The 72,089-nt window shown below is 38.4% G+C and overlaps 3 protein-coding genes and 1 pseudogene across 3 annotated transcripts; 1 reads left to right on the plus strand and 3 right to left on the minus strand.

Moving 5' to 3' along the window:
• Positions 1-31,547: 31,547 nt before the first annotated feature.
• LOC138887842 (uncharacterized) lies at positions 31,548-32,477 on the minus strand. The gene has a single exon (XM_070169633.1). It carries the CDS (start codon positions 32,475-32,477, stop codon positions 31,548-31,550), a length of 930 nt encoding a protein of 309 aa, XP_070025734.1.
• A 4,083-nt stretch (positions 32,478-36,560) lies between these two features.
• On the minus strand, positions 36,561-39,073 carry LOC104212974 (uncharacterized). The gene is made up of 6 exons (XM_009762347.2): positions 39,007-39,073; positions 38,286-38,533; positions 38,030-38,241; positions 37,607-37,955; positions 37,328-37,546; positions 36,561-37,193 (listed from the first exon to the last, which is right to left on the minus strand). Exons 1-6 carry the CDS (start codon positions 39,071-39,073, stop codon positions 36,561-36,563), a joined length of 1,728 nt encoding a protein of 575 aa, XP_009760649.2.
• Positions 39,074-39,732: 659 nt separating this feature from the next.
• LOC138887843 (uncharacterized protein At1g28695-like) lies at positions 39,733-42,173 on the plus strand (annotated as a pseudogene).
• Positions 42,174-61,187: 19,014 nt separating this feature from the next.
• LOC138887844 (uncharacterized) lies at positions 61,188-61,796 on the minus strand. Its single transcript, XM_070169634.1, has 2 exons — positions 61,684-61,796; positions 61,188-61,587 (listed from the first exon to the last, which is right to left on the minus strand). Exons 1-2 carry the CDS (start codon positions 61,794-61,796, stop codon positions 61,188-61,190), a joined length of 513 nt encoding a protein of 170 aa, XP_070025735.1.
• Between the last annotated feature and the right edge of the window lie 10,293 nt (positions 61,797-72,089).

Raw genomic sequence — 72,089 nt, forward strand, 5'->3', positions numbered from 1 at the left:
TAGTGTATATCCGAGGAGCAGTTATTCACAGAAATATTCAATTTCTCTTTAAAAGGTCAAGAAAAATAAGATTCCTCTTACTAGTTTCATTTACCTTAATCAACATGATTTATATGAATCCGAATTAAACACCAAGTTACAAGAATATCACATAGAGCATGCTTATGGGTCCTAGACTACCCAGACTTAGCATAATAGTAGCTACGCACGGACTCTCGTCACCTAGTGCGTACGTAGCCCCCGCATGTAGTAGCAATTTATTCAATTATTACACCTATGGGGACAATTCCCTCTTACAAGGTTAGAAAGGTTACTTACCTCGCTCCAAATATACTTCCAAATTCCAAGAACGACCCCAAACTCTCAATTTGGAGCCGAATGATCCGAAACTAGTTAAATGAGGTAGGAACTAGTCAATATAAGCTCACAAGATAGTATTCTAGCTATTTACGCAATTTTCAACCCTCAACACAAGTTTCCTAAAATCCGACCCGGGCCCACATGCCCGGATTCCGAAATTTTTCGAAGGAAGTTGTTCTCTATAACCTAAGGATTAATAGTACATGATTTCTAATTCATTTCATAACAAATTTCGTGGTTAAATTTATCTTTTGTCAAAATCCTAGGTTTTGCTCTAACCCCTTGATTTTACCTAAATTCTAGTGTTTAATCTACCTAATACACAAGTATTAAACTAAGAATAGGCGGGATAAACTTACCTCAAGATGCTAAGTGGAAGTCTTCTCTCAAAAGATCCCAAAATTGCCAATGGAAGAGTGAAAAGTGGCAAAAAAAAAAGACTTAGAACCCGTATTAGATGAAGCTCACTGCTTTAGCGATTTCCGTATCTGCGGCCAGGGGACCGCATCTATGGTCTTGCTTCTACGAGAAATCGAACGCACCTGCGGAGCCGGCCAAGCGATGCTGCGACTGCTTCTGCGGTCTCGAAGCCGCTTCTGTGGTTTTGGCCTGGCTTACCCTGGGCCGCATCTACAATAGATGGACCGCTTCTACAATCTCACACCTGCGGTCGACTAACCGCAGGTGCGGTTATGACAGAAGCAGATGCTTCAGCACTTCTCAAAAATTCCAACTTCTCTCGAGCCTCGTCCGATTGATGCTCGGGGCTCCCGATCCCCACCCGAATATATCGACAAGTATAGAATTATGAAATGGACCTACTCGAACCTTCAGAATTCCCGAAACAACGCTACATCTAAGAATCACCCCCTTAAAACCATATGAATCATATTTATGAACTTCTAGCTCTTAATTTTCCTCTAACGAGCCGAAACGCCCTTAAACTACTCGGATTGGCACCAAATTTTGCGGGCATGTCTTAAATGTTATTTCGGACCTATACCGGGCTCCAGAACTAACATACGGGCCTGATACCCATGTGATCAATCATTAGTTAGTTTCTTTAAATCCTTAGAATTTCAGTTTAACAATTTCTAATAAAAATGTATTACTCGGGCTAGGGACCTCGGAATTCGATTCCGGGCATATGCCTAAGTCCCACATTTTCCTACGGACCCTCCGAGACCATCAAATCACGAATCCGGATCCGTTTGCTTAAAATGTTGACCAAAGTCAAACTTAGCCTTTTAAGAAAATCCTTAAGAACCAAATGAGCATATTTCATTCCAAACTCTTCCAAATCCCGAACCAACCATCCCCGCAAGTCATAAATTAGTTAAAGAATGAACGGGAAGTTTTATTTAAGGGAACGAGATTCTAAAAGGCAAAAAAATCGATCGAGTCGTTACATGATTTTTCATGAATAAATCAAACTTCTTGTACCACTACATTGCCGCCAGCTTCAATCCATGAAGACTTTTATTCAATATGCGTACCATGTGTTTCCTTTTAGCTACTTCAAATCCTTCTGGCTGCTCCATATAGGTCTCTTCTTACAAATCACCATAAGAAATATAATATTTACGTCACTAATAGAACTATTTTTCGACTGTCAAAACAGTCAGAATGCGGTCAGAAAATGCTGATTTTCGACTACATTTAGACCGAAATAATATGGTGGCAAAATAAATGGTCTGAATAGCTTGGGACTGATTCCGTCTGTAATTTGCGACTATGGCAGTCGAAAAGTCAAAAACAAAAATGACTAATTAAAGACTAAAAGCTAGTAGTGAGACTTCTATTCTGCCGCCATATCTGCAAGTGCTTGGTAAGACAACAACCAAGTGAACTGGCCAGACAAAGTGTTCGGATCATTGTGCAATGTCTTAATCAAATGCACATGATCAGTTGTGAACTGTGCGACTAACGCGGTCGCATACAATATAAATTAAATTTTTATTTTTATATAAGCTTTCCCACTACTCCGGTCGCAACTATTGTAAATAATTATAATTTAATTATAATTTTCACCAGAGTGGTTGCAAATGTTACTATGTATTTCTATTTATTTTAGTCTTCCCACTACTGTCATGACAAATTTAATCCATTATTATTTATTTATTTATTTAAATTTCTCACTGCTACAGTCACAAATCAATTTTAATATTATTTATTTATTACTTTTCCTACAATAGCGGTCACAAATTTATTTTAATATTATTTATTTGTTTACTTTTCCCACTACAGCGGTCGCAAATATTCTGGGAAATATTTGAGCATTTGGCGACTATTGTGGTCGGAAAACAGTCGAAAAACTGGAAAGGTTTTGCCAAATATCAGTTGTTTTAAAGTCACATCACCTGCCAATTAAAAAAATATAGCAACCAACAAATCAATCCACCATTCCAACCAATTAATCCACCATTTCAACTAATTAAACCCACAAAATGCAAACAATTAAAGAAAACATAAACTCACTAAAACATTTAAACACATGTTACAACATTTTTTGATTCCCCAAGTACACGCAAGTATACGCCGTCAAGTAATAAGGTGACTCGAAGGTCAGATGTCGAACCCACAGAGACTTAGATTAATTGTTACTTAAGCTAACTAAAATCAATTAACTGTCCAAGATAATCAAAAATATTATTTTTCTACTAAACTATTTTTGCAAGTAATTAGCTAATTTATCAAGGATGCAAACGTGTGTTTTTGGATTGTATTCAGAGGAGATGAAGATTCCAGGGTTATGGTCTGTTTATCAATCCTATTGAATTCAATAATCACACTTGTTAATCCAGATTATCAGTGGTTAGTAATTGACAGGATCATTTATATGAATAGTATGTTCCCATAATACTACTCACATATACATAATATATCAATCCTATATTCCTATGGTATTGATTCTATCACGAAAAAATATAATACGGTATTCAACTAAACAAGACTGTTAGGTATATTCCTAACCTAACCGCGAAATCGTTCCCCGAGCCACAGGTTCAGAAACAAGTTCTCTTTAATTCTCCTCTAATCTAAACCCGATTTTTCCAAGTATAGCATAGATAGTGGGAGAATTGGTAGCTACAACAATTCACAAGTTAAAACTAGAATTAAAGAAATAACCACAAGATGATAATCCAAATTAACGAAGATGTAATTAATAAATATTAATAATCATGTCAACCACAACCCTAGTTAGCCACTCATGTTTGTAGTAATAAATTTTCAAGTATTTTGCACAAACAAATTACAAAGAAAAAATGAAGGAATAAAGAACTCATTAATTTTCTTCTCCAAAAGTTATTCCACGTGATATTCTTGCCTCCAAATAATGTCCACAAAGTCTTCTCTCCTTCCAAAGTAGTGTCTCTCCCTCAAAAGCACGTTTTTTGATGTATTTATAGCGACTAGGGATTGTATGGGGAGAATTGGTCTTCTTCTACTTCGAGTTGGAAAAGCTGATTTTTTCTGCTCCTGTCTGGCGAAGTGAACCTCGTTTCACTGTCGGGGACTTTTCTGGTTTATTCTACTCCGGTCTCGGTCTGGCGAAGTGAACCTCGCTTCGCTGTCCGGGACCTGGGCACCAAACTAATACTTACTCCAAATTCTTCCATTTGTACTTTACTTTGCATGTTAGGCTAGAAACCCATATTTTAGTCATAGTTTGCACTCTAATCACTGCAATTTTACTTGTGGTTAAACTTAATTAATGGTGATTTGCACTTATTACGTGTTCTATACCTTTCATGAAATGATTCCGATATATTAAGGTAATTTGGAGCTAATTCAAATAAGTTGGAGCTTCGAAGTCTGAGCAAAATCCCAAGAAATTAAGTCGAGACCACATTCAGGGGTCGAGGACCAAGTCTAGAAAAATGCACTACCGAGCGCGAGGTGCTAGTGCAAAATTCCTGCAGAGTGAAAAAATAGGCCTCTGAACTTTTCCACTAATGTGGCGCATGGTGCGCTGCCCAGTGCGTCCCGATAGTGTATTTTCTCGCCCAGTTTTTTCCACTTCCACTTGGAAATGATAGTTTCATCTGGGCCCGTTCCTACATAGTATAAATACATTAAAAATACGAATTTTAGAGTACTTTTGACCTTGGAAGCTTTGGGAGAGCATTGGAGGTTACAAGGCACAGAAAATCATCATTTTTCCATCAATCAATACGAGAGTTTGGATTGTAACGTTAGATTGATGCTTTCTTACTCTTTAATTATATTTGTGATGACTTCCTCCATGATTATGGAGTAGTTTCCCTTAAGATTTGAAGGATATAGTATTTTGTTAAATATTTGTGGATTTTAACTCTAGTTTTTGCTTGAATTCATTTATGGAGTTTTGAATTGTTGCAACTTTTTTCACCGGTTTATTTAATCAAAAGAGGAATATTTTGGTGAGTATATTTGCATTATTTTGTTTGATTTAACTAAGCTATTCTCTTAAATAATCGAAAGAGCTTGTTGAATTGTTGATTAAATCAAGTTACGAGAATATTCGAGAGATGTTTTCCTGAAGACTAGTCCATTAACGCATGCTTGAATATTTTCACCGTGCTTACATTAGTTCACCTCGTAGAGTTAAGATTTAATCGAGAGAGGAGTCTTGACTACACATTTGAACTAATCATCGAGTAAATTCGTGAGAAATATTAGAAAATTAGAGTGAATTAAACTAGTGTTAGATCCCAAATAGCTATCTTGCACCTATCCTGTCATGATCTGTATTCCTCACATTGATAAGAAACAAACTCTGCTAATCTCTAGTTCTTTGCAGTCAATTGTCAATTGCTTTACTTTAGTAATTAATCGTAGTTCATAATCAATCCAAATCAAGCTTTGATCATCCTGAATATCAGTTAAACTAGAAATTACTAAAGCATTGTTTAAATCCAATCCTTGTGGAGACAATAAATTAATTATACTATCTTTGGCTAGCAAGCATCAATTTTGTGTTGTGGTTTGCGCTCGTCAAATTTTGGCGACGTTGTCAGGGATTCGCAATCAATAGTGTTCAAAATAATTTTTGGTGCTAATTCAGGAAACAATTTTTTATTCCTCACGATTTTCTCTTAAATGTGTAGGGAACAAGTAAAGCTCATTGGTGTATGACTCGATCTTCTTCAAAAGAAGTAATACCCTACAAACCGGAGTTGGAAAAACACCTGCAAAAACTGAAAAAAGAGAAAGAACCCACCAGGAAATTCTTGGGGCAATTTTTAACCCAAGAGAACATGGCTAAGAACGGTGATGAGATAGTTGATTTGGTTGCACGAGAAGCAGCCCAATAAGAAGCAGTTGCACAGGGAACTGCTGAAGTAGTTCTTAGAGCTGATGAAACAGTTGACGGGAATAGAGGACGAAGATTCAATCTAAACCTACCTTTGGTTGAAGACAAATTTGAAAATAATATGCTCGATCTTGGACGATCACTAGGAGACTATGCCAGGTCAGTCTACAACCAATGAGTATCTTGGGTTCGACCCCCTCCAATCGCAAATAATAATTTTGAGATCAAGTAAAGGCTAATTTAGACTATTCAAAACAATTTATCTTCCGTGGCAAACCCAATGAAGATCCAAATACTCATTTGATGGATTTTGATGAGATTATGAATACCTTTCAGCACAACAGAGTATCGAAAATTGCTATCTACTTAAGAACATTTCCTTTTTCACTAAGGGAAGACGCTAAGCACTGGTTACAGAGTTTGTTAATTGGGTCAATTCAAACTTGGGAAGACATGACAATGAAGTTCCTTGAAAAATATTTTTCAGTTGCCAAAATAGGGAAAATTCGAAGAGAGATCCATAACTTCGAGCAGAAAGAGACAGAAACACTATTTGAAGCATGGGAAACATTTAAGGATATTGTGAGAAGATGTCAGCATCCTAGAGTAGATTTGTAGATGCAACTTCAAGATTTCTGGGATGGTATGATACACTCTGGCAGGAGGACGCTAAATAATGCAGTTGGAGGTCCTCTTATGAAGAAAACTCATGAGGATATTGTTGCAACTCTGAATGAATTATCTGAATATGCAAATCAATGGCCTGCGGAGGATAACCATAGAAAAAAATCAGTTGGGGTGAACCAAGTAGACTCTAACACATCAGTGCAAGCCCAGTTAGATACCATGGCTAGAGAAATAAGAAAGTTAACATTGGCAAGTTACAGAGTGAGCTGCAAGTAGTATGTGACTTTTGTGGAATGGGACACCCTACACATAATTGTAAAGCTTCAGCTGAAGTAGTAAATTTTGTGGGGAGCTTTTACAGTGGAACCTACCAAAGTGGCAACAATTTTAATTCCATGGGGCAGAGGTATCCAGGTTTTTCTTGGAGTTCACCAGATGGTAGTGCAAATGCATGGCAGCAAAATAACTCTAGACCCTAGGGACAGGGAGCTCCAAGTTTTCAAAATCAGCAGAGGCAACAATATCATCCTCCATAGTATAATCAGTCTAGCATGGAAGACCTGATGAAGGCCTTTATTATTAAGACATATGAGAGGCTTTGTCATGACCTTAAACCCAGGCCTGGTCGTGATGACGCCTCTCATGAAGACAAGGCCAGCCGACACATTCCCAATTCCCTTTTAAGCAGTTACGATAATACAATTAAGTCTTAAATATGATAAAATCCCAAAATAAGTAGTGATAGTACAATTTGCAGAATTAAAACCAACACAGCCCGACATCGGGGTATCACCAGCCATGAGCATCTATCAATATACTACAAGTCTGAAGAGTCTACATAGTCTAATATAGAGCTAAAACAGAGAAAATAAGATAAGGGAAGAAGCTCTGGGCTGCGAACGTCGGCAGCTACCTAGAGAATCTCCGAATCTGCCTGAGCTGGAAGGATTAACGCTCGCTAGCGGGACTTAAAGCGCTTAAATCTGCACGCAGGGTGCTGGGAGTAAAGTGAGTACTCCAACTCAGTGAGTAATAATAATAAATGCAGACTGAGTAATACGAAATCACGTAAAGCACATTACTAGGCTATAAAGAAACAGTAAAAGCCAGTAAAACATTGAAACAGTGGAAATATGTAAAGTCACTCAAGTTCAGTTAAAACTTCTTTAGAAATGCCTTTTTAACAGTTAAGCAAGTAAATGACAAGTATCTATAAGAGATAAACACATAAAGAACTGCCCCTCGGGCACAATACCAACAGAATTAGCCCATCAGGCAACACATGGAACAATACCAGTCCCTTAGGCTCTATAACATATCAAAATGGGTACCCGCGCTCACTGGGGGTGTGCAGACTCCTGGAGGGGCCCTTTACGACCCAAACGCAATATCAAGCCATCTCGTGGCATAATCACAGAGGCTCTCTGCCTCATATCAACAAGCCATCTCGTGGCATACAAATCCAGGCCCTCGGCCTCATAATCATAATTAGGGTTTCCTCACAATATAGGCCCTCAGCCTTGCTCAGTCAGAATCTCACAAGCCACTCGGGCAACAGTAAAACATGGTGCTCAACCCAAAATATCATTTAAAATCTCATTTAAGTGTTAAAGCAGAGTAAACATGGCTGAGTTATGAAAATAGTAGAATATAGCATGACCGAGTTCAAGTATAAAGTCAAAACAATGAGGAAATTTTAGTAAAAATCCCCTAAGGGTTCAAATAGTTGGCACAAGGCCCAAATGTGGCATTCAGCCCAAAACATGATGATAGCAAACAGTTTTCATTCAAATACGTAGTAGAGCAATCATTCGGGATGGAATAAGTCACAATCCTCAACAGTGCACGACCCCACGCTCATCATCTAGCGTGTGCGTCACCTCAATATAGAACAAAAATGTGCAATCCGGGGTTTTATACCCTTAGGACAACATTTACAATCATTACTCACCTCAATCTAATCCAAACTCTAGCTCGCGATGCCTTTGCCCCTCGAATTGGCCTCAACTCGCGTAAAATCTATCTAAAATCAGAACCACGACGTCAAAATATGCTAAGGGATTAAGCCCATGCGAAATTAATCAATTTACAACATAAATCCCAAAATTACAAAAACTCGACCCCCGGGCCCACATCTCAGAATTTGATAAAATTCACATCAATAGATTCTTTATCTCCCCACGAGTTCATACATATCAAAAGTACCAAAATCCGACCACAAATGGTCCCTCAAATCCTCAAGTCTAGGTCTCCAATACCAAGCCCTAGTTTCCCCAATTTTAACCCTTAAATTCCATTAATTACAACTTTAATCCGTGAAATAATACCATAGGAACGAGTTTTAGGTTCAAAAACCATTATCTCAATGAAATCCCCTTTAAATCCTTCTTCAAATCGCCCACAAGCTCCCAAAGCCAACTTATAAATGGTGGAATAGCTCAAAAATTGCGAAGGAAATAATTTATACCTTCTGGCCCAGGGATTCCGCACCAGCGGCCAATTCATCACTTTTGCGGTACCGGTTTTGCAGTCATTGGACCGCTTCTGCGGTTATTCACTTAAGTCCTAACTTCCACATCTGCGATACACACTCTGCACCTGCGCCATCACAGGTGCGGTTACCTAACCGCTTTTGCGGTCACAACCTTCCTAGACTCTTTCCACTTCTGTGACTTCTTTTCCGCATCAGCGATGTTGCACCTGCGATCCCTAATATGCAGGTACAAAAACAACAGAGACAACAAAATCTGCAGCTTCACCAAACTCCCAATCTCTCCGTCAACCATCTAAAATCATCCGAGGCCCACGGGACCTCAACCAAAAACACAAACCTATCCCATAACCTTATTTAATCTCGTCCCAACCTTCGGAACGCTCAAAACAACATCAAAACACCAAATTCGCAAAGGATTCAAGCATGAGAATCCCAAAATCTTCTAAATTATGCTTTTGATAAAAAATCCAACCAAACCACGTCCGAATGACCTGAAATTTTGCACACATATCCCAAATGACACAACGGAACTACTGCAACTCCCAGAATTCCATTCCAACCTCTATATCAAAATCTCACCTATCAACCGGAAAACACCAAAAATCCAATTTCACCAATTCAAGCCTAAATCTACTCCAGACCTTTGAAACACATTCCGATCACGCTTCTAAGTACCAAATCACCTCCCGAAGCTACCCGAACCATCGGAACTCACATCCGAGCCCTCTAATACATAAGCCAACATCCGGTTGACTTTTCCAACTTAAGCTTCCTCAAAAGAGACTAAGTGTCTCAAACCTTACCAATTCCTTTCCGAACCCCAGCCAACCAACCCGATCATATATAGAACTGATAGACAAAGCAATAAGAAGCAGAAATGGGGAAACATAGCGATAACTCATGAGACCACTGGCCAGGTCGTCACATCTTCCCCCTCTTAAACAAACGTTCGTCCTCGAACGAGTCAAGAAACATACCTGAAGCCTCAAACAGGTGAGGATATCTGCTCTGCATCTCCTGCTTGGTCTCCCAGGTAGCCTCCTCCACGTGCCGACCTCTCCATTGCACTTTCACTAAAGCTATATTCTTTGATCTCAACTTTCGAACCTGACGCCCCAAAATAGCTATTGGCTCCACATCATAAGTCAAATCATCATCTAACTGCACCGTGATGAAATCCATAACATGAGACAGATCCCCAATATACTTCCGGAGCATAGAAACATGAAATACTGGATACACACTCGACAAACTGGGTGACAAAGCAAGCTCATAAGCCACCTCCCCAATCCTCTGAAGCACCTCAAAAGGCCCAATGAATCGAGGACTCAATTTACCCTTCTTCCCAAATCTCATAACGCCCTTCATAGGCGAAACCTTCAATAGAACCTTCTCACCAACCATGTAGGACACATCTCGAACCTTCCTATCAGCATAACTCTTTTGTCTCGACTGCGCTGTACGAAGCCTCTCCTGAATTACCTTCAACTTTTCTAAAACATCCTGCACCAAGTTTGTCCCCAATAGTCTAGCCTCACCCGGCTCGAACCAACCAACTAGAGATCTACACCGCCTCCTATACAATACCTCATATCGAGCCATCTGGATGCTCAACTGGTAGCTGTTGTTATAAGCAAACTCTGCAAGCGATAAAAAATGATCCCATGACCCTCCGAATTCAATGACACAAGCACGTAACATGTCCTCTAATATCTGAATAGTGCGTTCGGACTGCCTGTCCGTCCGAGGGTGAAAACCTGTTCTCAACTCCACTTGAGTACCCAACTCTCATTGCACAGACCTCTAAAACTGCGATGTAAACTGATTGCCCCTATCTGAAATGATGGTAACTGGGACACCATGCAAATGAACAATCTCCCGGATATAGATCTCTGCCAACCGCTCTGAAGAGTAGGTAGTACACATAGGAATGAAGTGCACGGACTTGGTCAGCCGATCCACAATCACCCAAATAGCATCGAACTTCTTCAAAGTCCGTGGGAGTCCAACTAAAAAATCCATAGTGATCCACTCCCACTTCCACTCTGGAATATCCATCTGCTGAAGCAAGCCACCCGGTCTCTGATGCTCATATTTCACCTGCTGACAATTGAGACACCGAGCCACAAATCCCACAATGTCCTTCTTCATTCTCCTCTACCAATAATGCTGCCTCAAATCCTGATACATTTTCGTGGAACCCAGATGAATGGAATACCGTGAGCTATGGGCCTCCTCCAGAATCAACTCCCGAAGCCCATCTATATTAGGCACACAAATCCGGCCCTGCATCCTCAACACCCCATCATCACCAGTAGTCACATCTCTGGCATCATCGTGCTGAACCATGTCCCTAAAGACAAGCAAATGTGAATCATCATACTGGCACTCTCTGATGCGATCATATAAGGAATACCAAGAAACCACACAAGCCAATACTCGACTGGGCTCAGAAATATCTAACCTCATGAAACGATTGGCTAAGGCATGAACATCAATTTCAAGAGGTCTCTCCCCAACTGGAATATATACCAAACTCCCCATACTCACTGTATTTCAGTTCAAAGCATCGGCCACCACAATGGCCTTCCCCGGATGGTACAATATAGTGATATCATAATCCTTTAGCAACTCTAACCATCTCCGCTGCCTCAAATTGAGATCCTTTTGTTTAAACAAGTGCCGGAGGCCACGATGATCAGTAAACACCTCACAAGACACATCATATAAGTAATGCCTCCAAATTTTCAATGCGTGAACTATGGCAGCCAACTCGAAATCATGAACGGGGTAGTTCTTCTCATGGGGCTTCAACTGACAAGAAGCATAAGCAATAAATCTACCCTCATACATCAATACACACCCAATACCAACTCTCGAAGCATCACAATACACGGTATATGAACCTGAAGCTGATGGCAAAACTGACACTAGAGCTATGGTCAAGGTTGTCTTGAGCTTCTGGAAGCTCTCCTCACACTCATCCGACCATATAAATAAAGCACCCTTCTGAGTCAACTTGGTTAAGGGCTATGCGATAGATGAGAACCCCTGAACAAATCGGCGATAATAGCATGCCAAACCAAGAAAGCTGCGAATGTCTCTCTAAACCGCCTCTATCTTCTTCGGATCAACCTAAATACCCTCACCGAACACCACGTGCCCCAAGAAAGCCACTAAACTGAGCCAAAACTCACACTTGGAGAACTTTGCATAAAGTTTCTCCTCCCTCAATCTCTGCAACACAACTCTCAAATGCTCCGTGTGTTCCTCCTGACTATGCGAATACATAAGAATATCATCAATGAAGACTATGACAAACAAGTCGAGATAAGGCCGGAACACGCTGTTCATCAGATGCATGAATGTTGTTGGCCCATTGGTCATCTCAAAATCCATCACCAAGAACTCATAATGACCATATCGGGTCCTAAAAGCTGTCTTAAGAATATCCGAGTCCCTGATCTTCAACTGGTGATAACCTAAATGGAGATCAATCTTGGAGAACACCCTCGCTCCCTGAAGCTGGTCGAATAAGTCATCAATGTGAGGCAAAGGATATTTGTTCTTAACTGTTACTTTGTTCAATTGCCTATAATCAATGCACATCCTCATTGTACCATCCTTCTTCTTCACAAATAGAACTGGCGCACCCCAAGGCGACACACTAGGCCGAATGAACCCCTTATCAAGGAGTTCCTGAAGTTGCTCCTATAATTCCTTTAACTCTGCTGGTGCCATACAATACGGCAGAATAGAAATGGGCTGAGTGCCCAGCACTAGGTCAATACCAAAGTCAATATCCCTGTCCGGTGGCATGCCCGGCAGGTCTGCGAGAAACACATCGAGAAAATACCTCACAACTAGAACAGAATCAATACTGGGAGTCTCTGCACCGACATCCCTCACAAAGGCTATATACGAAAGACAACCTTCCCAACCATACGTTGGGCCTCCAAAAATGAGATTACCCTACTGGGAACATAATTAGTCAAACCTCGCCACTTAATCCATGGCACACCCGGTATAGCCAATGTCTTAGCATGACAGTCTAGAATAGCACAACACGGAGATAGCCAATTCATGCCCAAGATAACACCGAAGTCTACCATACATAATAACAATAGATCCACTCAGGTCTCTAGACCCCCAATAGTCACCACACACAATCGGTACACACGGTCTACAATAACAGTATCGCCCACTGGGGTAGATACATGAATAGGTAAAATAAGATACTCACGGGGCATACCTAAATTACGAGCAAAGTATGATGACACATAAGAAAAGGTAGAACCGGGATCAAATAATACAGAAGCATCTCTGTGACAGACTGAGACAATACCTGTAATGACTGCATCAGAAGAAATAACATCAGGTCTAGCTGGAAGTGCATAGAAACGGGCCTAGCCGCCACCTGATCGACCTCCCCCTCTAGGGCGACCCCTAGTTGACTGACCTCCACCCTAGCTGGCTAGGTGGGTGGTGATGAAATAAATGGCGCTGAAGTCGATGGCTAACTCCTTTGTTGAGAAGTACCCGTAAGGCGATAAGGACACTACCTCCAAACATGACCCATCTCTCTACACTTATAACAACTCTCGGGTGCTAGATACAGGGACTGAAGGGAACCCCTAGCACCGGAATGACTAGCTGGTGCACCTGGCATAGAAGAGCCCTGAACTGATGGAGCATAGGACGAACTCTGAGCTGGAAGGCACTAAGTGATGACTGGCCCTGATAATAACTGTGAGAACCATGACCCGATGACGCCCCACGATAACCTGGGCGAGCTAGCTGAGCAAGCCTGAATGGACGGCCTCTACCGTGCTAAAACTGACCTCTTGAAGGAGCACCACTATAACTACCAGGTCCTCGAGGCCTCTTGGCCTCCCTCTCCTCTCGCTCTTGGCGATGAACTGACTTAATCTCACGAGAAATGTCTACAACCTCCTCAAAAGTCGCACCAGACACCCTCTCCCTGGTCATGAGAATACGTAGCTGATAAGTGAGGCCATCAACAAACCTCCTAATCCTCACTCTATTTGTCAGAACCAACCAAATCGCATAGCGAGCTAACTCGAAAAATCTCATCTTATACTACATCACAGTCATCTCTCCCTGACACAACCACTCAAACTACCTGCGCAGCTCCTATCTGCAAGACTGTGACACATACTTCTCCAGAAAGAGAACGAAGAACTGCTGCCAAGTAAGGGGTGCTGCACCAACAGTCCTACGCCTCTCAAAAGCCTCCCACTAAGTGAAGGAAGCTCCAAAAAACTGATAAGTAGTGAAAGAGACCCCACTGGTCTCCAAAATACCCGCTGTATGAAGCATCCTATAACATTTAGCCAAGAAATCCTGGGCATCCTCGCCCTCTGCACCACTGAAGGTCGGGTGCTGAAGTCTGCCAAACCTCTCCAACCTACTTTGCTCGTCGTCTGGCATGGTAGGAACTACATAGTCCTAAGCAGCTACAACCGACTGGGATGGATGCACCCCTAGTTTCTGAAGTCCCTGCACAAGCTGCTCAAGTGTGAGAGCGGCGGGAGTTTGAGTGCATCCCCCGGCCTGAGAAGTAGCTGCAGCTATAGTAACTGAGACCGTCTGAGCTTGGCCAGTGCATACTGACAGAATCTGAGCCAAGGCCTCCTGAAGACCTGGAATCACAATGGGCACAGCTGGTACCTGAGCTGGTGCTGCTGGAGCGCCCACGACTAGGACCTGATCCTGAATTGGGGCAGTTGGTGGATCTGCAGGTGCTGCCCTAGCTGCTGTGCTGGCCACACCCATGTCCATACCGCGAGCATAACCACGTCCTCAGCCTCTAGTGGCAACAGCTGGTGGTACTGGTGGTCATCCATCCTGACCGGTAGCGCGTGTCCTCACCATCTGTAAGAGAATAGAATAATAGAAGTTTAGTACTCGGATCAACAAATTCGCACGACAAGAATTTCAAGAATATGAAGTTTTTCCTAAAGGTTCTGCAGCCTCTCGAGGATAAATACAAATGTCTCCATACCGATCCGCGAGACTCTACTAAACCTGATCATGACTCGTGAGACCTATGCAACCTAAGCTCTGATACCAACTTGTCACGACCCTAAACCTGGACCCGGTCGTGATGGCACTTCGCATGAAGACAAGGCCAGCCGACACATTCCCAGTTCCTTTTTAAAAAGTTAAGATAATACAATTAAGTGTTAAACTTGATAATTCCCAAAATAAGCAGTGACAGTAAAATTTGCAGAATTAAAACCAACACAACCTGACATTGGGGTATCACCATTCATGAACATCTATCAATATACTACAAGTCTGAAGAGTCTACATAGTCTAATACAGAGCTAATTTAGAGAAAATAAGATAAGGGAAGAAGCTTTGGGCTGCGAACGCCAGCAGGTACCTAGAGAATCTCCGAATCAGCCTGAGCAGGAAGGATCAACACTCGCTAGCGGGACCTGAAGTGTCTGAATCTGCACACGGGATATAGGGAGTAAAGTGAGTACTCCAACTCAGTGAGTAATAATAATAAATGCAGACTGAGTAATATGAAATCATGTAAAGCACATTACCAGGCTATAAAGAAACAGTAAAAGCTAGTAAAACATTGAAACAACGGAAATATGTAACGTCACTCTAGTTCAGTTAAAACTTCTTTAGAAATGCCTTTTTAACAGTTAAGCAAGTAAATGACAAGCAGCTCGAAGAGATAAACACATAAAGAACCGCCCCTCGATCACAATACCAATAGAATCAGCCCCTCAGGCTCTATCACATATCACAATAGGTACCCACACTCACTAGGGGTGTGCAGACGCCTAGAGGGGCCCCTTACGGCCCAAGCGCAATATCAAGCCATCTCGTGGAATTATCACATAGGCTCTCGGCCTCACATCAACAAGCCACCTCGTGGCGTACAAATTTCATGCCCTCGGCCTCATAATCATAATCAGGGTTTCCTCACAACATAAGCCCTCGGCCTTACTCAGTTAGAACCTCACAAGCTACTCGGGCAATGGTAAAACATGGTGATCAGCCCAAAATATCATTTAAAATCTCATTTAAGTGTTAAAGCGGAGTAAACATGGCTAAGTTATAAAAACAGCAGAATATAGCATGACTGAGCTCAAGTATAAAGTCAAAACAGTGAGGAAATATCACTAAAAATTCTCTAAGGGTTCAAATAGTTAGCACGAGGCCCAAATGTGGCATCAGCCCAAAACATGATGATAACAAACAGTTTTCAATTAAATACGCGGTAGAGCAATCATTCGGGGTGGACTAAGACACAATCCCCAATAGTGCACGACCCCACGTTCGTCATCTAGCGTGTGCGTCACCTCAATATAGCACAATGATGTGTAATCTGGGGTTTCATACCCTCAGGACAATTTTACAATCTTTCCTCACCTAAATCCGGTCAAAACTCTAGCCCGCGATGTCTTTGCCCCTCATATCGGCCTCAACCCGTGTCAAATCAATCGAAAATCAGAACCACAACGTCAAAAAATGCCAAGGGATGAAGCCCATGCGAAATTAATCAATTTACAACATAAATCCCAAAATACACAAACTAGACCCCCGGGCCCACGTCTCGGAATTCAATAAAATTCACATCAATAGATTCTTTATCTCCCTACGAATTCATACATATCAAAAGTACCAAAATCCGACCACAAATGGTCCCTCAAATCCTCAAGTCTAGGTCTCCAATACCAAGCCCTAGTTTCTCCAATTTTAACCCTTAAATTCCATTAATTACAGCTCTAATCCGTGAAATAATACCATAGGAACGGGTTTTAGGTTCAAAATCCTTACCTCAATGAAATCCCCTTGAAATCCTTCTTCAAATCGCCCAAAAGCTCCAAAAGCCGACTTATAAATGGTGGAATAGCTCAAAAATCGCGAAGGAAATAAGTTATACCTTCTGGCCTAGGGATTCCGCACCTGCGGCCAATTCACCGCTTCTGCGGTACCGCTTTTGCGGTCATTGGACCGCTTCTGCGATTTTTCACTTAAGTCCTAACTTCTGTATCTGCGATACACACTCCGCACCCGCGCCATCGCAGGTGCGGTTACCCAACCGCTTCTGCGGTCACAGCCTTCCTAGACTCTTTCCACTTCTATGACTTCTTTTCCGCATCTGCGGTGTCACAACTGCGGTGCCCAATACGCAGGTGCAAAAACAACAGAGACAGCAAAATCTGCAGCTTCACCAAACTCCCAATCTCTCCGTTAACCATCTGAAATCACCCCGAGACCCACGGGACCTCAACAAAAAACACAAACCTATCCCATAACCTTATTCAAACTCGTCCCAACCTTCGGGGCACTCAAAACAACATCAAAACACCAAATTCGCATCGGATTCGAGCCTAAGAATCCCAAAATCTTCTAAATTACGCTTTTGATCAAAAATCCAACCAAACCATGTCCGAATGACCTGAAATTTTTCACACACATCCCAAATGACACAACGAAACTACTACAACTCCCGGAATTCCATTATGACCCCTATATCAAAATCTCACCTATCAACCGGAAAACGCCAAAAAATCCAATTTCGCCAATTCAAGCCTAAATATACTCTGGACCTCCGAAACACATTCCGATCACGCTCCTAAGTCCCAAATCACCTCTCGAAACTATCTGAACCATCGGAACTCACATCCGAGCCCTCTAACACATAAGTCAACATCTGGTTGACTTTTCCAACTTAAGCTTCCTCAAAAGAGACTAAGTGTCTCAAACCTTACCATTTCCTTTCCGAACCCGAGCCAATCAACCCGATCACATATAGAACCGATAGACAAAGCAATAACAAGTATAAATGGGAGAAACGCAGCGGTAACTCATGAAACTACTAGTCGGGTCGTCACAGGCTTGAAACCCATGGCGTAGCTATCAGAGAACAGGTCACAACCCTTCAAAACTTGGAAAGACAGGTGGGGCAACTCGTGAATCTATTGTCTGAGAGGGTTCCTGGAACTCTCCCTACTAATACTAAAAGAAATCCAAAAGAGACAATAAATATCGTGTCTTCGAGGAGTGGGCACATATTGGAGGATCCCAGAGCAAACCAAAAGGATAAGATGATTGAAAGACAGGTGGAGATTGTGGAGGAGCAGAAAATTGACAACATTCAAGAAGGTGCTGGGATGGTGGATGATGGTCTGAAGAAGAAGGGGAAGACTATAGCTCAGAAGAAGAAGGAGATGGAATTTCAATTAATGAGGAGACTAAGGAGAGCAAAAATATGCCTGCTCTATCTTTCGTCCAGAAGTAAAGAAGATAAAAGCTACACAAACAATTCGGGTTCTTTCTAGAAGTGCTCAAGCAGGTGCATGTGAATATACCTTTGACAGAGGTGCTCTCATATATGTCAGCTTATGATAAATTTTTGAAGAAAATATTGTCCAAAAAACGAAAAGTGGAAGGACATCGGTTGTCAAGATCATAGAGCATTGTAGTGCCATTTTGCAAAATAAGCTCCCTCAAAAGTGTGGAGATCCAGGGAGTTTTACTATACCTTGCTCTTGAGAAAGTACTAAATTTGAAAATTCTTTGTGTGATTCAGGTGCTTCCATTAACGTTATGCCTTTGTCTATTTTCAAGAAATTAGAGGGAGAGATTGGAAAAATCAGGCCGATACATGTGTCCTTGCAGCTGGCGGATCAGACCACAACCATACTTAAAGGAATAATGGAAGATGTGCTAGTTCGGGTAGACAAATTTGTTCTCCCTGTGGACTTCATTTTAGTAAACATGGAGAATAATAGGGAAGTCCCTCTAATTTTAGGAAGACCATTTTTGGCTACGGGCAGAGCAATTCTTGATATCTAGGAAAGGCAACTCATACTTAGAGTGAGGGAAGAAAGGGTGGTCTTCAAGATAGAAGGAGCATTGAGGGCCATAAAGGAGAAAATTGGAGAGAGTAAAACTGATAAGTGTGGGGTGCACCCAAAGAAGGCTTAAAAGAAGCTCTCATCATGGATGTGTACACTAGGTCGGGCATGCAAAGGAGATCCCAACTTCGATTCAGACCCCAACTAAATGAATCAGGAAAGTTTCCTTTACCTCTTGCTTTTTGTTTGTGCATCATGGGGACATGCCACAGTTTAAAGTGTGGGGTGGTGGCTGTAAATATGTATATGTGTGTTTGTTTACGTTTCTTTTGATTTTTGATTTAAAATAAAATTGACTTTTCCCGACGATGGATTTCCTCGACTGTCTTCTTGAGGGATCAAAGTCGAAGACAATTATATTTTGGTTTTTTAGGTAGTGTAACAATTTTTCCTTAATTTTTCTTTGTATTGCGGTTCTTTTCCAAAGGTTTTGTTTGAACCGGGTGTAGTTAGTTTTTCTTTTGTTAGGAATAAAAAAGTCTTGTGCTCTGGTGTTAAATGAAGATAACTGCTCTTGACTTTGTTGTACCTTGATAGTAGTAAGTGCCTTAATTGTGACGCTTAGGCTCAGTTCTTGACTCATAGATTAGTGCATTAAATTGGTTGATTCTGACTTTGCTTAACTGCTTTGATTAGAGAGTCGGGATAGATCCAATCCTAAGTGAGTTATGTGATAATGTCAGTTGATGTCTAGAACTTACCTCATGTGTTTGCAAAGCGAAATAGCAGTTTTGTTTAGTCTAGGACATGATAGAGGTATTTCTTTGTTGAGCTAGATATATGCTTTTACCCACATGATTAGTGTGTATCCTAGTTCGCCCCTTTTAGCCTTTAATCCTACTTCTTTGGCAACCACACTGCAAGCCAGATCCTCATTTGAATTGACTATCTGTTTGAACCTTCTACCTCTCTTGAGCACTTGATTTTGTTATGAGCTTGTAAAAGCTAAGTGGAGGTATGGTAGACTTTTGAGTAGAACTAACATAATGGAGGAAGGTGCACTGTTTGAAAATTGGTGAGAGCCACTTGTAAGAAATTGAAGTAAAAAAAAACTAAAATCAGAATTTAGAGAAGAAAAAAATTGATTCCTTGCTACTTGTAGTTTTTGCTCTTGTTTGTGTTTAAAGAAATTAGGAACTCGATATTGTCATATTATAAAGGTTAGGTTGTGGTTCAACACAAGTGTAGGGTTTAAACTGTGAAATTGTATGTATTAATGTGCTAGGGAGGTGTAGTCGCTATATCCAAACGTATCCTACCCTTTGCATCCTATATTACAACCAAAATAAAGTCCTACTTGATATTTAACTAAATTAGCTCAATTAGTAGAGTCGACAGGCAAGCCTATGGTACGTTTTCTGTGGCATAAGAATTTTATTTCTGAAAGTGAGTGAATTCTTTTTATCTTGAGTTCCTAATTGTTCTTGGACTTTATTATATGTGGAATTACTTTCTATTGTTTGTGTGTGGGCACATGGTTTGCGAAGAAAAGGTAAAGTCTTTGACCTTCATGTTAGAGTAAGTGAGAAGGTTGTGAAAAATGCTTGGTGCTTTTGAGTCGTGTCTTGAGGCTAGGATGTTATGATAGGGTGCTTAGTCTTCTTTAAATATTCTTGGCATGATGGGTTAGGGAAGTTGTTTGATGAAAAGGCCGTCTCTATGTGAAGTGTAGTTTGATTGTTGGGGGACCAGTAATGGTTTAAGTATAGGGCGTTGATGATAGGATATAAACCCATATTTTAGTCATAGTTTGCACTCTAATCACCATATTTTACTTGTGTTTAAACTTAATTAATGGTGATTTACGCTTTACGTGTTTTATGCCTTGAAGAAAATAATTTCTATTTATTAAGGTAATTTGGAGATAATTAAAACAAATAGGAGCTTTGAATTCTGAGTAAAAGCCCAAGAAATTAAGTCGGGATCACGTTCGGGGGATCGAGGACCAAGTCTGAGTGTTAAAACATGAGAAAACAAAAGTTACTTTGAGAAACATGCACAAATGCATCACGCCATGTGTAGCGGGGCGTAGGGCGCTAATGAAAAATTCATGCAGAGTGAAAAAATATAGGCCTCTGAACTTTTCCACCTATGTGGCGATGGTGCGCCGTCCGGCATGCTGCGGTAGTGTATTTTCTCGTCCAACTTTTTCCATTTTGGCTTGGAAAGGATAGTTTCATCTGGGCTTGTTCCTACATGGTATAAATACATCGAAAATACGAATTTTAGAGGACTTTTGACCTTGGAAGTTTTGGGGGAGCATTGGAGACTACAAGATACAGAATTTCATCATCTTTCCATCAATTCAATATGGGAGTTTGGATTGTAACGTTAGATTGATGCTTTCTTACTCTTTAATTATATTTGTGATGACTTCTTCTATGATTATGGAGTAGTTTCCCTTATGATTTGAAGGATATGGTATTTTGATAAATATTTTTGGATTTTAACTCTAGTTCTTGATTGAATTCGTTTATAGAGTTTTGAATTGTTGCAACTTTATTGGTTTATTTAATCGAAAGAGGAATATTTTGGTGATTATCTTTGCATTATTTTGTTTGATTTAATTTAGTGATTCTCTTAAGTAATCGAAAGAGCTTGTTGAATTATTTATTAAATCAAGTTAGGAGAATATTCGAGAGATATTTTTCTGAAGACTAGTCCATTAATGCATGCTTGCATATTTTCACTATGCTTATATTAGTTCATCTCATAGAGTTAAGATTTAATCGAGAGAGGAGTCTTGACTACACGTTTGAACTAATCATGGAATGAATTCATGAGAATCATTAGAATATTAGAGTGAATTAAACTAGAGTTAGATCCCAAATAGCTATCTTGCACATATCCTATCATGACCTTTATTCCTCACATTGATAAGAAATCAACTCTGTTAATCTCTAGTTCTTTGCAGTCATTTGTTAATTAATTTACTTTAGTAGTTGATTGTAGTTCGTAATCAATCCAAACTAAGTTTTGATAATCTTGAATAGCAGTTAAACCAAAAATTAATAGAGCATTGTTTAAATCCAATCCCTGTGGAAACAATAAATTAACTATACTATCTTTGGCTAGCGAACAACAATTTCGTGTTGTACTTTACGCTCGTCAAAACTTTCCAAATCATTTCCAATTGATTCCTACACATATAAAGACCATTATTAAGCTCGAGTCAAAAATATTCACACCACAGTTAACAAGATCGAGACATAATGCAAGGAAAATTATATGCAAAAATATAAATTTTTAGCCGAACATCACCATTCAATCAAGTCTAAACATTACAATCATAGTCAAGTTTAAATATTTATCAAGTCTAAACATCCAACCACAACAAACAATAATGTCTCAAACATCACAACAAACTAAATCATATCATCCTCGTCATCCTCGACATTCTGAGGACCAAATTGAGGTCTGCTCATAAGTTTCTCCACTAGACTCTGCAACTTGTCAAATTTTTTCATACTCGCCAATTCATCTCCATTATTTCTCTCTTACAGCAATAATAATCTTCAAGATTGTTTTGTGTGCTCTTATATATTTATGCCAATTGCTCAAGATTGTAACTTTTTCCTTGTTAAGATAACTTCTAAAGTATAATTTAGGAGTTGTGAACTTAGTTTTGCTGAAAGAGATGTGTTCCTTTCATGATGATTTGAAGAGTTTGTTTCATGTATCAACGGCAATTATAGAAGTGATAAGCTTTAATTATTATTGAAATATTATTAAATATTGATTGAGAAAGTATTAATTAATATAAACCATGTAAGTGTATATTATAGCAGACTCGTACATCAACAAGCACTCTTTGTCTTCAGAAGTAAAGCTTGTGTTTGTTCTCTGTCTCACTGGTTTTTTGCTTATTTTCTTCAATAAGATGGCCCGATTAAATGACTACGACTCAATTAAATGATACGAGGCTAACAAGCATTATTTCTGTAAATCAGAACATTATTCCTATAAACCAGATGGATTTGTATGATTTGTTTTTTTTAAATCCTAATATTTTTATGTTTGAGGCAAAAAAAGAAGTAAACGAATTATTTAAGGTTACTACTGAAGAGGAAAAGAACGAAAAATATCGAGGAGGGGAAAACAGTTCGTGAATTGAATTGAGAATTTTAGCTTATTTCTGTTCTTGGATCAAATCAAATTGCTAAAAATTAAAGTTCTTACTCTCTAACTGATATAGTTTTGTGCTTTTCTAACAAATAATTCCCATGAAAGCCAAACCGAATTATATCAAATACATCAAACCTTCAGTAAAATAGTCATTAATGAAGCAAAATTACATAATATTTTTTATTTCTTTAACTGATAAATACCAATGCAAGTAAAATTATTATTAAAAAATTCTAAACATTACTAGATGACTAAACCCACAAAGTTTCTAGGTTATAAGAATGAGAGAAACTAATCGAGAAGAGGGGATTTCACATATATGCCCATTGATGCCCGCCGTCGTCAACCACCGTTTGTCGTTATCAGTCGATAGGTGAGTGGAAGATAAAGTAGAGAGATAAAGAGAGAGTGTGTGTGGGAGAGAGCCGCAGAAAGAAATTGGAGAAATAGGGATCTGTTCTCTAAATTTTAATTAGGGTTTCCGACTATCGTGGCGCAAAGTATTAAATATATTTTTTTGTTTGTTTAAATTCTGTATTTCTGACTGACACAGTCAATTTATTTGTCAACATATTTTTTTGACTTTTCACTTTGCGACTGAATCGGTCACAAATGTGAAGGCGGGAAATTCCCGCGTTGTTTTCCAACTATTTTAGTCAGAATAGCAGTCAATATTATTTTAGGAAAATAAGAAATAAAATTACAATTATTTTTCAACTACTGTAGTCGAATTTTGTCGCATTAGAGACCATTAAATATTCAGTCACAAATTTCAGTCAGTAATTAACATTTTTCCAGTAATGCATCCAATTGCTCCACTTCAAGATCTAGACAAGTTGCTACGCTGAAAATTACTCGAATAGAAGTTATTTTGACAGCATGTGAGAAAATTTCGTCGAAATCAATACCTTTTTTCTGTTTGAAGTATTTTACCATTGATGTTTTAACTTTAATACCACACAAGAGGGGGGTGATTAGTGTGATGCCCAATTTTTTGCGTGTGCTGATTATAGAAGAACCTGGTTCTTCTAAGTGTTCCTTAACCTACTGTAGTTGAAATAGTAAATGTGAAAAGTAAAAAAACAAACGTATTTTTACGTGGAAAATACCTGGCTCAAAAGGTGAAAAAACCACGACCTACTACTCAGTAGGATATTTCCCAATACTTCACTAAATTACTGAGCCAAAACAGCATTTATAAAATACTTTATAAACTTAAGGATTAACTCTAATCCCATTGTGGCAACCTACCTCTAACTGTTACAACAACTTCAAGTTAACTCTAACTTGAATACCCAAAGTACCTATTATAATTGCTTCTAGATAAAGTTGAAAGGTACAATATAAAAATACATACTACAATTGAACTAGAATAAAAGATAGGCACTTGGAACCGGTTCTTCTATCAGCTTCATGTAGCTTCAAGTTTGCACACTTGAATCACACAAGAATTGCTTACAAAATGCCTTGATATTTTGCTATCAACTCGCGTTTAACTTCAGCGTTTGCGCACACCTATAAAGTTAGAACATCCTGCAATATATAGAGTTAGTAGATTAAGAAATAACTAGAGTTCTAATGCTACTCTTCCTTGGTGGAAGAGTTCTAGTTGTTCTCAACTTCTAATTCCTTCCTTATCTTGGATAGTGTTCTCTTTGAGTAAGGAGTCCTTCTCCTTATCAATTATGCAACCTTTTCGATCGGAAATATCGCATATAACTATTTAAGCTTATCTCCCTCACCTGCATCCCTTGTACTTGAATTTGCCCGTGTCTGTGTATACTGTGGATGGACCTGGTTCATGCTTGAGTTCCTTTGTCAATCTTCAACAAACTTCTCTTGTGCCAATAAATTCCCCCTTTTTGATGATGACAAACTCAGTGCTTTTCATAAGCGTAGACCCTGTTCAACTTATCTCAACATCAACACAAGATTAGAACATTTTTCCTTCTCAAAACCACTAATCATCAAGGACCAGGTTCATAGGTTATAAACATCACTGTCCAAAGTAAAAGCACAACCTATCTTCCCCCTTTTGGCATCATTGAAAAGTTGTATAATTTATGTGAGATAACCAGATTTTAATAGAAATTACTCATGGCCACTGGGGCTACTTCAAATACAATCATGGAGTCAAATATCATCAATCAATCTAAGGATATTAGTCATCTAAGAAATATCAACAAACAGTTAGAGCAAAGGAGAGTGAATTTCATTGACTGATAAGATCATACCACAAAGCATAAAAAAAATCAGAACATTGGATCATGAGCAAAAGAAACAAAAAAAATCTCAAGCTGGGTCACTCGTTGATCTATACTAGGCTAGGAGACTTATGGCTGGGAAGGACCAGGTTCTTGGTATTTGGCTTGGAGCAGTTTCAGCATATCTTGAACCAACCTCTTCTTCAACCAACCAATCTTAGCATCCTTAGCCCCACTTTCTTGCACCAAAGCTTGCACTTTCTGTTCACTGGTACCTTCTTGGATGAACCAAGTTCTTTGGGAGTAGTCTGGACTTCATAGTCACAAGCTGTTAGAGTGTTTGCCCCAAAATGATCTTGCTTGTACAAACCTCCCATTTCTTGATGGGTACCTTGAAATGTGCAAGTATAGCAGTGGGAATAAAGCCATAGGGTATGACATGAGTCTTGGTGCCATTTAGAACTCTATCCAGAAGCTAGATTATAAATCCAAGCCAATTGATTTGCCTCCCACTGTCCAAACATTCCATAAGGATCAGGTCCATGAATGTGGCCATATGCCTCCTTTCCTGCCTTGGTAGCACACATTTGTTTACAAATTCGAAACAATACTTTGTGGGGTGGCTTCATCTCAGTTTTGTAAACAGCCTTGGGCTCAACTTCCTCTTCATTGTTATTGAATTTTCTGGTAATGGCAAGGGCGGTAGGGAGAGATTATAAGCTTGGCCATTTGAGCTTCGTATAGCCACTGTATCCTTCAGCAAGTACACCCAAGATCTCTCCCAGCTCCTTTGCATCAAAAGTGACTTTCACTACTTTCACCAAACTGGTGACCCTTCCATCTTTTATCTCACAATTGGCCATAAATTCTACAATTTCATTTCTGGCCAGCCTGCCATCCATCTGAAAGACCATGTCCTTCCAGCCTTGCAACTATACTTCTCCAAAAGCATCACCATTCCTTCATCCTCCAAGTCCTTGAGGAGTCTGCCTTTCAAGATAGTTCTCTTTCAAAATTTAACCATCTTGTCTTTCTCAGCATCATAATCATCATCTTCTTCCTCTCCACTTCATTCTTCTTCTTCCACAATTTTCACTTTTCTTGATTTCATAGCAGACCTGGTTCTTTTAGCCAAAGTGGATGGTTTAGTGAACTTGACTTCGAAATAGACTTCTTTGTGGAAGTCCTAGCTTTCTTAGCTTTAGGAGTCAGAACCTCCACTTCTTCTGTCTCATCTTCATCTCGAAGGACCAGGTCCATCTCATTAATTTCAACAGCCTCAACAAGCTCACCCATCTTCTTCTTTCCCTTAGCAACGACTTTTCTTCTACTTTCTTCTAAGGCTTTCTCCAGTTCTGCCTCACTCTGCTTCTTTTGACTCCTTGTAGCTCTTCCTCTTGTGGGAGGAATTTCTACAAGGATAGAAGAGGCAGCCTTTCTTTTCTTGTTTCCTCTAGCAGTGCTAGAAATTTAAACATTTGAACTTCCTTTTTTCTTTAGATTATAACTCTCAGTCACTCTTTTCAGTATGTCTACGAGGGTTTCCTGTTCAGATGGAACAGGTTCATCTACATTTTTTCCAAGTTGAACCATCCCTTCAGCAGCTTTGCCAGACCTACTTCCCCATGGTTTCCTCACTCTCTCCTCTATTGCAGCAGATTCCTCTCAAAAATAACCATTGCACCTGTTTCTTTGGTTAGACTAATAAGAGTGGGTAAAGAATCAACCACTATTTTTCCTTTTCCTCTCACAGTACTCTAAGCACCCTCACTCTCTTTTTCTTTTCCTTTTTCATTTTTACCACCAGCTCTTCCAGACTTAAAAGTTTCAACACCTGCTATAGATCCTACTAGCACAAACCTATTATCCAAATTTGTAGCAACCTCAGAGATATGTTTAGGAGTAACTTGGGTGGTGATGAGGTATTCTCAGAAGTGTTGGCCATTTATACGCTTGGGTGTAAGAAAAAAGAGTTCAGTGTGTTAGGAAGATGAGAGAAGTTGGAGAAATTTTTGACGGCTTGACGATTTAGAAGTGAAGAAATAAGTAAAGCCTAATCAATTTAAAGAGGAGTGTTTAATTGAGTAACAATAGTCTTGTAGAAGTCCAATCAAACTGAATTTCAATTTTGAAAAGATGTTGGAGATGCCCTAGAATCTAGGCACTTAATGCGGTTTGCACTCCTTTTCTGAACGAAACTAGCCCATTTTTGTAACGGATAAGTACAAATAGATATAGGATTAAATGAGACTTTTCTCTTAATCATGATCCAAATAGAATTATTTTACATTATGCAGAGTGGAGAATACATACCAAATAATCTCGATGAACTAGATTCTTCACTGAAAAATCTCTCGTGTAAGTCTGAATTTTCCAAGAAAATAGAGATAATATCATTAGAGATTAGTGACTCGTTTCAACACATGGCACAGGAGTATACTAATGAAAGTATGATACTGAGCAAAATCTAAACTAATTATGTACAAAAATTCACAATTTTTCTAACCAATTTTTGATATAGAAAAGGTTCTTTTTAGGTGATCTTAATCATCCCTAATTCTAGCATGTTCCTTTCAAAGCGATCTCTACTTAGAGCTTTCGTGAAGATGTCAGCTATTTGTTTGTCAGTAGTATAAAATTCCATAATGATCAACCCCTTCTCATAGTTCTCCCTCAAAAAATGATACCTAACATCTATGTGCTTAGTTCTCTTATGATGAATTGGGTTCTTGGTCATACTAATTGTACTAGTGTTATCACAAAGGATGGGTATACAACCTACATCAATTCCAAAATCCATTAATTACTGTTTGATCCACAACAATTGAGCGCAACATGAGGCAGCAACAACATACTCAGCTTCAACAGTAGATAATATCACAAAATTATACTTTTTGGTGGCCCAAGACACAAGACATGAGCCAAAAAAGTGTGCCACACCTGAGGTGCTCTTTCTATCCATAAGAAAACCTACATAATCAGCATCAACATATCCCACTAGGTTGAAATTACTACCTTTTGGATACCATAGACAAAGGTCAGTGGTGCCTTTTAAGTATCTCAAAATCCTCTTGATAGTAGTCAAGTGAGACTCCTTTGGATTTGCCTGAAATCTAGCACAAATGCCTATACTGAACACAATGTCAGGTCTTCTAGCAGTGAGATATAACAAAGAGTCAATCATTCCCCTATACAACTTATGATCAATAGATGAACCATGTTCATCTATATCCAATTTTGTGGATGTTGCAATAGGAGTGTAAATTTCTTTGGTCTTCCATTTTAAACCTTTTAAGCAACTCTTTTACATATTTCTGCTGATGGATCATAGTTCCATTTGAATTTTATTTAATTTGTAAGCCTAAAAAAAATTAAGCTCACTCATATACTTATTTCAAATTCACCCCCATTAGTTTAGCAGATTCTTTACTTAGCTTATCAGTAGTTGCTCCAAAGATTATATCATCAACATATATCTGAACTACCAAGAGATCTTTACATTTTTCCTTCAAGAATAAAGTATTGCAAATTTTACCTCTCTTGTAGCCATGCTCAAGTAGGAACTTTGATAATCTTTTATATCATGCTCTTGGAGCCTGCTTGAGCCCATAAAGTGCATTGCCATGCTTGTGCACATGATTAGGACATTCCATGTTTTCAAAGCCCGGAGATTTCTTAACAAATACTTCTTCCTTTAGATAGCTATTGAGGAAGGCACTCTTGACATCCATCTGATGGAGAGTGAATTTCATGTAAGCAGCTAAGGCTATGAGAAGTCTAATTGCTTCCAATCTTGCAACAGGAGCAAATGTCTCATCATAGTCTATGCCCTCCTCTTTACTATATCCTTAACCAACCAATCTTGCCTTGTTCCTTGTAACTGTTCCATCTTTATCAAGTTTGTTTCTGAAGATCCATGTTATACCTATTACTGATCTGTCCTTGGGTCCTGGAACCAGATACCAAATTGACTTCTCTCAAATTTATTGAGTTCATCTTGCATCGCATTCACCAGTCTATATCCTGCAAAGCCTCAACAACATTTTTAGGTTCAATAAGAGATAGAAAAGCATCAAAAGCACAAAGATTCTTCAAAGAAGATTTGGTTTTGATTCTAGAGATTGGATCAGTAATTATGTTCTTAATGGGATGAGAACTTTGGTAGTTGTAAAGTTTTACAACCAACTGGTTTCCCCTAGATGTTCCTTTAAAGATTTGTTGCTGAGAAACAGGTTCATGGACAGGTTCCCTCGAGGTTTGAGGATCAGTTCCTCTTTGTTCAATTCCCCTTGTCAGGTTGCCCTGGGTAGAAGAACATGTTCCTTCCTCTGTTGCAGCTTCAGTTTGGGATGTAGTTTCATTTGAGTCTCTTACCAACCTAATTCCTTCATCATTATATTTCTGTCTCTCAGAAAGAATGTTAGTTCATCAAAAACCACATGAACATTTTCTTCTACACATACAGTTCTTTTGTTATAGACCTTGTAAGCTTTACTATGTGAAGAATATCCCAAGAATACTCCCTCATCACTTTTGGGATCAAACTTACCTAGGGAGTCTTTTCCATTATTGTGCACAAAGCACTTGCATCCAGATGCCCTAAGATGGTTGTAGCATGCAGTGTTCACAGCTTCTGCCCGAAAGCTATAAGGCAGTTTACTAGAAAGAAGCATAGTCCTAGCCATATCTTCAAGTGTCCTATTCTTTTTTTTCAACTACTATATTTTGTTGTGGAGTCCTAGGAGAAGAGAAATTATAATCTATGCCATGCTCATCATAAAATTCAGCAAATGTAGCATTCTCTAATTCAGTGCCATGATCATACCTAATTGATGCAAGTTGATTACCTAGTTGTTTATGAGTTTTTCTAACAAAAGAAGTAAACGTGTCAAATGCTTCATCTTTCGATGTTAAAAACAGCGTCCAAGTAAGCCTAGAATAATCATCAACAAGCACCATCATATATCTCTTACCACCTCTGATTAATGTTCTAATTGGACCACAGAGATCCATATGGACCAGTTCCATAGTCCTGGTGGTGCTTACCATTTTCTTGCATTTAAAAGAGGATCTTACCTGCTTCCCCCTTGCACAAGCCTCACAAACTTTATCTTCCTCGAATTTGATGTTAGGCAGCCTTATCACCAGGTCCTTGAAGACTAATTTGTTGAGTTAACTCAGACTAGCATGTCCAAGTCTCTTTTCCAAATGAGGGGATCATTATCAAACACACTTAAGCAAGTGAGTTCATTTTCTGAAAGTGTGGACAGATCTACAACATATATATTGTTCCTCTTTTTCCCTGCAAAACAATCTTGTCAGTGGTAAGATTAATCATAAAGTATTTGGTAAAGGTAAATGTTACCATGTTACCTCTTTTACACAATTGTGATACACTTATTAGATTGTACTTCAGTCCATCTATCAAGTAGACATTCTCAATAGAGTGAGAATCAGTCTCACAAACCTTTCCAACCCTAATGACCTCACCTTTCTTCCCATTTCCAAACTAGACATTACCTCCTTTGAGGTCCTCAAGTGAAAGGAACTAGTTCTTGTTACATGTCATGTGCTTTGAGCAGCCACTATCCATGTACCATATCTGGCTGCTCCCCTTCACATGGACCTGCAAAAGGAAATCAGGGATTAGTCTTAAGAACCCAAACTAGTTTGGGTCACTTTCTATAGGCAAAAGATGAATCAAATTCTTTTTAGCCCACCTTGGTAGTTTATTCTTCCCTTGAACAAATTCTTTGTTCTTTTAACTAGCCTTTTCTTTTGTAGTACATTCACTTTTAAAGTGATCTGTTTTACCACAATGTGTGCAAATCTTATTCTCAGGAAGTTTGAGATACTTGCTTTTGGGATCTCATTTTGGTAGTAGATTCCCAAAGCCAAATCCTCTTCTGTTGCTACAATGATGTTCCTGTAGTTATGAAAGTGCATCGGAGGACCTGTTCCATTTACAAGTTCTGTCCAGCTCATGCTTGACCTTGCTTAGATCCTCCTTTAGAATTCTTACCTGCTCATCCATCTTATACAACTCATCGTTCAATTTACCTGCATTTTCTTCTAGAGTGAGTTGTGTGTGATTAGTTGTCTTCTTACCTGTTCCTAATTTCAGTTTTAGATTTTCAGATCTAAGTTCTAGGACATTTGAATCAAGTGCATGAACCTGGTTCTTCAAAGTAGTATTTTCACTTGCAGTTTTACTATTCCTAAGTTTCATGTTTTTGTACTTTGCTTTTAAAATCACACATTCTTTAGACAGTTGTTCCTTTTCATTGTTTATATCCTCACATTCATCAATTAGATCTAGAAGTAACTCAGATAGCCTTTCCTTAGACAAAAATTTAATCTTGTCTTTGAGATGAATTACACTTAGCTCAGTTTTCCTTATCAGATTCTCCAATTGCCATAAGTGCTTGTTCATCCCAATCTTTATCATCTGAGCTTTCATCTGAACTTTCTCCTCAAGCGGCGACCATAGCCCTAGTTGATCCTTTATTTTTTGGGTTGAACTTGTTCCTTCATTCAGCTCTTTCATTCTTCCATTCAATTTCCCTTTGAAGGCAGTTCTTGATGTGGTGATAAGTCTTCCCACACTTGTAGCATCCTTCATTGGTTTGCTTTTCAGGAACCTTTGGCTTACTGTAGCTTCCACTTCTTGAAGGACCCTTTCCTCTCCTTAGGTACTCCTTGAAGTCCTTTGTGATCATAGCCATTTCATCATCTTCTAGATCAGAACCTTTAGTGATTCTGAGTGCCAGACTTCTTTCCTTCTTAGGTACATCTATTTTTATTGTTTGCCTCCTAAATTCGTAAGAAGTAAGATTTCCGATTAACTCATCCAATTTGAGGGTGGCAATATTCTTTGATTCCTGAATGACAATGATTTTGCTCTCCCAAGTAACAAGCAGAACCCTTGTCAAAATCTTCTCAACTCTGTCTTCTTCAGGAAGAATCCTTCCAAGAGACTTTAGTTCGTTTGTCAATGTAGTGAACATTATGTACATCTCTTGAATGGTTTTCCCTTCCTTCATGGTGAAGTTCTCATATTGGGAACACATTAGAGTTCTTCTGGACCTCTTCACTTGAGGTGTTCCTTCATAGACCACTTGCAGAGTGTCCCAAATTTCCTTAGTAATGGTACAACTTTGGATTCTACTGTACTCATCTGGACCAAGTCCCCAAACAAGCCATTTCTTGGCTTTGGCGTTCTTCTCCCATTTCCTTAGATCCTCAGCAGTGCATTCGGCTCTTGTTTTTGGCACCTCTACTCCTTCAGCATTTTTCTTCATAGTAGCCAGAGGACCATCAGTGACAATGTCCCGTATCTCATAGTCCACTCCTATGATGTGATCTCTCATCCTATTTTTCCACCAGGAGTAGTACTGGCCGTTGAAGAGTGATGTTCTAGCAGTGGATTGCCCTTCCCAGTTTCCAGGTGGTGCACTCATCTTGATCTTTTCCTAAGGTGTTAGCCTCTTCAAGGATAACCCGCTCTAACACCAATTGATATTTTAACTTCAATACCACACAAGAGAGGGGGGGATGATTTGTGTGGTGTCCAATTTTTTGCGCTTATTGATTATAGAAGAACCTGGTTCTTCTATGTGTTCCTTAACCTACTGTTATTGAAATAGTAAATGTGGAAACTAAAGAACACAAGTATTTTTACGTGAAAAACACCTGACTCAAAAGGTGAAAAAATCACGACCTACTACTCAGTAGGATTTTCCCTAATATTTCACTAAATCACTGATCCAAAACAGCATTTACAAAATACTTTATAAACCTAAGGATTAACTCTAATCCCATTATGACAACCAACCTCTAACTGTTGCGATAACTTCAAGTTAACTCTAACTTGAATACTCAAAGTACCTATTATAATTGCTTCTAGCTAAAGCTAAAAGGTACAATATGAAAACACCTACTACAATTGAACTAGAATAAAAGACAAACACTTGGAACTAGTTCTTCTATCAGGTTCATGTAGCTTCAGGTACGCATACTTGAATCACAAAAAAATTGCTTGCAAAATGCCTTACTATTTTTCTCTCAACTCACGTTTAACTTTAGCGTTTGTGCACACCTGTAAAGTGAGAACATCCTGCAATATATAGAGTTAGTAGATTAAGAAATAACTAGAGTTCTAATGCTACTCTTCCTTGGTGGAAAAGTTCTAGTTGTTTTCAACTTCTAACTCATCCCTTATCTTGGATAGTGTTCTCTTTGAGTAAGGATTCCTTCTCCTAATCAATTATGCAACCTTTTTTATCGGGAGATATCAGATATAACTATTTAACCTTATCTCCCTCACGTGCATCCCTTGTGCTTGAATCTGCCCATGTCTATGTATATTGTGGACTGACTTGGTTCATGCTTGAGTTCCTTTGTCAATCTTCAAAACAAACTTCACTTGGTCCAACAACCATCAATTGAGCTTTATATCTGACCAACTTGTCATTTCCATATTTCTTGAGTTTAAAAACTCACTTTCACCTGAGTGGTTTTTTACCATTTGGAAGTTGATCGCCCTATACGTGCCATTTTTCTGTAGAGATTCTAGCTCTTCTTGCATGTCATTTTTTTAGCAAATATACCACTAGGCAGGCTAGCTAGTGGCTAATATATAAATAAAATCCCAAAATGGGTCCAAAACTTACAAGATATCCAAACCAAAATAGAAGTTGCATGAAGCTACTAGCTACTAAAAAGATAGAAAAACTAAAGTCTAATGAACTAGCTATTACAACATTGTCTGCTGAATGCTCCCTTCTCCTATTAGTGTATATGAATCCAATTGCCACAGGCAAATACCAAGCAGCACCTATCAAGCTCTCACCAGGCACCAGGGTATGTAGTCCATAGGCTAGAATGAATTCGAAACATCTCCACCACAGAATTGAAGCCATCATAGTCTTCCAATCATTAGTGTTGCTACAATATGATCTCCATAGGCAGTTTACTAACTCTATCCAAGTATAAATCATGTGGTCGATCATCAATATTATCATGTGAAAGAGCCTGGCTACACCTGTTTTGAAGCTGGCTTTAGGCAGGCTTTACAAGGCAAAAGCCAGGCTGGGGCTGGCTTTAGGAAGCTTTGCAAGGCAAAAGCCAGGCCAGGGCTGGCTTTAAGCTGGCAACGCCAGGGTATCATCAGGCTTTAGCCTGACGCCGCCAGGCTTGTGGAGCTGGGTGATTTTATGATCTTGTAAGATCAGATCCTTCTCTTCCCGAATTTTTAATGTAGAAATCATTCTAAACCTTACTAAACCATCCTTATATTGAGAATGAAGATATGATAATACCACTGAGAAATGATTCAACAATCTCCAAAAATTCCACATAACATATTCAACCTTTTCTTTAACATTTGAACATATCAGAAGTAGAATAAATTGCACCATCCAATACCTACTTATCACATTGGCCTTGTACACTATCAAAGCACCCCAAGAATGAGCATGTTACCATGATAATACCATTGGAAAGTACCTTATAGCATATAAAATGAGACATAAAAGAAACACGCAAGTATGTGCAGATTCCAATCCTGTGAAGCCATCAGTCTGGGGCTCTTCTCTTTGCTATTCTAACCCTAAGGTTAGGAGTTTGAGACTTGTGTCTAAATTAATTAACCTCCTCCCTACACTAGGCAGTTCAGAGAATGAGTGAAACTCGGATGTACTTGCAAAAAAAACACAATGTTAGCTATAAAATCTGCCACTAAGTTTCCTTCTCTAAACACATGTTGAAAGATCACATTGAAGTTTCCCTTCATCTCTATAATTTTCTTCACATCATATGCAATTACCCAAGGATGATCCCATTCCCCTTCCATCACTTTCTTCATCACTAATGAATCAATCTCCAATATGAGAGGGTGAAGATCACGCTCCACACAGTATTCCAATCTTTGAAGAATAACCTTAGTTTCAGCCACCACATTAGTTGTCACCCCCACGTCTACTGCCTTTCCATACATCACATCACCTTCATCATTCCTCACACAAAAGCCTAATGAGCTAGGACCAAGATTTCCTTTTGAGGCTCCATCAGTATTGCATTTGTACCAACCATGAAAAGGAAGCTGCCATGTTACTCTTGTAGTAATCAATATAGGTTTATATCTTTCAAAATATTGAATTATGTCTAGCCATAACAATGGAATATTAGGCATCTAAGCATACCTCACCCTTTCTAGTTGATGCAATGTCCTATTGATCTCATGAATCACGCTATTTGTGCACACTGAACCCCTATGTTTACTTGTATTTCTTCTCTTCCAAAGTTCCCAAATGATGATAACTGGTAATGCTTGAAACAAAGGCTTTAGATTTGGACAACATTGAGCATACCACCAATGCCTTATAACCTGCTTCAATTGAATCAATGGCACAGTAATTCCAGCAGCCCCCATGAACAAGTTCCATACTTGTGAGGCAGTAGGACATGTGACAAATATATTCTCAATAGATTCCTCTTAGGGCTGCTGACAACAACAACACCTAAACATTACCATTTGCCCTTGCCTCCTCCACATGTCATCAGTGGCTATTTTCTCTCTCCACAATCTCCACAAGAAGAAGGATATCTTGAATGATAAGCCTTTAATCCACATTAACTTGAATTCTTGATTAGGATCAGCCCTATGCCTTAATATTTGCCAAGCACTGCTATCACTGGACTTGCCTGAAGGAGTTGGCATCCATTATGGCCTATCCTAGTATCCCTCACTACCTTCATAATGCATATTTAGCCTTATATGTTCTGCAATTTCCTCATTGAAGGTTTGATTTAGTAGCTGATCATCCCATGTTTCACCTTGCCATAATTCTGCCACATCATGAAGATCTTCATTGATTGGAAAGTCTTCAGGTAATACATGATAAAGTGCACCCAATTCAGTCCAATTTTCATGCCATATATTAGTTTTTTCACTCTTCAATTCCCATAGGATCTCATGTTCTACTTCTTCCCTAGCATTTAGCACTTGTCTCCAAACATGAGACCCCCTTGTAAACTGCACCACCATTGGTATCTCCTTCTTGCAATACTTATTCCACATGAAATTAGACTACAAAATTTTTTTGATCCTAAACCTCCACCATAGTTTAGCAAACAATGCCCTCGATACATCATGTAAGGACCTAAAACCTAGGACTCCTTCCTCTTTAGGAAGGCAAAGATTTTGCCTTGAGGCCCAATGTCTGCTTCTCCATTCTTCCTTTGTGCTCCAAAAGAACCTAGCAAAAAGCTTATGAATATGCTCTAGGACATCTTTTGGGGGATGAAGGACTGATAACTTGTGGACTGGCATACTTTGCAACACACTAGTAATGAGTGTTGCCTTTTCTCCAAATGACAATAGCTTTCCTTTTCGTGAATGCAATTTAGCTTTTACTTTCTTGATAAGATCCTCATAATATTTCTTCCTCCTTCTAGTGTAGAAAATAGGACACCCTAGATATGTGAAGGGGAATTTACCTCTTTCAAATCATGTAATAGCTCCAACCGCCTGACATAATCCATTAGGAATCTTTGAATACATAGTATGAACTCTTATCTTTGTTGATCATCTGGCCTGATATCTTCTCATAGTTCCCCAACACTGTCATAATCTTGCTCAAGGATGGAGGATGAGCAGAAGCAAAGATTATAGTATCATCAGCATATGCCAAGTGGTTTAAAGGATCAGACCGCTTAGGCATTCCAAATCCCACAAATGACCTGTCTTCAAATAGCTTATTAAAATACCTGGAAAGTACCTCAGCTGACAGAATGAACAATTCTGGTGATAGAGGATCCCCTTGCTTCACACCCCTTATAGACTTAAAGGACCTTGAGGACTGCCCATTCACCAATACCGAGTACCAGTTATTTGACACCAAGTTCCACACCATATTAATGAAGTGCTTAGAAAATACCATCTTCCTTAGTACATGCAATAAGTACTTCCATGAAACCCTATCATAAGCCTTAGCCGTATCAAGCTTGATCACCATATTAGCTGGCTTTCCCCTTAACCTTATATCAGTGACAATTTCTTGAGTCAATAAGATATTTTCAAATATACTCCTACCCTTCACAAATACGGATTGATTAGGAGATATTAGAGAAGGAAAAAACATTTCCAATCTATCATGTAACACCCTAGACAAGACCTTGTTAATGAATTGTTCAAGTTAATAGGTCTTAAGTCAGAAAAGGTCTCAACTCTAGGTTTCTTAGGCAGCAACACTAGATTGGTATGAGTGATGAATTTAGGCAGTGCAACTCCTCTATAGAAGTGTAGCACCATGTTGTGTATAGCAGCACCAATAACATCCCAGCATGTTTGATAAAACAGGCCACTGAATCCATCTGAACCACTAGTATTCTCTCCACTAAGCTCAAAAACTGCTATCCTTACCTCAATTGTTTGCAATCTGCTAAGTTCCAAATTTTGTTCCATAGTGACCATCGAAGGTACATTATTAAGCAAGAAAAAGTTAGATGTATCACCTTTATTTGTAAACTGTTTTTGATATAAGTCCACTGCAGTTGTAGCCTATTGCTCATGGTCTTCAATCCATACCCCATTTCCACTTTTGATCCTCTTCAGTTGTAATTTCTTTCTTTTTCCATTGACATGATTGTGAAAGAAACTTATATTCATATCTCCTTCAGCAAACCAAGTCATCCCAACTTTTTGCTTCCAATACTGCTCCTCAATACTCAAGTATTTCTTCAATTCAGATTGAGCCTTTTGAAGCACAATCCTGTTCTCAATTGTAGGCTCTTCTTCAAACAACATCTCTTTCAACCTAACAATGTCCTCCAAAATAGCCAACTGCTTGAAGATACCACCAAATATTTTTCTACTCCATTTGACAGTGTTGCCTTCACCCTCTTGAGCTTCTGTTTGAACATCAAAAATGGATCCCCTATGAAATCAGCTTCCCAATTCTGCCTCACCACATCCATATATGTAGCATGTTTAGTCCAAAAGTTCAAGAACCTAAAAGGCTTGACAAAATTGGTGATCTGCTCCCCACATGTCATTAACAATAGTCCATGATCTGATCCAGTTCTGATTAGATGTTCAACTTCAATAGTTGGCAATATGTTTTGAAATGGCAAATTCGCAAAGATCTTATCCAATCTTTTGAATATACACGCAACATTGGATCTCCCATTCCACCATGTAAATGGACTTCGTTTGTATCCTTGCTCAAACAAACCACAAGAGTTTACACAAAATGCAAAATCCTCACATCAGGAGGGTGTACTGGTAGTCCTCCTATTTTCTCTTCATGCAATATCACATTGAAATCCCCTCCTACCAACCATGGCAATTTCATATCACTTGCTAAGTAATACAAGTGATCCCACAATTCCAACCTCTCCATTGCTGAATATTTTGCATAAATAAATGTCATCATCATGTGCTGCCCCAGGTCATGGTAAAACACTCTCACAGTCATCTGTTGCTCAGTATCCCCCACTAATTCCCATTCCACCACTGCATCAAAGAACAATTATATTTGCATAAGCAGTCTCCATCTTGCATGTCATTCATCCACTGGTTCCAGTTCTTTTCTGTATGGGATAACACCTCTTAAGATTTTCCGGCCGCTTCCCTTCATCACTGATGAGGACATACAGTGTGGAAGGGTACTTGCATAACTCTACCCTTAGCCTTTCTAATTTCCTTAGAGGTTAAAGTTGTTCTTCTTCTTGAGTAGGGTACTCCACTGCTCGACATTATCATCAACTTGTTCCCCCTGCTTAACAACCTCATTAGGTTGTTTTCCCTACCCGGTAACCTCTTCGATCGTACTTTCTATATTGTGCTTAGAAGTAGAAGGAACTGCTAAAAGGTTCTGGAGTATACCATTCTTTTTCTTGCCTTCTTAGACTGATCATTAACAGTTTTGGAAGATTACGGCTCTTCTTCTGAAGACCTTATTCTTAAAAGGATTCTACAATTTGTACCCGAACTCTTCAACTCCATGTTTGAATGCTCTTGAATCCAAATTGACTCGGGATCATCTTCCAACATCGTTACAAGCACGTTAAAATACTTGTGAAGCATTTCCACGCCATTTTGCTATCTTCCAACAGAATACACTTCTTGATCTTCAATTGTAGTAGTCCAGGTAATTCTCTTGAAGCTCTTTAGTATGTGACCTCGCGTCATAAGACGTCGAGATGACTCCTTAATACCTATGTTACGTTTTGGTGAGCCATCCTATGTGTTATTAGTAATTCCCAAATCCAAATAGTCAAAGTAAATAATTGACTCATAGCACTATATTTGACAAGTTACACATTTCTTAGGTTTTTACCTGGGAAAATTTCACATAAGAACAACTGGGATCCCTACTTTTTAATTTTATAGCCCGTATTTCAATTTATAACCAACTAGCCCAAAAATAATAGGTTAAGATTCAACATCCAACTCCAATAGGTTCTCAAAATTACTTTAATTTTTTAAAAAGATTGCTCAAGCTTTTAAGGTAATTTTCGAATCAGTAACTGTAGCTCAAATATTAGTTCAACAAACCAAATCCATTTCGGCGGTGAAAATTAGATTTTTAACAAGCTTAAATATGTGGGTTTAGATTCCGAATTTGATTTTGTGAGAAATTTGGAGTGGGTATTATCTAGAATTGTTAAAAATAGTATAAATAGGTTGTATATAAATTTTGAAGTCATTTAATGGAGATTTGGACTGATTTTGAACAAGAATTGCTACTGAAAATCGTGAAAGAAGTTCGTCTACAGATGCTTGTATAAAGGTGTATAAGATATGTTTATACACTCATATACACTATTATACAAGATTATACAAAAAAAAAACTAACTTCGTCTTCTTCCTTGCATTTTTCTGAAATTTAACTTAAATCTTACTCAAATATACTCCAAATCACTTCAAAATTAAATTTTGAACTCCTTTTGACATTTTCAATCAATTGGAATAACACTCAATCCAAACAACTAACAAACTCAAAAAAACTTATTTTTGAAAGCAAAGCTTTGTATGGCTTTCGATGGTGGAATGTTGCATCTTCAATTTTCTTACATTGCAACCAGGTGACACAGGGGAGAAGCAATAATGGCAGACGGCCCCTTGAAGCATATGTAGAAGATGTGAGAAGAAAAGAGAGTGAAAGCAATGGTTTTGAGAACATAGATTTAACTCCATAGCTTTTAGAAGTAATGGTCGTAAGAAACAGATTTTGAATTTGCTAGTGCTTTCAAAATATGTATAATATGGATTAGGTCGGGTAAAATATAAAAATATGGGTCATTTTTTGTTATGGTGTGATATCAAGGTGTATTTTGTTGTAATTTTTTCTTTTTACCTGCATCGTGTTTGGAGCACTTACAGGAAAATCAAGTGATTTATGTTATAGTATTGGAAGCAATCATCTCTATTAATTGGCGGTGCCCTTTCGCAATAACACTATATAAATAATGAGAAAAAGCTTTCGCTCCCCACATAAAATATTTCGTTTTCGTATTAGAGGAAAGTCAAGTTTGTTTGACTCTAAATCTTTCGCCAGAACTTTAACATGAAACTAATTAAAGAGTTCCACGTGGTACATTCAAATGATATTTAATTTTAAAAAAAGTGTTAAAGTGTAAAGAACTATCACGCGGTACTATTCACATGGCATTTATAAGATATGTTGAATTAGTTACTAAAAGATACTATGGATAAATGTCTATTGATAAAGTAGGTCACACAATTTGAACATATTTCTTTCTCCAATTTGAACAGAATACTGTGCCAAAATTTGTGAATGAATAGAATAGTAAGCCACTCGGATTCCTCACTATATATATATAGTTGAACAAACTAAACAGTAGTAAAAACCAATGTCAAGTAAAATGTAAGTTGGAGCGTTAAACAGCCACACAACAATGGATTTTAAGAACCCGGTCAAAAACTAGTCACTATATTCTGTATGCACTACTAACCTTTGGTTTGCTGCTTATTCTCCTCATCAGCTCTTCATGTAAAAGCGGTAATTTAGCTCTCTTTCCTTTGCGGAACTCCATATGCCAACCTTCAAATATAATAAACAATCTTTCTTACATAAAAACCTAATGGAGATGACCTTGAACTAGCTTTGGCCGGAGCAGCGACGGAGGACAAGACGGTAATAGTTACTGTTATAAATAAAGCATACGTAGAGGGAGATAAGCCGATGCTGGATATTTTCTTGGATGGTTTTTAATTTGCTTGGAGAAAGCACTGGGGAGTTATAAATCAAACAGCTGTTGATAGTTGCGATGGACATATAGAAACTGTACATGTCTGAAGATTTTATCAAGATGATGTGGAGAAGAACTTTGTTCTTAGGTGATGTTCTTAAGCGAGGTTACAACTTCATCTTCACGGTACGTTCATATTACAATGGAAATTCGAGGGCTTTTAGGTTGAAAACCAGACCATGAATTTACAGGATTTAAGTTATACGTGTAACTTCTTATTTTTTTGCTAATTAGTTATTACACAATCCCATATGCATTCTGTGAAAAATTACAGGTATTGTTCATTCAAAGTACATTTGTCAAACTCCATTAGCTGACTATTTCTTTCGTGCTGACCACGACACTGATCGATGTATTATGGCTAAGAAATCCATTCCCAAAGTTGAGCCTGAACAAAGCCATAGACATGCAGATTAGTACAGACAGATTCAACGGCGACCAATGGTCCGACGCAAACCCTATTAACACAGGCTTCTACATGATCAGATCAAACAACAATTCCATTGCATTGTTTGATGCGTGGGTACGCGAAGAAAGACAATTCCACCGGATTGAAAGAACAGGATGTTCGATCTGCACAACTTAATGAGCGGAGGAGAGTTTCGAAAGTTAGGCCTTAAAGGTGGTTCTTAGACACTGTTTATTTTAGTGGATTTTGTCAAAATAGTAAAGATGTTAGGGCCGTCGCGACTGTTCATTCCAACTGTTGCCGGGGTATTGGTGCCAAAATGGCTGATTTGATAGCAGTGGTTTATGATTGGAAGAGGTTTATGAGTGCCGCTACAAATGAGACATTGACGTTTCAATGGACGCCTCATGATCATTGTCACAATTCCTGGAATGATCAACTTTTTTATGATTTTCTTCTGAGAATTTAACAATTATGATTACAAATTATGGTCAAATTCAATTTTTTGATTTGTAGCTAGGCAGTGTATCATTATTTGTGATTAGTGCATAATAAGAAGGAAATATTTTTCACATACTATTTGTCTAAGTACTTGCAATAGCTTAATGTCACGTTTGATTCTTCACATACTATTTGTCTAAGTACTTGCAATAGCTTAATGTCACGTTTGATTCTTCACATACTATTTGTCTAAGTACCTTCATTTCTACTGGAACTAGATATGGTTAGCCCGGGCCCAACAATTTTAGTTAATAATATTCTTTTGTAATTTTTTTGGTTCTAGTGTAAATAGTGTTTGTCATAGAATGTTAGTTTAGATACAAGGACACAAATCAAGCTCATTATGTAAGTAAAACTTTGTGCATTTGAAGAATCCTTGATCTGCAAAAACAAAAACAATTCTCATTTCTCAGCCTTTGCCTCTTGATCACAGGGGATTCTAATTTCTCAGACTCTATCTTGATCACAAAGGTTGTGTAGAAATCATACAGCTTTCAAGGAAAATACTGATAGCAAAGTCAAGACTTAACAATATGTTTTTTGATACAATAAGTCATGCATCAATCAAGCTAATAGACATCCCTTTTTTCTTTGTCACTTTGGTTTCAACTTTTATAAATACAGCTATAAGGTTGCAAGAAATGTTCAAGGCCAAATAGCTCCCATTCCTTCTAACTAAAGATTTCAAGCTTTTAACGGAATTAAAGGAAAAAGGATCAACATTGTTAAGTTTATCGAGGAACAAAACTTCACAATATATCCAAAGATTACTAAATATCTACATTTAGAGAATTGAGCGTTTGCAAGTAGGTACGCTCTTTATCTTCCATGAAATAATATTGAACATAAGGTGATGCATCTACTCTGCAGATCGATGCATCAACTCTGAAGATTGATTAGCTTACCCGCTTATGCTCTTGCATGAGCTTTCTTTTTTTAACTCCTTTGACGAACATATCACAGGACCTGTCAATTTCATGATGAAACCAAGCAAGATAGTTTTACTGATAATTAAAATGACTTTACTGCAAATAGATAAGTGTAACATGTTGTAGAATAAATTACTACCAAGTAGGTATTTGTTGAAAATTATTAAAAGAAAATACAATGTTAAGTCAAAAACAGAGAAAAAGCTGCACAAAGTAACCCGGGTGAGTAAACTACCCAGTTTGTTAAAGATAAGAGAAATACTACAAGAACCAAAGAGTAAAAAATACACGATTATATCAATAAGACTATATGCAAAAAGAAAAATTTCAAGCATTGCTCATGTCCTACAATTCTGAGTTCTCAAAATTTTTAAGTTGTCATTTCTATCGGCTTTTTAGGTAGCATCTTCGTGACTATTCTGACAATGGAATTTTCTGTAACAAGCTAGCAGAATGAATATTGACGAACTATAATATATGGTGTTAATTTAGCAAGTCATAAGTACTACTAAATCACAAAAGAGAATTTTTAAAAGAGGACATCCTGTTGTACATTGTTAGATCTTTATAATCGATGGTGCATCTGATTATTGTTGGGGGACTGAAAGACCATATATGTGATGTAAAAATATCTAAAACATGTCTTTTCAACAGGATGCCACCCAAAAGCTAAGTCCCATTTTACTTTTACAGAAGTAAGATTGGCTACAAGATCCTTGCATTCGAACGACGCTCACTTTGCAAGATAAGATAAGAGCTATCAAACCTATGCTAGCTTTGCCCGAAAAAGGATAGTTTTAGGTACTCATTTGAACCAACTCATATCAGATGAAATTTCTATTTTATGCCTATGGCCATGAAAGGCAGAAATTCAAATATTTAATTCACACTCTCACAGATAATAAGAATAACAAATAAACTCACCTTTATTTGTATGATTAACACATGCAAAACAAACCATAATAGAACTGCATGTTTTTCCTTGCGGCTGATGGAAAAGAGCGACTTTGGTTCCACATTCGTTACATACATGTTCAACAACTTCATAAGCTTTGTAATGCTACAATGTAGCAGAAAAACCTTGATGCCGCTCATTTTATTTTTATCTTTCAATGATGTGCTCCCCATTCTTCTTCATATTCCTCTCCTGCAATCAACATCTATGATATGCACAAGTTGCACCAAGCAGTGTAGGTTATAATTGTGATCCAAACACTTCTATCCATGCCAATTTTCTATAGAATCTCTTATGCAGGTCTGCATTATACTTTCAAGTCAGGTGACTCTTCGTACCTTGTATCAACTAACAAGTTCCAAAAACCTTACTACTTTCCTATTTGTTGAGGTTGTCAATATAATTATTGTGCCAAATAACATCGACATAGGTTCTGTGATAGCAGTTGCAGTCATGGGATTTCAATATTTTCCAAGCCTCTTAATAGGACTCAACCCCAAAACCAAGGCAGACATCTTTTCTTATATTGCTCTAAGATTACAACCAACCCCACAATCCATAAGGGAGTCTAATGGCATATCCTAAGATATTTTATACCATTTTCATTCCTCTTTCTAGGCTTTCTAACCTTACTCAGCCAACAATTTCATATACACATGCTAGCAAATGAAAGGTATTATAACTTTGAATATCTATAAGTCATAGCTAATTTTTCTTGTTAACAGAAAATTAGACAAACAATAGCAACAATGCAATAGAAAACACATGTTAGCAACTGGAGTACATCTCTAACATACTCATTTCTTATACAAAAGACAAATACAACATATATATTATTTAACAATGATGTCAAGTAGAAGTAGATAATGTACTTGTTGGACTCCTAAAAGATAGATGACATGTTGTAAAACACCTGCAAAAAATTAAAGAAATAACAATTATTCAGTCATTTCAAGCATTCATCAAACATGGTGCACATGATGTACAGTACTGTAATAGTGAGAATCATTCATATGAATGATATGTTACCAAAGTAGTCACAAGAAAGAACATAAAAAGGGAAATCTCACTATTCCAGATCCATCTTCTTAAGAACAAAATAGAAATTAAAAATTAAACAAGAAAAATATTTACATGATTTCAATCTGAAATGGCTGATCATACTCAAGTATTCCCTCTCACACTCAGATTTGACAAACAAGATCAAGTACCATGTGGTAGTTGTTTCTATAGCTATTTATAAAACTTATTTTTTTAATGGAACCCAAGCACAGTAATTTCTTGAAATATAGGTTCTTCTCCCAATTGCTCTACCTTTTGATTGCAATACCAAGAAATGGAAACATTGCAACTGAATAATTAGTTAAAAAAGGATCACTTGAATAATTGACAAAGTGAAAAGAACGGAACATGAAATTTGGTGTGTAATCAGTTGGATTTTCATAATTGAAGAGGAAGGAAAACGTATTAAGTTTAGTTACCCAAAAAAATATATTTGTATCCAGAAAATATTCAAAATCATGAACCTAGACTTAATTTCGTAGCATGCATGGATAAATTAGAGACAATTACTGCCATTATCCAATAGAGTAGAAAAACTAATATATACCTACCAAAGTCTTATTATCAAGAACTTGGCGCATTAAACAAAAAAAAAAGGATAAGCAGCAAGGAAACTATAGATATTGTCTAAATAGCAAGAAAATTATTTAACATGTATCAGTTTCAGTAAATAGTTAGCAACTTTAGCAAATACTAGAATATTCCTCTGTCTTCTCATGAAGGAGCGCAAGATCGTCCAGTATTCAGTAAGAAGACTCTTCAACCTACAAAGCGATACAAAAAACAAATATGAAGAAAACACAGAGAGACACAAATGAAGGGAAAATTGAAGAAAGAGGACAAAAATTAGACCCAACAAAAGAAACAACTCGAGACACTAATGAATGGTAAAACCAATAGTATTTGTTATACCATGTTTAAAGATGTACACGTATATAACACGTGTTTATTCACAAATGAATTAGGTCCAACATTTTAGTACACCTTACACTACTTTTTGTACAAACTTTTACTGCAGCGTTCGTCCTATCAACTCCCTTTTATATATAGTAGTAATAGTAATACTGCTTGTAAGATCCTCTGCTTCATGATTTCATCTTTCTTTTCCCATTTTGGTATTTCTCTTTTTTTTTTTTAAAGTAAAGTTGTCCAGACAACCGTCTAGGTTGTGTTGTATTCAAAAAAGCGCAAGAGAGGGACTAGACCTGACCTCACAAAATACAACAACGATGAGCAATCACCCAAAAAAAAAAAGAAAAAAAAGGACAGGAGGTTCATATATATATATACCCTCCTTCTAAGACCTATGAACAAAATTAACTCACAAAGAAATTAAATTTTTCATACTTTGTCCTTATACTAGGAAGTTGTCATTTATCAAGGAGAAAGGGTCCTTTTGCATTGCTAGGCAATTCTTGAAGTGAACGATTGTCACTACCCAAAATCCACTAAGGGTCGTGATGGCATCGGACACCATTGTCAGGTAAGCCAATTACAAATAACTAGTAACTTCTCGTTTTAAATATTTCTGAAATCACTAATTTTATACGTTTAAACAATACATAATAAATTCCACTGAATAAATAATGAAACATTTGACAATTTTAAATTTCTGAATAAACCCATAGACATCCCAGAACCCGGTGTCACAAGTACATAGCAATTACTGGGGAATGAAATAAAATACAGTAACTGTCCGGAATACAAGTGTACAGAAATGAAAATACAGTACAATACTCTGAAGGAGACTCTACTAGCTACGGACGTCTCGATAAATGCAACTCATCTAAGTCTCCGTATCAACCATGTCGCTATGCCACTAAGCCACTAGACACACATAAACCTATGCAACAAAAATGCACAGCAAATGTAGTATGAGTACGAAAACATCGTGTACCCAATGAGTATCCCGTCTAATCTCGAAGAAGTAGAGACGAAAGGTCGACTTCGACACTTACTAGTGGTCCAATAGTAATATATTATTAATGCAAATAATCATGAATTTATTAAGAACGACAGTATTTTCAAATAAGTCACGAACAAGTAAAAGTTCCTTTTTATATTAAAAATCTCCGTATTCATAATCTATTAATTAACTATTATCTCAAGTTGGGGAGAGCAAATATCAATATCAATAAATTTCAAGGCAAGCAATATAAGCATGCGCAAATCATGTCGAGGTCGTACGACCCGATCCAACAATATTTAAACTATGCACTACCAGAGGGTCGAATGGCGCGACTCATAGATGCATCTATTTAATCTACCAAGGCGTTCGGCCCGTTCCGAAATTAAACACACACAGACAGTCAATAAAGAAGTCAACAGGGAACAATTATCCAAAGAAACGCCAATTCTCTTTTAAAGATTTTGAAAATGAAGTTTAAATCTTTTTAGAAATTCATTTATTAATCCGATATGATTTAAGCAATTCAAACTGTCAACAAGGTTACAAATATTTCAAGTATAGCATGTTTTTGGGTCCTAGACTACCCGGACTTACACATAATAGAAGCTACGCACGGACTCTCGTCACCTCGTGCGTACGTAGCCCCCACAAATAGGAGCACATAACCAATTATTTCACCTATGGGGACAATTCCCTCTTACAAGATTAGAAAGGAGACTCACCTCGCTCCAAAATTTCCATAACCGGCTTCCAAGCCCTTCCAACGACTCCAATTGATGCACAACGCCCTAAAACTATTCAAACAACGGGCAAACCAATAAAAACTCACTCTAATACTTGTAACAATTCAAATTATATAAGTTCCCATCTCCGCTCGAAAAGTTGACCAAAATGCCCTCGGGCCCACGTGCCCGGATTCCAAAAATTTGTGAAGAAAATTGTTACCCATAACCTAAGGATCAAGAATATAGGATTTTTACTCCATTCCCTAACAAATTTCATGGTTAAATCTTGTTTTTACCAAATTCTAGGCTTTTCATCTAAAACCCTTGATTTTCCCTAATTTTCACATGTTAATCTACCCAAAATCTATGTATTTAACTTATGATGTGTAGAAATTACTTACCTCTTTGATGATGATGGAATCCCTCCTCAAATGCTCTCAAAAATCGCTTAAGGCCAAGTGGGAAATAAGGGAAATGGGCTAAGCCTCAGAATAAAAAGCCACAGCACCAGACGCAGAAGTCGCATTTGCGACTCCCGGCTCGCAATTGCGATGGTCGCATTTGCGACATAGGCACCGCAAATGCAAGGCCCAACTTCCCCTGCCATGGTCGCATTTGCGACAAAATTCTTCGCAAATGCGAAGAATGACAGCATCGCAAAAGCGATGGCCCCCTCGCAAATGCGACCCCCTCAGCAGCCCCCAGGTTCGCAAATGCGAGCTCCCTATCACAAAGTGATGTCACATTTGCGACCAAAACATCGCAAATGCGCTCATACCAGTACTAGCGACATCAAACCTTCTCCAAATTCCATTTTTTGATTCGTTAACCATCCGTAATCCACCCGAGGCCTCCGGGACCCCAAACAATCATACCTATTAGTCCCAAAACACATTACAGACTTGCTCAAGGCCTCAAATCATATCAAACAACTATGAATCGCACTCCAATTCAAGCTTAATGAACTCTAAAATTTCAAACTTCTACTTTTGGTATTTAAACCTATCAAGTCACGTCTGATTGACCTCAAATTTTTCACACAAGTCATATTCGCCATTATGGACCTACTCCAACATTCGGAATCAGAATCCGACCCCAACATCAAAAAGTAAAATCTCGGTCAAACATCCCAAAAATCTTTAAATTTCTATCTTTAGCCAAATGACTCCAAAATGACATGCGGACCTCCGAATTCACTTCTAATCGCACTCCCAACTCCAGAATCACCATACGGAGCTACTCCTAGACTCAGAATCCCAAATAGACATCGATAACACTGAAATGCACTTCAACCCAAACTTATGAAATTTCTTCCAAAATGCTAACTTCCACAATCGGTGCCAAAATGCTCCTGGGTCATTCAAAACCCAATCTGGGCATAATCCCAAGTCCGAAATCATCATACAAACCTGTTGGAACCTTCGAATCTCGATTCCGAGGTCGTTTACTCAAAAATCCAACCTTAGTCAATTCTTTCAACTTAGAGCTCCGGAAATGAGAATTCTCTTTCCAAATCAACTCTGAACTTCCCGAAATTCAATTTCGACCGTGCGCACAAGTCATAATACCTAAAGTGAAACTGCTTATGGCCCCAAATTGCTGAACGATGCGCTAGAGCTCAAAACGACCGGTCGGGTCGTTACATCCTCTCCCACTTAAATATACGTTCGTCCTTGAATGTGCTAAGAACTGTGTTGGGGTTGTCCGAAATCACTATTTAACACCTCGAGCACCTACCCGTGCTACCACAACTCAGCTGGGCACCCTAACTCGATCAATCTGAAGATATCCTTTTTTCACTTAAGCAAATAAGCCTTAGAGCCCAATTCCTACATCCGGAATTCTCTGCCAGGCCTGTTCTAACATACGCTCACCGTATCAATAACTACCCGCAGCACCAAAACATGGCTGCATACCTTAGCTGAACTCACACCTTGCACCACTTTACTCATAGGACCACAATGACATTCTCTTATCAAATTAGTCGAAATTCTACGAATCTGATGCTCCTATTGCACCTCATGACCTACATAGGTCTTGCTCTAACTCTTACAATACCGCCAAGATGGAAGAGGTGTGTAGAAATTCATACCCAACTACCGAATCAACAAATCATTGGGTCTATACTCCTGACAAGAACCATCACCTCATTCTGAACCAAATAATGGTCTTAGCTCCTTAATATACTTCATATAATCAGATTGCACTGATCCTAAATCCAATGATCTCGTCTCACCCAGTACGAACCGCTCAGGCAATAAGCCACTCCGGACATGATCAAAAGTCTCATATGATGCCACAATGTGCCAATAGGCTATGAACTCGAATGTGACAAAAGGAAAACAAACTCTGGAAGGAACAACTCAACTCACTCACTAATATGGACTTTCCTTAGAAAATAGGAAACAAGGCATACAAAAATAGTATATAGAAAACTGTACTCAACATCACACTGTTGCAGCGTGCAACCCGATCCAAATAACATGCCCATGGCGGCGTGCCACCCGATCCACACATAGAATTCACATAAGGAAATATACATCGAGCTAAATTGCTCATTACAACAAAATACCGAATATCGGTCACAAGCACGCTAAGTGCATAATACCATCCCTGGGGAGACATATAGTGCCTTAGGCTACAAAACTCAAGCACAACTGAGGTGCGATATACGATCTGAATCTCGAGAGACATCCTGCTCATATAACATCATCTCTACGCGGAATCTCAACACATAAGAAATTCACCAAGCCGTCTCGCAACTCACATGTCGTAATATATCATTACATGAAATAGCTCGCGACAAAATAACACCCCGACTACTCTTCCATAAGGAGAGCATTGCTGAAATGAACACATCTGGCCTGATATAGAGCCCATATTCACATTTAAATCCATCCACAAACCTCAAGCTGATTCTGATCACACCGAACTAGGTCATTAACCTTTCATGGGTCCATAATAAGCCCCCTTTTCTCATAACACACAAAACAACCATCATAACTGGAGTAATCCTCCACAATCAACAACACAATAAACCGAGTTCCCTCTAGGCATCAATTGTAAATTTAACGACATTACTACAATCTTCATACTTGGTTTAACTCTTCAATCAATCAAGTGACTACATGCCACACTTATACAACCTTCCTGTGGGGCACACTCCCACAACCTTCCGTAACAGATGATAGGTCTATATATCAAAACCACCGGTCATACTAATGTTATAAAGCATATCAAGAATCCTTAACTACGATGCAAATCCTTTTTCACAAAAACATCGATCTCAGGTGACGCTGAAGACAATACCAACTTACTTTAAACATCAAAACTCTTTTCCTGCTCATCCGAGCTCGTGACATTCTTGCCAATACCGAACTGTAACCTTGATCCTCACTTCGAATTCCATTCCACTCACTGCACCCATCATGCCAATATACGATAGAACACGATTTTCATCATCACTCCGGAACCGCTAACAGATCAACACTTCATCATATAAAAACTTTTCACTTAACACACTCCATGAGAACCATAAAAACACACAGATGAATTCTCATAAGCATAGAATATGCAAATCTCTAAGTAGTAGACTAAGCCACCATAGCCCTTCCGGGATCCACCGACACATAACAGGCCATAACAGTAGAATACTTCTAAATAACATCAATACGGAGGCCGACAAGCCTCACACGTACTATCACAAATCGCTTGCATAGCTTGATCACGCTGAAGGAACTGATCACTAGCCAATATGCCAATTCAACTATGGCTAGCCAATCTACCTTCTTCCAATTTATCCTTGATTTTCTTAGAAATAATGATGACTCCATTCAACACATAACACACTCCATCCGCACTCATCCCGAGTGACCTTGAATCACGAGACCATGCTGTCCCAAATCCCATGAACCATTTCATACCTCCCAAATGCTACACTGCAAGTCAAAACATCATAGAACATTGTGTGCCTCTTCTCATAGAACATTTTGCCCCTTTGAATCCACTAGGACCATTGTTGAGAGCCACCCGCTCTGACTTGGCCCCGAATATAATCAACTCCATGAATCTTCTAGCACATGAATACCCTCTCGGCGAAGCACCTAGCAGAATCACTTCCCTTGAAACCCGCATATATACAAGGCATAAATCCTGAATCCTTCCCCAAGTCTGAACATGAGCCAATAAGGCCAACCATAACACACCTTTAACAATCCCTTTGCTCAAATTACTACTTATTTCTTTTCTCATAGCTGAAACAACCTATCAATATGCTACTAACTAGAAACCTCGCAAGTAGTTAACCATGCAACCCCATCACAGGCGGTGGGACTCTCCCGCTTAGCTTGAAGCCACCATTACATAATTCTGGAATTCACCAGCATTCTTTATCTCTTATCGACATAACCTTGCACAATCAATCGCCAAAATTCTCGGAATCTTTCTGTAAAACCCCCTTTTTATACTCTGAGTCCTCAACCACATTGGCATGACCGATCTCTTTGCTGTATAACCGATAGAATTCTTCGCAGAAGCTTTGCCAACCATGCGATCGCCGATCTGCTCACTGGAGATAACCCACCTATAGAATTTACGTGCTGACATCTTCCAACGCTGTTGCACGGGGTACAATAACTATGACATCAATAACCCATCCCGAGTCCGAGTTCACTCTCTAGCTGCACAAGTCCATCCACCCCCTCGTGGACATCAATTAAATGTGCGGCAACATCCTTCCAATTCAAAGTTACGTTGTATCCTTCTTTATTTCGAGCAGCTCCTTTCCGTTATATCAAATCTCATGTCGCATAATATCCCATACTTCAAATTAAATCCATAGACCCCAATCACTAATCACTAAAATTCCCAAATCATTCCAAACTCTCCTTAAGGTGCGTAGTCATCCTACTACAAAGCCCATATGCAACTCCGCCACTCTTCCACTTTGGCGGAACTCATCCCTTCAACAGGCTACTCGACCTTTGCTTCTCATACCTGGCCTTCTAGAAATTTTAACCACCGCCTACCACTCCCCACATGTCCTTCCTCATCTTTTACTGCTCGGTTGTTGTCTCAAATAAAATCCATCTTCGTAGCACTTGAACCCACAAATCGCTACTAACTTTAAACCTTTCCGAAGATCATCTTTCTCGAGCCGCTAACATTAGGAACACCGATTCAATCCTGAACCACTACACCTCGCAATATCTAATAGTCGTTTCTCCAATATTATTTCACAATATCTTACCCCAAAGGAGAATTGCAGAATACCATAACACCGTTGAACTTAATACATACAATCGAGGACGACGACACTACATCGCAGGTAAATATTTCACCACGCTCTAAATTACCAAGTCGCGTTACTCCATCACCCCAAATCTGTACATTCATAGGCCAATTGCTTTTCCTCCGCCGGAAGTGAAATATCATATCTCTGAATCGTGCACTGAGTAAATTTCCTTTCGACTCATTCACCGCCCCAACACATAGGCAAGTCTCCTACCATCAAGTCAATACTGTGCGATAACCAATCGCGAGCATCATAGCAACCTGTGCATAGCCTCCAAGCTCTTAGAAGCACAACTATCAAGCCGAAACGATAGAAAAATCCTTCCGTAAGGCAATGACAATAGCTCACCCAACTATACCGGGAGAAACATCTCGCACCACATCTATAGTACCATTATAATTCTTCAATTCTCGATTTATAACAAGCAATTCACATCGCGTAAGATTGAGTAGGAAGGAAACAAGGGCATAAGCCTCAAGGAATCAAGTTGCGCGATGAGAAAATCTAGAAGGGAAGTGCTCCTAACTAAGGCTGTACTGTGGGCCGGTCTGGGCCCGGGACCGGCCTAGGACCGCGGTCCAAACTGGCCTAACGAGCCTAATGGGCCGGTTCAAGTGGGCATGCGCTTAAGTGGTGCAAAAGCCCGTGACGGGCCGATTCAACACAAATAGCCTGTGAGCCCGGGACCGTTAAGCCAGGGACCTGCACGCGGTCTTGGGCCGGTTTAACCGGGCCCAACGGACCAAACGGGCCCCAACGACTATTTTTTAATTTTTTTTTTTAAAATGCCCAACGGCTAGATTTTAAAATTTGACCGTTGGGCTTCAAAATTGGGACAAGTGTAGTAACCCCTACTTTTAATAAACAACCTTCTAAACGGCCTGAAATATCTCTTGTTTGGCATTTTTTTACTCAACTAAGAGAACAAAATAAGGCTAAGTGTAAAACTTGTGGGTCTCAACTAGTTCATAAATTTACTGGAGACCGTAGCGGTACGGGTAGTTTGACTAGACACATATTGAAACACCCTAGAGATAAAGCTAGATTTTTACAAATGAAAGCTGTGCAAGAGGGACAAGTGTAGATAGTACGGTTAACCCTAGTACAGGTTCAAATCTAGTTCAATCGGGAATTAACACTATTACCGGTAGCATTTTATATTATGATCCAAATAAAGATCGTGAAGAATTGGCAAAAATGGTTACTGTTATGTGCTTACCCTATAGTTTTCCTTCTAACCCTCATTTTGTGCATTATATTAGAAGAGTTTTTAATCCTACTTATAAAGGATGGCCTCGCGCAACCGTAAAGAGCGATATTTATAAATATAAACATGAATATGAACAATATTTGCGCTATTTATTTACTCATATAGATTGTCGCATTGCTATTACTACTGATATTGGTAGAAGTGGTAATGACTGTGATTATCTAACTGTTACAAGTCATTGGATAGATGAGGAGTGGATAATGCAAAAGCGCATTATTGCTTATAGAATAATTAATTCACGCCACACAGGTAAGTTTATTGCTAACACAGTTGCAGATATTTGTAGATATTTTTGCATTAGAGATAAAATTATGTCGGTTTCAATGGATAATGCTTCTAGTAACACTAACGCTATAGGCTTGCTTACAACTACACTAAATCCTGCATTTAGTAATATTTTTCATGTTAGATGTATTTGTCATATTTACCATTTAATCGTCGGTGTTGGTATGAAAGTTTTAAATGTAGAAATTGAAAAGGTTAAAATGGATCTTAATTGGCTTTTTTATTCAAACCGTAGAAGTAGACTTAGAGGCTATTTTAAAAAATGTGATGAATTTGGCCTTAGAGAAAGAAATGTTCCTAAACCTTGTCCGACTAAATGGAATTACATGTATGAAAGTTTAGTTTTTGCATATGAATATAGGAACCCAATAAGCACAACGTATAATGCTCGTGTAGGTGATGGTGATGATGATGATGATGATGAGCACCTTACAAATCAAGATTGGAGTAATGTTAAAATGCTTGTAGACTTTTTAGAACAATTTCATATTGCTACAAATGAATTATCTGGCCAATATTATCCTACTATTTCTAAATGTTTAGTTTATATTGCAGCACTTGTAGATTTATTTACTCAATTTTCAGAGGGTGGAGTAATTTATCAAGAAGCTATTAATTCTATGAAAGCTAAGTTTAAAAAATATTTTTTCCCTATCCCCCTATTTTTGGTGTTGCTGCATTGTTAAATCCTACAATGAAATTAGGAGGTCCTCACTTTTGGTATTCAAAAATTTATAACGCTTTATCACTTTCAGCTGAGGAATTTGCTACACTTGGAGATGCAAAAGCCTCAATTAAAATAAATGCTCAAACTATTTATAATGCTTATCAACTTGCCTTAGATCAAGCTAGACCAAATGTTCCAACTCCTACTTCGTCTAGTTCGCAAGCATCTAAAAGAACTGCGGGCCTAAAAGCCCTTAGTTCTTGGACGGAGTTCAGGGGTTCTCAAGGTGATAATTTTGGTGATAGTTCACAACTAAATGAGCTTCAAGTTTATTTGTCGCAGGGACTTGAATCAGAGAATCCCGACGGCTCCTTCGATGTTTTGGAATGGTGGAAGGACAAACAAAAACACTATCCGGTTCTTTCAAGGATGGCTCGAGATATTTTAAGTGTTCAAGCTTCAACAGTAGCACCGGAGAGCGCATTCAGTCAAACGAGACTTCAAATCGGTGATCATAGAGCGTCTATGAGGGAGAGCTTGGAAAAATCAGTACTCTTCAGAGATTGGATCCGTTCGGAAAGAAGAAATTTTGGACTTGCAGAATCACAACCGGAGATAGATGAAGCTTATGAAGAAATGCTAGCGGAACTTGCGGAGGATGCTGCTTCGCCCGGAAGCGGTGATGAACAAGCTTCTTTTCCACCACTACCAACGGAAATTCCTCCGGACCTTGAAGGATTTATGAGATTTGTTAGAGATAATACATAGACTAACATGTAACTTGTATTTTGGCACATCTTCCTTAGTTTTTTTCCTTTTAATGGTGGTATTAGTACCTTGTTGTGCTCATTCCATTGGGGGGGGGGGAAGACTAAGAAAGATATTGCCATTCTTTGTTAATACCGTAATAGTAAAATACATAAGACATTCCCTTGAATATTTCATTGCAATTTATTTTGTGTTTAAATTTGATATAGTATATATATTATATATCTAATATATATAAACTATATATATATATAAGGCACTATATATATATATATATATCTAATACATATAAACTATATATATATATCTAATACATATAAACTATATATATATATATATCTAATACATACTATATATACTATATATATTTATATAGCTATATATAAGCAATTTATACTAGTCAGATCTAGCTGTTTCAGTACCTTTGAAGGTTGGTGGTAGTCCGCGCGACCAGAAAAGATTCGAAATATACGGGAATTTTATTATAGTTTTAATGACTGTATGGAAGGATCTATCCTTTTACCCAAGCAAGGGGCATGTCTAGGTCCGATACATACTCTTATTGAGCCCATGTGTCTAGCAGTTCTAACTGTGAAAAGGGATAGCCCTTTTGACAACTTCAGCGGGCTTTAATGTCACAGCTGGCTAGACGTAACCACTAAGGCAAAGCCAATAAGAGTAGTACCAGAGTCGACTGTACCACAATCTTGGAACCAAGCCAAGAAACTATATTAAAATTCTTTTATATTTTGAAAGAGTCTGGATTCTTCATGGTTAATATGCAAGAGAAATTAGTTTTTCAACATAGATATGAATCCGTTTATATATAAACTATATATATCTCTAATACATATAAACTATATATATATATCTAATACATACTATATATACTATGTATATTTATATAGCTATATATAAGCAATTTATACTAGTATATACATATATAGTTTACAAGAAAGTGCCTTAGATAAAAAAATATCCTATATATATATATATATATAAGGCACTATATATCTCTAATACATATATATATATATACATATATATAAGGCAATATATATTACATAAGGCAATATATAATTATATATACACATAATACACCCTTATATATACATACTATACATACTATATATACTATATATACTATATATATTTATATAGCTATATATAAGCAATTTATACTAGTATATGCATATATAGTTTACAAGAAAGTGCCTTAGATAAAAAAAAAATTAAAAAAATAGCCCGAAACGAAAAAAGCCCGTTAGGCCTGCGGGCCCGGCCCCATTTAGCCCGGGACCATGTGGGATTAGGAGCACCGTGGGCCGGTTCCATACATTGGGACCGTTTGGCCCGGGACCGCCTCAGCCTGGCCCGCCTCAAGCCCATGCCCGTTTGGCCCAGCCCGTTTAGGCCCGTTTGGCCCAGGCCCGGACCACAATACAGCCTTACTCCTAACAGCCCTGTAGCCTCCCGAAGAAAAGTAAAAACATCTCTGTACCGATCCCCGATACTCTACTAGACTTGCTCATGACTCGTGAAACCTAACCGAACCTAGTGCTCTGATACCATGTTGTCACGACCCAAAATCCACTAAGGGTCATGATGACGCCGGATACCATTGTCAGGCAAGCCAACAACAGCTAACTAGTAACTTCTTGTTTTAAATATTTCTGAAATCACTTCTTTTATACGTTTAAATAATACATAATAAATTCCACTGAATAAATAATGAAACATTTGACAATTTTAAATTTCTGAATAAACCCATAGACATCCCAGAACCCGATGTCACAAGTACATGAGCAATTACTAGGGAATGAAATAAAATACAGTAACTGTTCGGAATACAAGTGTACAGAAATGAAAATACAGTACAATACTCTGAAGGAGACTCTGCTGGCTACGGACGTCTCGATAAATGCAACTCACCTAAGTCTCCGTATCAACCATGCCGCTATGCCACTAAGCCACTATCCACACATAAACTTGTGCAACAAAAATGCACAGCAAGTGTAGTATGAGTACGAAAACAATGTGTACCCAATGAGTATCCCGTCTAATCTCGAAGAAGTAGAGACGAGAGGTCGACTTCGACACTTACTAGTGGTCCAATAGTAATATATTATTAATGCGAACAATCATGGATTTATTAAGAACGACAATAATTTCAAATAAGTCACGAACAAGTAAAAGTTCCTTTTTATATTAAAAATCTCCAAATTCATAATCTATTAATTAACCATTATCTCAAGTCGGGGAGAGCAAATATCAATATCAATAAATTTCAAGGCAATCAATACAAGTATGCGCAAATCATGCCGAGGTCATACGGCCTGATCCAACAATATTTAAGCTGTGCACTGCCAGAGGGTCGAATGGCGCGAACCATAGATGCATCTATTTAATCTACCGAGGGGTTCGGCCCATTCCGAAATTAAACACACAGACAGTCAATCAAGAATTAACAGAGAACAATTATCCAAAGAAACGCCAATTCTCTTTTAAAGATTTTTGAAAATGAAGTTTAAATCATTTTAGAAATTCATTTACTAATCCTATATGATTTAAGCAATTCAAACTGTCAACAAGGTTACACATATTCCAAGTAAAGCATGCTTTTGGGTTCTAGACTACCCGGACTTACACATAATAGTAGCTACGCACGGACTCTCGTCACCTCGTGCGTACGTAGTCCCCACAAATAGGAGCACATAACCAATTATTTCACCTATGGGGATAATTCTCTCTTACAAAGTTAGAAAGGAGACTCACCTCGCTTCGAAATTTCCATAACCGGCTTCCAAGCTTTTCTAACGACTCTAATTGATGCACAACGCCCCAAAACTATTCAAACAACGGGCAAACCAATAAAAATTCACTCTAAAACTTGTAACAATTCAAATTATATAAGTTCCCAACTCCGCTCGAAATGTTGACAAAAATGCCCTCGGGCCCACGTGCCCGGATTCCGGAAATATTTGAAAAAAATTGTTACCCATAACCTAAGGATCAAGAATATATGATTTTTACTCCATTCCCTAACAAATTTCATGGTTAAATCTTGTTTTTACCAAATTTTAGGTTTTTCATCTAAAACCCTTGATTTTCCCTAATTTTCACATGTTAATCTACCCAAAATCTTTGTATTTAACTTATGATGTGTAGAAATTACTTACCTCTTTGATATGATGGAATCCCTCCTCAAATTCTCTCAAAAATCGCTTAAGGCCAAGTGGGAAATGAGGGAAATAGGCTAAGTCTCGGAATAAAAAGCCACAACACTAGACGCAGAAGTCGCATTTGCGACTCCTGGCTCACAATTGTGATGGTCGCATTTGCGACAAAGGCACCGCAAATGCGAAGAACAGCTTCCCCTGCCATGGTCGCATTTGCGACAAAATTCTTCGCAAATGCAAAGAAGACAGCATCGCAAAAGCGATGGCCCCCTCACAAATACGATCCCCCTCAGCAACCCCCATGTTCGCAAATGTGAGCTCCCTCTCGCAAATGTGATGTCGCATTTGCGACCAAAACACTGCAAATACGGTCATACCAGTACCAACAACATCAAACCTTCTCCAAATTCTATTTTTGTGATCCGTTAACCATCTGGAATCCACCCGAGGCCCCCGGGACCCAACCAATCATACTGACCAGTCCCAAAACATATTACAGACTTGCTCGAGGCCTCAAATCATATCAAACAACGCTAAAACCATGAATTGCACTCCAATATAAGCTTAATAAACTCTAAAATTTCAAACTTCTACTTTCGGTGTTTAAACCTATCAAATCACGTCCCATTGACCTCAAACTTTGCACACAAATCATATTCACCATTACAGACCTACTCTAACTTCCGGAATCAGAATCCGACCCCAATATCAAAAAGTCAACTCTCGGTCAAACTTCCCAAAAACCTTCAAATTTCTATCTTTAGCCAAATGACTCCAAAATGACATACGAACCTCCGAATTCACTTCCGATCGCGCTCCCAACTCCAGAATTACCATACGGAGCTATTCCCAAAATCGAAATCCCAAACGGACATCGATAACACTGAAATGTATTTCAACCCAAACTTATGAAATTTCTTCCAAAATTCTAACTTCCACAATAGGCGCCAAAACGCTCCTGGGTCATCCAAAACACGATACGGGCATACGTCCAAGTCTGAAATCATCATATGAACCTGTTGGAACCTTCAAATCCCGATTCTGAGGTCGTTCACTCAAAAATCCAACCTTAGTCAATTCTTTCAACTTAGAGCTTCCGAAATGAGAATTCTCTTTCCAAATCAACTTCGAACTTCCCGGAATTCTATTCCAACCATGCGCACAAGTCATAATACCTAAAGTATGCCAGATTTTGCCAGATTTTGTTTATGAAGATATTCTTCTATTTCTTGAATCTAATAGAATGCCATGCCAAGTTAGAAGAAAATCTCTCATCATTAGAAGTAGTCCAACAAGGAAATCGTCCTCATTTGGGTCTCCTATTTCCAGTTAAACAATATTATCCATAATATGCGCAGGGAGAACGTTACTCAATATTCCATTCTTCATTATTCATGAAGTCTTTCACCTGTAATTTAGAAGATCTCCTACTACCTTGTAGAATGTTGGCTAATGCACCTTTACCTATCCAATTATCCCACCAAAAGCTACAATTACCTTTCTGTATTTTCCATCTAATGTTTTTCTCAGCTTTGTCTCTAATTTTGAGCATGTTTCTCCAAATATGAGAATTAGTGGGATTTGGCTTTTTGTTCACTGGATGGGCTCTTTTGCAATATTTATTCTTGAGAAAGTTGGCCCAAAGGGAAGGATGAGTTCTGAATCACCACCATCTTTTAATGTTAAGTGTATCTATGATATCTGTCATTTTTCTGATACCAGCTCCTCCCTCATCTTTGGGTAGACAAATTTATTCCATGAAGACCAATGATATTTGTTTTACCTCCATTTGTACCCCAGAAGAAGTTTGCAAAGTGTTTCTTCATGAGCTTAGTAATTCCTTTAGGAGGGTTCATAGCAGATAGGATGTAAGTGGCGAGGGATTGTAAGACATGTTTAATCAAAATCATTCTCCCTCCAGAGAACATCATATTGGCTTGTCATCCATTAAGTTTCTTGATCACTTTAGAGACCATACCGTCAAAAAGATTGCTAGTCTTCCTCCCAAAATAAATGGGGCATCCCAGATAAGAGAAAGGGAAAGTCTTATCCATATAGCATGTAGCGTTTCTAATTCTATTGATTCTTGCAGCATAGGTGTGAGGGGCTGTAATAAAGAAGCTCTTATCATTGTTAACTTTCTGCCCAGAAGCCTTTTCATACATGTCAATAGCCTTTTTGATTAACTTAAGAGTCATGTTATTTCCATCATAGAATATAACAATATCATTAGCATAGGCTAAATGATTGATCATCGGATCTCTCAGATCCATGCTAAAAGGAGTGAAGCCAATAAAGTCATTAAGAGAATTTAGAGATCTAGAGAGAGCCTCAACTCCACTAATAAACAAAGAAGAGGATAAGGGATCTCTCTATTTGAGGCCCTGAGCAGATGTAAAAAAACCTATTCTAGCCCCATTGATAATGATAGAGTACCATATATCTTGTAGAAGTCCCCGGATCATGTCAATCCAATTTTCAGAGAAACCAAATTTCCTCATAACTGCTATCAGAAAGGTCCAGGAAATTCTGTCATAAGCTTTTGCCATATCAAGTTTTATTATAACATTGCCTCCTCTGATCTTCTTGTTCACTCCCTGAGCAATCTCCTAAGCTAATAGGATACTTTCAGTGATCAATCTTCCTTTCACAAAGCCAGTTTGATTCTCTGATATAAGCTTCCCAATAATAGGATTCAGCCTTCTGAAAAGGATCTTGGAGATAATCTTGGCTGGAAAGTTACTCAAACTAATAGATCTCAAATCCAAGAAACTATTAGGAGAATTAACTTTAGGAATAAGAACTAAACAAGTATGAGAGAAAAATTTAGTGATCCTCCTGCTATTGAAAACAACTTGAACAAAATCAGTGATATCCTCCTTAATGATATCCCAACAGGATTGAAAGAATTTTCCATTATATCCATCCGTTCCTGCTGCACTATCAGGATTTATATTGAAGACAACATCTCTAACCTCTTCTGTATCAGGAATGGCAGTGAGACTTTCATTATTTGCATCAGTTACACATTGAGGAATACAGTTGATGATATCATGATCATTGTAATGGTGATTGGTGTTAAATAACCGTTGAAAGTGATGGACATCAGCCTTGCCAATATTAGCATCCCCCTCAATATAATGGCCTATATGGTCTTTGATTTTAAGAATGTGCAGCCTTCTCCTTCTCCCTCTGATGTTGCTATGGAAGTGTTTAGTGCTAGCATCTCCTTTTTCAAACCAGTTCACCCTAGCTTTCTATCTGAGAATGTCATCCTGCATCCCAATCCATCTAATTCACTCAGCTTGTCCTTTGTTCAGTTCAGTTCTGGTTGTATCATTACTATTCATAAGATCCATTTGTTCAAGGTCCTTCAATTTATTTTCCCAGTATTAAACTTGGCTGCAAACATTGCCAATGTCGTCTTTGGACCATTGAGTCAGTCTTCTGCTCAGCATTTTAAGCTTTTGTTGAAGTCTCTACGGAGGATTTCCATTGACATTATTCCTCCAAACTTCTTCAACTACATGCAAAAAAGTTGGTTGATTGGTCCAAAAATTTAAAACTTGAAGTATTTAGGCCCTTGTTGGTTAGTGTCCTTACATTGAATTAGAATAGGTCTATGGTCAGAGCCAATTCTAGCCAAGTGGTTGACAATATTGTTTTGAAAATTTGGGACCAATCATCATTGATAAAAACTCTATCCAATGTCTTCCATATTCTTCTTCTTGGCTCCCAATTGTTACACCATGTGTATTTTGGTCCAACAAAATCCAAGTTCATCATACCATAGTTATCCATGCAAGTGCTGAATTCTAGACTTTTGTTCATTCTGTGAGGCCTGCCACCTTTTTTCTCATCCGGATCCAGAATGACATTAAAATCACCCCAATGACCATGGACCATTCACTTGAAGATTGGTTAACTTTAGACTATTCCATAGCTCTCTCTTTTCTTCAGGAGTACATTTAACATATACTGCTATGATGTAAAGATCACTGTTGGCAGCCCCATAATGCAATTTGATAGTAAGTTGTTGTTCGTGGTTGTTCAAAATAGTAGTCATGTGGTTGCCTGACCACATGATCCAAATTTAACCATTTGAATTAGAGATACAGTGTTGATAGCCAAGGAACCCTATGCAACTTTCTATTTGATTAGTACTAACAAAAGGTATGGAGATCAATTTTTTAGCCTTGATAAGGCTTTTTTTGTATTCACTCCACTAATATTCCAAAAAATGGCATTTATCATTAAAACAGTTCAGGCTAGCATGAGTGTCCCCCTTTAGGAGGTGTAGTATCTTTGCTTTTGTTCTTTTTTCCTTTTTTCCATTTTTTTTCTTTGGAACATATGATCTGGAGAGATTCGTCCTTTGAATCAGTTTGTATTTGATTTTCAGGAACCATTACTGTCACCCTATTAGGAGATGTCACCTCAATATGTTGACTAGTCACATATATATATATTGTTTGAATTTGGATTCCATATTGAGATCAACTACCATCTCAATCCCAGGAAGATTTCGAATTCAGAAGGCACACTAGTAGATTCATTGACATAATCACTTAAGTTGAGGGCTCTCTTTTGCATTTTTCTGTTTTCAGCATCTACCCTCTCACTCGGATTCTCATTTTCTCGAATGGACTCCTACAGATTCTCCTTTGTTCCACTGTTATTGATATAGACTTTTTGCTCCTATTTGTCTAGCTTAGATCTCGAAGGCAGTTGATCATTGGCAGACTTAGTTTGATCGTTAATTTCCTTAGCTTGATCGTTAACAACCTTAGCTTGATCGTTAACAACCTTAGCTTGATATCCCTGTTCACAAGCATTAGCATTCACGACATTATCATTAGTACTGTGCTGGTTCAGGTTTTGAAGGGCCAAACATATCTCTTTGTTATGATTCTTCCTCCTGATAGAGTAAGCAGAAAGGTTGAAACTTGGTTTGAATAAGACTTTGGCTTTCTTCTTTGGAGCTTTCTGTGTTTGCTTTTTTTGGTTTTTTTCCTAGATCTCTCCCTGATGTTGCTAGATGGTAGTTGCAAGTGTTTATCGGATTTAAAATCACTCTTTTGCATTCGAGTGATGCTGTTATCAGTCTGCTCAGCATTAGCAGCAGTTTCAGGTTCAGTAGCTTTAGCAGATTCTCTATTAACCAATCTAACACATTCTCTATTAACAGCAGGTCCAGATTTTAGATTTTCACTCTTATGCCTTTGAGTGATTTTGTTTTTAGACTATACATCATTAACAGTAGTTCCAGATGCAGCAGATTTAACAGACGCAGTTTCTATATTTTGATCAACCAGTCCAGCAGTTTCTCAGTTAACAGCATTTCAAGAATTTCCAGCCTTATTTTCTTTATCTTGATCAACCAGTCTAACACATTCTCTATTAACAGTAGGTCCAGATTTCAGATTTTCACTCTTTTGCCTTTGAGTGATTTTGTTTTCAGGTTGTCCATCATTAAAATCAGTTCCAGATGTAGCAGATTCAACAGACGCAGTTACTCTATTTTGATCAACCAGTCAGCAGTTTCTTTGTTAGAAGCATTTCCAGACTTATTCCATATTCCAGATTTTGATCCCCAAATACCCTGTTATCCTCATTCTGATTTTCAACAGTCTTTTGGACCTCTAACTCCCTATTTTTAGCAGCTTTTTTTCTTTCTAAAGCTCTACAATTGACCAAATTATGCCCCAATTTTCGACAGAATTTGCAGTATCTAGGTACACCCTCAAATTCAATTTTTTTCCCAAAGCCTTTTTGAGGTGCATTGTCATATATTTGACCAATATAGACAAAGTTTGGTTGTTCCTTAAGCAAATCGATTGCAACTCTTACTTTGGCCATACTAGGTCTTGTTCTTTCTTTAGTAGCTAAATCCATTTCAAGGGGAGTATCAATTGCACTCACCACTTATTTAACATAATTCCAAGTGTGCATATGAGAAGGTAAGCCAGGCAAAAGAACCCATACCGGAGTGATAGGCAGGTCTTCCTCCGGCTTGAAATCCTGCGACCATTTTTGAAGCCACATTTGTTGCCCTTCAATTTCGATAACTCTTTTAAACCAGACAACATTAAAATCTTCTTCATTAGTGAAATCAAGGAACACATTATACATATCATAGACCCCAATCTTGACAGTCCTTAATCGATATTAATTTCTTGAATTTTGACCTAATTTTGTCAATTTGGAGCCTTGGTTTAAAGAATCTCCCGACGATTGTGAGTTTGCACTCCTCAGCCATAACACCATAATAATCTGCGGCTTTGAATAGGACCGCCGACATGCCGTTGTGTATGGTATGAGTCGCTATTACAGCTTCCCTTCCATGGCAAATTGAAGAGATCGAAGCACTCAATGAAGAGATGACCTTTGTAGCATAGGTCAATTTTGTGCCAATTGGATCAGAGATTTGGTTCTCCATGTTATTTGGAATCGTTTGAACTCCCAGACGTTCCAGAGCGGCGACATTCGGCGGTTCCATCGGATGGCGCGTGGAGGAGACGTAGTTTTATAAAATAGTCGTTGGGTTCAATAGAGGAGAGAGAATGGAGATAGTTGAGTTATTTGTTTTGATTTGGTTTCATTTTTAATTGTTTGAAAGGGTGAGTCAAAAAGTTTCTAAAATGCATCTTCAGACTGGTTTACTAGCTTTGCATGTTCATAGTTTAACAAAAACACATCCCACGCCTATCTATTTTATCATGAGCCACCGACCCAAAGGAAGAAATGAGAGATTCCAAATAGTTTCCTATTAGTTAATTTTCTTTGTTTGTTTAGTTTTTGAAATGAGATATTATAAAAGTTCTTACAACGCACGTATACTAGCTTTGCTTGTCCTTAGTTTAACAAAAATATATCTCATGCATATCTATTTTATTATGGATGACCAGCCACCAAAAAAAATAAGAAGTGAGATCTTCCAAATAGTTTGAAATCATCTCCTCCACCGTACTCCCATTTTCTCATCTGAACGCATATTATATGGTTCTGAAAGTTATAGCACATAACTTAAAGGGTTTGGCTCCAAAGCATTTCAATTCCACAAGTTATAGATATAGGTAACAAAGGAAGCAAATTTCAGTTATGTAAAATTATTCTATTTGGATTGTCAAGATGATGAGAGCTCCAGGTGAGAAACAATGGAGTTCTGTGATGAGTTCCATGAAAACGGATGAGAGAGAGAGCTACAGAAAATATATTGTGTATTCACATTATGCGTGGAAGGTCCAAGATATATACATGTATATATAGACACACGTGTGTCTCACCTCATGCCACAACTACTTATAACTAACTAATGTATTAGTTACAATTATTCACTACTAATACATAAATACATAAAGGTCAATACCACTCCAACAAGTTGGAGGTGAGGATTGCGCTGACAACTTGCTGAGAACCCCACAATGTTTAACTCCAGTCAAGGCTTTGGTGAGGATATTTGACAATTGAGCATGAGTGAGACATGAGTCAAATCGATCAACCCTTCTTGAGGTTTGGCTCGTAAAAAATGACAATCCACCTCAATGCGCTTGGTCCGTTCATAGAAAACATGATTTCTAGCTATATGGAGAGCTGATTGGATATCACAAAAAATAGTGACAGGCTTTGGAAATGGGACAGTCAGTTCCTCGAGTAATCTGCACAACCAAGTTAGTTCACCAACAACTTTTTGGAGAGATCTATATTCTGCCTCAGCTGAAGAAAGTGAGACAGTTTCTTGTTTCTTGGACTTCCAACTTACGGGACTATCTCCCAAGAGAATTATGTAGCCACTGACTGACCTTCTGGAGTCTAGACAAGCAGCCCATTCAGAGTCACAGTAGGCCTGGATAGTGCAGTCTGGATCATTAGAGAAGAAGATTCCTAGTATAGGATCACTTCTCAGATATCGTAACAAGTATAAGGTGGCCTTAAGATGAGGTTCCCTAGGGTCCTGCACAAATTGGCTAAGTTGTTGGACTCTATAAGCAATGTCCAACCTTGTATTAGTAGGGAAGTTCAACTTTCCAATGAGCTTCCTATAATATCTAGGGTCATTCAAGATAGCACCAACCTTAGCCTACAACTTAACAAAGGGATCAGGAGGGGATGACAGTCCACTGTAGGATATACAATCATATTTTTTAGGAGATCAAGAGCAAATTTCTTTTGTGAGATGAGAACCCCATCAGCTTTATAAAGAACCTCTAAGCCTAGAAAGTAGTGTAATCTGCCCAGATCTTTGGTTTTGAAGGTGTTATGTAGGAAACTTTTCAAATGATTGACCTCTTCCATGTCTGTACCTGTGATAAGCACATCATCGACATAGATAGCTACATAGTGGATGCGTCTATTCTTTTTGTAAAATAAGGAATAATCATGGAGGGAATGTACATAGCCTCTAGAGTATAATGCCTCGATAAGCTTGGCATACCATTGCCTACTAGCTTGCTTCAACAGTAAAGAGATTTGTTCAGTCTACAAACAATACCTGGAGCGGGCACTCAAGGCCTAGGGGAATTTCCATGTAAACTTCCTCATGCAAGTCCCCACAGAGGAAAGCATTACTGACATCAAGTTGAGAAATGATCCACTACCTCTTTACGGCAGTGCAAATAAGATCCCTAATTGTGGTTAACTTCACAACAGGTGAGAAAGTTTCAGTATAGTCCACACCAGCTTGTTGTATATACCCCCTTGACTACTAGTCTTGCTTTGAACCTTTCAATTCTACCATTTGTATTGTGTTTCACCTTGTAAACCTGCCTACAACCAATGGCCTTCTTTCCTGGGGGTAATGGAACCAAATCCCTGGTATGATTAACATGCAGGGCCTCAAACTCTTGAGTCATAGCATCCTGCCAAGATAGGGTAAATATTGCCTCTTCTATGAGTATGGCTCATTAATATTGCAAACATTCATCACAAATGAATGACTATCATGAACTAGGGATTCATGTGAAATATGATGATGCAAAAAAACAAAGCAGCAAGAGATGAGGATGAGGTATCATGAATGTATGAGCTTAACTTGGGGATAAAGAAAACATAGTCTTGTAAGTGAGAAGGCAAGTGATGTTCTCTTTGAGATCTCCTAAGTGTAGGTGTATGCTCAGGTGGTGGAAATTCAGATGGAGAAGGAAGTGGTGGAGATACAGATGGAGAAGCAGGGGAGGATTGTAATTCAGGAGAGGGAGAAGAAAAGGAATCAAGAGAGTGAGAAGGAAAGAAGTCAAGATGAGGAACAGGTGGAGTATTGGTGGTGTCAAGAGAGTCCAGGAAAGGAGCAGAGGGTGGAGAAGGAGCATCATGTGACTGTGGACTAGCAAAAGGGAAGACAGTTTCAGGGAAAACACCATCTCTGGAAACATGAATTTTCTGACTGGTGAGATCAATACTTTATATCCTTTGCTATTGAAAAGGTATCCAACAAAAACATGGGGAACACTCCTGGGTTCAAGTTTATCTCTGTGTACTTTAGTCACAGTGGGATAGCATAAGCACCCAAAGGATCTTAGATGTGAGTAGGATGGTTTCTTATTGTATAAAAGTTCAAAAGGACACTTATTTTTTAGTAGTATGGTGGGCAGCCTATTTATAAGATAGGTTGCAGTAAGGATACATTCTCCCCAAAACTTCAAAGGCAATTTTGATTGGAAAAGCAGGGCCCTGGCAGTCTCAAGAAGGTACTTGTGTTTTCTTTCTACCACCCCATTTTATTGTGGGGTGTAAGGACAAGTCTTTTGATGAATTATACCTTTGGATTGAAAAAATAGAGTAGCTTCTATGTAAGTGAATTCCAGTCCATTATCAGATCTTATAGATTGAATGGACTTCTAAAATTGAGTTTCAATTAGAGATACAAAGGCTTGGATGATTTGGAGTGCATTGCTCTTGCAACTTAATAGGTGAGTCCATGTGCCTCTACTATAGTCATCCACCATAGTGAGGAAGTATTTCTGATTTCCATTGGTTGGAACATGATAAGGACCCTACAAATCCACGTGTAAGAGCTCAAATGGCTTGGTGGAAATGCTAGACCTTTGGGGAAAGAGCATTCTGGATTTCCTGGCCATGGGACAAATGGGGCAAAGGAAATATTGCTTAGAAGAAAAAGTGACTGAAATAGTATAAATGCTTCTCATTTTAACAAAAGGGACATGCCCAAATCTGTTATGCCACAACACATCTACATTATTATCATGAGATACGGAAGAGCATTGAGAAAAGTTAAAAGAATGCAAAGAAGTGGACTGTGTCTTATTATCAGTGAACTACTTACAAGTGAAAGAGATTGAAACTATGGAGTATTTACATCATAATGAGAAAGTAGAGTAGAGGTAACAAAAACATTAGAAATTGAGCTACCATGATCCAAGCAATAAGAACATAAGCGATACCGACCACCTTTGATCTTACCAATCACCAGAGGCCTCTTCATTGAAGGGGCCTACAGCAGAGATGAAGAAGTAGGAAAGGCAACCAGAGAGTTTAGATGTGCAGTCATAGAGGAGACAAAAATGAGGTTGAATTTGAAAGCAGGGACAAAGAGAACTTTATGCAAGGTGATTTGAGATGACTACCAACTTCTGTCAGCTTGACCTTATAACCATTTGGAAGTGCAACTAACAGGAGATAACACAAAGGTTTAGTTTCAAGAAAAAGAGATTTGTAGTATGTCGTGTGGTGTGAAGCACCAGAATCCACTATCCATGTGTTAGACATAGTTCTGAAACATTTACAATGAGAATTGCCATGACTAACAGAAGATGAGCAAAGCATAATACCTATAAAATTGATTGCTCCACTACTCAGGCGAGTGTCAGTAGAGTCCTCTCCATTGGTACTTTGAAGGTTCTGAAGTAGGTTTAATAACTAACCATATTGCTCCTTTATGATCCCAATAGTTGCCATATTATGCTGCTTGTCCTGTGAGCTTGAACCATCTTCCTTAACAGACAACTCCTCAATAGTTGCGACATATGAATTAGCCATGATACGCTTCCCTTTGGTATTAACTCTAGGACTTGGAGTGTAGTTCTAGGGACAGTCGTGCAGTTTGTAACATCTATATCTAGTGTGTCCTACAGTTTTGCAATAATCGCAAAAAAGGACGTGAAATTCTGCCTCAAATGGACTGCTGGATCTCGGACCTGGAGAATGTGTGACGCTGGGTCGGGGTTTGGTGAACCAACTGTTCGCTCCTCTAGTTGAAGTATCGGGCCCCTTTTTTGCACGATAGTTTGTCTTGAAGTTAGCATTCCCTTGAGTATTAGAATTGGCATTTCCCTATGCATTCACGTGAAGAGAAGTCGACTCAAAAACTAACTGATTGGAGAGTCACATCTACCTTTGTTTCTCATATTGAATGAGTAAGGAAAAGGCTTGTGCTAATAAAGGAAGAGGATTCATCATTAAAATGCTTCCACGTACTACTGTGTACATCTCCTTCAGTCCCAAGCGTCTATTCTACTCTGCCTTGTATAATTTTTCTTTGCCACCATAATTACACTAGCAATTGCACTGTACTTTCATACTTAAGTTACTCAATTCCTCCCAAATTTTCTTCATTTTTGTGTAATAGTTCGTGATATCAAGAGCTCCCTGAGTCAGATCATTTATCTCTTTTTGGATTTGATACAGTCTAGTACTATTAGTTTGCTCGTAACGATCTTCCAATTCTATCCATAATTCAACAATGTCATTTGCATACTCAACACTATCTGCGATATCCTTCGAAAGGGAATTAAGGATCCATGAAGTGACCATATCGTCACATCACACCCACTGGCGATAATCGGCAGACTGAGAATCCGGCCGTTTGCACTCCCCGCTAATAAAACCAAGCTTGTTCTTAACAGATAAGACTCGCATAACACTACGCCGCTATGAGCGATATCCAATTCCATTAAAAGGTGTAGAATCTAGCATAGCCCCAGGGTTATCAGACGGATGAAGGTAAAGAGGGTTGTTAATGTCAACCTAGCGTTAGCAACTCCACCGGCCGCCGCAACTGCACTTGCATGTGTGTTGACATCAGTCGGTCACTCTGATCGAGAATAGCCATCTAAAAATAAGGAGATGAAATTGAACAATAGAAAGTAGAATAGAGGTGAAATCAAACGAGAGAATGTGAACAATTGAGGGAAAATCGCCGACTTACGCGATTTTGGTTCGAAATTGGGGCAAATCAAAATTATCGAAGAAATTAGGGCAAAGGCAAAAAAGTAGATGTGAAAATCGGGAATTTCGGGGTTTACAAGCTCCCATGCTTTGATACCATGTCAAGATGATGAGAGCACAAGGTGAGCAACAATGGAGTTCTGTGATGAGTTCCATTAAAACGGATGAGAGAGAGAGAGAGAGAGAGCTACAGAAAATGTATTGTGTATTCACATTATGTGTAGAAGGTTCCAGATATGTACTTGTATATATAGACACACGTGTGTCTCACCTCATGCCATAACTACTTCTAACTAATTAATGAATTAGTTACTACTAATCACTACTAATACATAAATACATAAAGCTCAATATGGATGGAGCTTTAAAAATCCTTTCGATTTTTAAGCCCCATTCATATAGAGCTCGGAAAAATCCTTTCTAATTTTTATATACACTATTGCCACTTAAATCCTAAGGACAAATTTAATTTGTCAAACGGAAAAAGGTGTTTATTTTTTTTTTGTTTCTTTGAACAATCAACACATCCAAATATACATAAAGTTGTAATTGATCCAGGTAATTGCAACTTTTAGCTTTGGCTTGGCTTCAAACCTTATTAATACTAAAAAAATTCTATTTGTATTGTTAATATTGGCGCTGGCAGCTTTGCCTAATGA

Source organism: Nicotiana sylvestris, chromosome 3, assembly GCF_000393655.2.
Source record: "Nicotiana sylvestris chromosome 3, ASM39365v2, whole genome shotgun sequence".
In the NCBI taxonomy this organism is placed as follows: domain Eukaryota; kingdom Viridiplantae; phylum Streptophyta; class Magnoliopsida; order Solanales; family Solanaceae; genus Nicotiana; species Nicotiana sylvestris.

Coding starts and splice junctions, on each gene's coding strand:
- LOC138887842 (XM_070169633.1), bottom strand. CDS start 32,477: ATGAGTGCACCACCTGGAAACTGGGAAGGGCAATCCACTGCTAGAACA.
- LOC104212974 (XM_009762347.2), bottom strand. CDS start 39,073: ATGTTGGAAGATGATCCCGAGTCAATTTGGATTCAAGAGCATTCAAAC. Junction 38,242..38,285: donor TACCAGTACACCCTCCTGAT/GTGAGGATTTTG, acceptor GGTTTGTTTGAG/CAAGGATACAAACGAAGTCC. Junction 37,547..37,606: donor GGATCAAAAGTGGAAATGGG/GTATGGATTGAA, acceptor TATCAAAAACAG/TTTACAAATAAAGGTGATAC.
- LOC138887844 (XM_070169634.1), bottom strand. CDS start 61,796: ATGGCAAAAGCTTATGACAGAATTTCCTGGACCTTTCTGATAGCAGTT. Junction 61,588..61,683: donor GGACTTCTACAAGATATATG/GTACTCTATCAT, acceptor TTTGTTTATTAG/TGGAGTTGAGGCTCTCTCTA.